Source organism: Coffea arabica, chromosome 6e, assembly GCF_036785885.1.
Source record: "Coffea arabica cultivar ET-39 chromosome 6e, Coffea Arabica ET-39 HiFi, whole genome shotgun sequence".
NCBI classification, from domain to species: Eukaryota; Viridiplantae; Streptophyta; class Magnoliopsida; order Gentianales; family Rubiaceae; genus Coffea; species Coffea arabica.
In genome coordinates, this window is record NC_092321.1 from 17,729,594 (window position 1) to 17,801,682 (window position 72,089).

The 72,089-nt window shown below is 36.6% G+C and overlaps 2 long non-coding RNA genes and 2 other non-coding genes across 4 annotated transcripts; 3 read left to right on the forward strand and 1 right to left on the reverse strand.

The window, feature by feature from the left end:
- Nucleotides 1-5,755: 5,755 nt before the first annotated feature.
- LOC140009516 (uncharacterized) lies at nt 5,756-7,802 on the forward strand. Its single transcript, XR_011816934.1, has 2 exons — nt 5,756-6,179; nt 7,652-7,802. It is a non-coding gene; the product is annotated as an uncharacterized lncRNA (long non-coding RNA).
- Nucleotides 7,803-8,975: 1,173 nt separating this feature from the next.
- Nucleotides 8,976-19,189, forward strand: LOC140009565 (uncharacterized). The gene is made up of 2 exons (XR_011817032.1): nt 8,976-11,324; nt 18,699-19,189. It is a non-coding gene; the product is annotated as an uncharacterized lncRNA (long non-coding RNA).
- An 11,737-nt stretch (nt 19,190-30,926) lies between these two features.
- On the forward strand, nt 30,927-31,033 carry LOC140010076 (small nucleolar RNA R71). The gene has a single exon (XR_011817343.1). It is a non-coding gene; the product is annotated as a small nucleolar RNA R71 (small nucleolar RNA).
- A 15,505-nt stretch (nt 31,034-46,538) lies between these two features.
- On the reverse strand, nt 46,539-46,645 carry LOC140010063 (small nucleolar RNA R71). Its single transcript, XR_011817327.1, has one exon. It is a non-coding gene; the product is annotated as a small nucleolar RNA R71 (small nucleolar RNA).
- Nucleotides 46,646-72,089: the final 25,444 nt, after the last annotated feature.

Genomic DNA, 72,089 nt, shown 5'->3' on the forward strand with positions numbered 1-72,089 from the left:
AGTTATTATAGAAAAATATATTGTAGTACTTTTTTTAAAGATGTATATTATAATTTTTGAGAGTTTTTATATAAAAAAATATTATAATACTTTTCTTAAAATGTGATGTATGTAAAGTAAAAAGGTAATTAGAATACATAATAAAAAAATTCTCACGAAAATTCACAAACGTTTTTGGTAAAAAAAGCAATCCAAACATGGCTGATTTGGTGAGCTAGTGTTGGATGCGTCGACACTGGAACTCTATGATTGTCCGTCTACTTACTTTTATAATTAAGGTTTTCTGCTAAAAATAAAATAATGTCTTAGGTACAGCATTGGTTTCTTGAGATTGACTCGGCAGCAACCACATATTTCTTCTGAGCTCTAAGTTGGCTCGCATGTGGTGGGTATTGTTTCCAAATAAAACAATATGTTATGCGCAATAATGGTTTCTGGATATAGATTCTTACATTTCTTCTGAGTTTTGATTTGCCTCTTACATGATGGATACACCCAATTGACCTCATAGTTCATACCTGCAGAAAATAATTAAAGATATAATTGGTGATTCACGTGTGGATAAAGATTTGAGTGTTTTTTCTAATTAATAAAGAATAAAGTGTTTCTTAAGTAATAGCTGCACTCTTGATCACATGATTCTGGTTGTTGATCACTTTGATTTGGATTCTGATCTTATTCAAATACTTTCGATTCTTTGAGATTACATCTTTCTTGTGCATTTCAATCTTTGCAATTTAACAATTTTTTAAAAATGAGATTTACATGTTTAGTTCTAGAGAGGCCCCTGATTTGGATTTGGGGTTGTACTTTACTCGATTTCAGGATGAGTTAGTAATTTCACATATTATTGCACTATATTTCAAATCAATTACAATATTTAAACCTTTGTTATACCAATGTCCAAACCTTACATCAAAGAGCAAACTTGTGGAAAATAAAACTTGTAAAGCCCCTGATCCCATTAATATTACACATGCAGATAATATTATAATAAAGGAAAAATTGTCAAATTGGTCCTTTCTATTTTCGATAATTTTTTTAGCCCATCACAATTAGAATTAGCTAAAATAGTCCCTTAAATATATATATAAAAAAATGCATCCTTTTGGTCACAGAGCTGATTTTTTATTAGTTTTTTGGCCAAAAAGTGCACACCTCTTAGGTGCCCACAATTTTGATGGCAAAATGGGAACACAATTTATTTTCTTCCAAAAAAAAAAAAACCAAGGCACAAGCCAATCATATGACCACCTATTGAATAGAGAATCCTAATTTTTATCCACCAACCTCATAATCAAACATGAAAGAGTAACCTGCAAGTGACCTTTATGCTTTCTTTTCTTTTTTTTTTAAATTTAACTTTTTGTTCTTTTATTTGCAAGGCAAATGAAAAAGGAGGGGGGACATGGACCTTACCTCCGAATAACTCCAGGAAGTAAAGAAAAAGCTAGAAAAGAAGGGGATACTATTCCCTTTACATCATTTGCACTTACATTTCCTAATTGAAGGCAAGCCTATTCTATCTAAACGAAACGCCCCACGAGCTCTAATAGGGAGGTCCAAAAGCTGAAGGTACGTTGTATTGAAACCCTGATCACACCCTACGTTTGATAAACAATCAGCAACTTGATTACTTTCCCGAAAGCAATGAGAAATTTCAAGAAAATTAGACAAACTTTAGAAGGTGCTTAACCTCTGTAAGAATACTCCATGGACAATTAGATCTCTTTTTTAGAATGTGAACAAGTACCAAAGAATCCACTTCAATGTGTAAGTTAACATAATCACAAGAAAGACACAACTTAACCCCAAAGAGAAGAGCGCGCGCCTCAGCTTGAATGCTGGTTCCATTCCCAAAAAACGAGGAGAAAGCGAGCAGGAAATTTCCTCCATCATCACGCAAAACCCCACCACCACCTGCCCTCCCTGGGTTACCTCTTGAGCAGCCATCCGTATTAAGTTTAAACACACCCAAAGGTGGCCGACACCACCTTACAATCTTAAATGAAACTGTTTTATAAAGAGAAGAGAGCGCAGAATAAAACTCCATCCACGTTGAGGAAATGAACGGGTGCCTAGGGAATTGCAACCTGAAGAGATATTTCACATCCTCAAAAACAAACTCACAAATAGCAACATGAGAAAGAATTTTCCCTTCGAAACGGGCTAAATTTCTAGACTTCCAAATATTCCAACAAATCAAAGAAGGTATAATAAAATGAACAAATGCAAGGAAACCATTCCTTCATGCGCTATACCACCAACCAGCAATATATGCCCGAACAGAACCACCTAAATTAAGCACGCCTGAAGCAGAGCCAAAGAAATTCCAAACAAATACCGCTACCTGTCCACTACAAAAAACATGATCCAAACACTCAACATTTGCCTGGACACAACAAAAACACTTCGATGGTCCAGAAATACCAAGTTTGCGTATCGTCAAATCCAGGGGTAATCGATTTCGCAACAAGCAAAGAAGAAAAATAGACACCTTTAGAGGAAGTCTTGGATGCCAGATTTTTGTAAACATAAATGACCTTTGCATATGTGGTCGCACCAGGTTAAACGCTGAGCTTAGTGTGACAACTCCTGATTGAGACGGAGCCCAAATCATCAAATCTTCCACCCCGTACTCAAATTGAGGGAGAGAGAGCAGTCGGATCTCGTTGATAATAGATGGAGGGACCCATAATCCCATTAACCGAAAATTCCACCCGCCATCAATTAAAAAATCAGACACCTTATGATCCGAAACACTGCCTAACCGCAAAGCCAAAGGTCCTGAACCTAACCAATTATCGAACCATAAATTAGAGCTCCCAGAATAGACAATGAAAGTTATATGTTGTTTAGCAATTTCCCGCACGTGTAACATCCTATGCCACGTATAAGAGGCCCCTTCCGAGCAAACAACCATACCTGGATAGGCATTGCAGCAATATTTGGCCATCATAAACTTAGCCCAAAGAGACGCATTTTGTCGAACCCTCTACCATAACTTAATGGAAAAGGCATGAAAAACATCATCCAGCAACCTAAAGCCAAGCCCACCCTCCTCTTTTGGAGCACAAAGATCTTTCCAACGAATCCAATGGTATTTTAAACCACCCTCAATTGAACCCCAAAAGAAATTAGCAAACAAACGCTCACGGGTAGCAAAAACAGATTTTGGAGGTGATACAATAGCCAACAAATGCAATGGAATCGAGGACAGTACATTTTTAATAAGTATAACCTTACCTCCTGGCGACAACAAACGATTTTCCCAAGAAGTAATCCTAGCAGCCACAGCCGTCACTAAATCCTGGAAGTAGGTCTTCTTACGTCTCCCCACGATTAGAGGACAACCAAGATAGCGAGTAGGAAATTTCTTTGGAGAAAAACCCGTTATGCTCTGAATTGACGCCTTCCTACTCTGGGATAGTTGCGGGTGAACCAAGAAACAACTCTTTGAGGCATTTATCCTCTGCCCCGAAACATTTTCATACTTTTCTAGCGTTTCCATTAACAGCTTGAGGGATACTATTGATGCAATAGAAAAAATAAGAATATCATCTGCATACCCTAGATGACTAACTAGGGGACACCCTTGAGGAACCTTGAAACCATTAAACCGTGGATGCAGCAGAAGTTGATTCAATAGCCGTGACAGAACCTCTGCGCCTACAATAAACAAAGAAGGAGACAAAGGATCCCCTTGACGAAGACCTCGAGAGGATGAGAAAAAACCAAACGGCATCCCATTAATCAAAATAGAAAACCATGGATTAGATATAAGACGCCAAACCATATCAATACACCTTTCGCCAAACCCAAAAGCACGTAACACATTGATCAAAAAAATCCAAGAAACCCTATCATAAGCTTTAGTCATATCCAATTTGAGAGCAACATTCCCTCCCCTATTCTTCTTACCAATACCCATAATAATTTCTTGAGCAAATAAGAAATTATCAGAAATTAACCTCCCATGAACAAATCCACTTTGATTTGGAGAGATAATTTGAGGAAGCAACTGAGACAATCTATCAGCTAGGAGCCGCGAAAATACCTTATTTATAAAATTGCATAAACTAATTGGACGAAACTGAGAAAAATCCTTTGGATTCTTCACCTTGGGAATTAAGACCAGTAGCATAGATGCACATTTTTCGGCAACTCAGCACCACAAAAAAAAAACTAACAACAGCCTTATACAAATCTTGAGCAACTATATCCCAAGCAAAAGTGAAAAACTTTCCAGTATACCCATCAGGACCTGCCGCACTATCACTATCCATATCAGAAACCATCCGCCGCACCTCCTCCATTATAGGAATTTGTTCTAACTTAGCATTATCAGCTGGCTGAATTAATTTTGGGATAATGGCAGATAAATCCCAACAAGATGTAGCCTCGGCTGAAAATAAAGAATGAAAAAACCTGACAGCTTCATGCCCTATATCAGCTTCAGAACATAACCAGTTCCCTCTCTCATCTTGGACTCGGTGAATAACCGATTGTAATCTCCTCTTCTTTACCATTAAATGAAAAAACATAGTATTTTTATCTCCTAAATCTAACCAACAAACCCTTGCTTTTTGCTTCCAGAAGCTTTCTTCCACTAGCAAGCTCTGATGAAACTTCGCCTAGGCTCTTCGTAAGGATTCCTGAGCACCAACCGAGATATTCCCCTCCACACGTTTCTCAGCTACAAACACCTCCTCCTCAGCTCTTTGCACATTATTAAAAATATTACCAAAACAATGATTGTTCCAATGACTATGGGTTTGGTGGATAAGAATTAGGATTCCTAGAGAAGTGATCATGCGATTGTCATCTGTTTTTTTTTTCTTTTTTTCAAGTGAAATGAATGTTCCCATTTTACCACTGAAATTGTGGGAACCTAAGACAGTGGCGCTTTTTGACATGAAAACTAATCAAAAATGAGTTCTGAGACTAAATGGGCACATTTTTATTTAATATCTAAGAGACTATTTTGATTGATTTTGAACGTGAGTGACTGAAACAGTGTTTATTAAAAATATGAGGGACTATTTTGACGAACTTCCGTATAATAAAGATTGACCACTTTTTCTAGGAGTTTGGACATTATCCATTTGGAAGTATTACTATTTTGATCCTTTATTGTTATAGTTTTACTCAATTTACACTGTTTAGGTCGTTTCCATGAGGAATATTCTTTCTGGGATCTGCAAGGAAAATCAAGGGAGCTAATGGAGGACTTGTGATGACCCAGAAAATTATTTTTCTCACCTCCCAACTATTTGCATCTCTATTTAAATTAAATTTTTGTAAAATTTGCATTCATTAAGTGATTTACTTGTTAATTGATAAATGAGTTTCTTTTACTTTCTTCTTTTAACTTTCGAGTGATTAATTTCTTAAAAATTGTTAATTTCGTGACATATTAGTGAATTTGGCTAAAATCTTAGAAAGATGTGAGGGCTCTAAAATTTCATTATTTTTTAAAGGTAAATAATAATGATAGAAATATTTATATTATGTGATTTTTTCAAATTTTTGGTATTCTAATTTATTAAAATGTCATTTTTCAACTTAGTTGAATTTTTATTATTAATTTCGCGATTATTGTTTGGCTTGCATTAAGTGCGAAATTTTGGAGTGGTGACGTGGAATTTAGTTTTAAGATGAAAATTAGAGCATGTAGAGACTTTAAAGAAATAGAAAAATGATAGGATAATGTTGGATGTAGGAAATCTAATTATAGATAAGATGTCGTATGAGAATGCGACACATAAGCGAGTAGGTGAGATGGTTCCTTACCACACTTTAAAGGAAGAAACTAGACTTGAGAGTTCATTCTCTCTTTTCCCCTTTGAGCCAACCGAAATTTTAGAAAGAGAGAGAGACTTGAGAGCTCTCAATTTCCTCCTTCATCTTACTCTTGAAGATCACTTGAAAACCCATCACCCACCACAATTTTTCCTCTTCTTTTTCTTCTTCTCTTGTTGAGGGAGAGAGAGAAAATTGAGAGAGAGAGAGAGTGAGACCAAGAAAGAAGGGACACCATCTATCTTGCTCCTTGTGGATTTGTGGAAGAAATCACCCAATCAACCTAGAAGATTTGACCTTTCTTGAGAAAACTTGAAGGGTGAAACTTGGAAGGAAATTTTGAGATTGAATCACACTATATCTAATTAGATCTTGAGGTAAGAAGCTAAAATCACCCTTAATCTTTAATTTCTAACCATGGGTATGTTAGATCCACTTGATTTAAGTAAGATCTATGGTAGATCTAGTAAATCTCTTAACGTTATATCTCTAGATGTCTAGTGGTTAAAATGCTAGTTTAGCTCTTAATTTGTTAGTTGGATTTGCTTGAAAATTATCTTTTGATGACCAAGGGCTAATGATTGATGAAGCCCATATGGATTTGAGTGAGTTTGTTGACTAGATGGTTGTTTTGTTGATGAAAATGGAAGAAAACCCCATGCCCACCAAGTGTTTGATCTTTTGTTAAGGGTTGTTTATATGCAAATTTTCATGGTTCTTTTTGTTAGTAATCTTGGCTATATATTATTTGATAAGTTCATGGCTTTGTTATGGAAAAAAATTGGGAAGATTTGATGGGAAAAGCATTTGGAAAGTTCTTGTTAGAAATTTTGCAAAATGGACTGAAACTTTGAGTGCATTTTCAGTCAACTTGTCAGATTTTTTGGTATTGATTGAAAACAAATTAGAGCCTAAATTTTATACCGTTGGAAAGCCCTTTGAGCCTAGTTTCAACGGTACCAACGGATTTTTCTACGTTGAGTTATAACCGTTTTCCCAAGACTGCTCAAATGCCCTGTTATGACGCGATAGCTTTCTTGTGCCTCTGTGATTGCTATTTTTGACCATGAAAATGCGCAAACTGAATTTCGATGTATTCATAAGAAACGTAGAGCTATGTCTTAGTTTCGAAACGCCATAAACCATTCCAATTTTGACTTGTGTAGCGTTAGTTATAGCCTGATTTCAAAACTGTGACAAAGCTTTATGACTGAGAATCCCGCGAAACAGGTTGCCAAAAAACTAGTTTTCTTAAAGCCGTTGTATCTTGGTGTTGGAAAATCCGAATTGACTTCTGCTTATTACATTTGAAACTTGACTTGAATTTCTTTCTATGTTATAATTTCAAAGGCTAATTCAATTCATGTGAATTTTGCCGTATTTTCAAACTTTACTAAAAATCAAGACTATTTCTGCCCTGTTTTAATAAAACAGCAAGTTTGAGCTGAGAAACGAATGATTTCTGATTGGAATTTGAGAAAAGTGTCTTCTCAAAAATTTTAGTACTTTGAATCCAGTTCCAACGGTGTAAAGTTTCCAATTTTTGAAGTTACCGAACTCAAGATATGAATTTTCAAGTGTTGTCGCATAAAGTTGAAAATTTCTGATTTCCAACAAAATGAACTTTTTTGAACTTCCGACTTTCTTTTGAGATTGATAGTTCATTTCAAACTTGATTTCATGGATGATACCAGTTCTCTTGTGACTTTAAACCTTCATTTTGAATCTCAGTTTTCGATGGAGTAAAACATTTTTGAGGCGTTGTCCTAAGTTCTAAGCAATGAACTTTCTTCTTTGTATGATCAATGATCTAGGGTATCATGAATGATGATTGATTATATTTCTTCAGGTGCTCAAGAGGGTTTCAAAAAGAATCCCGGCGAGGAAATCTAAAGGAATTTCTTGCTCACTTGCTTTTGAAATTGGTGAGTGTCAAGTGTATGACTTGTTGCATAATACTTGAACTACTTCTTGTTGAATATGTGAATTGGACTTGTTCAGACGAGTGTGTAATTTATCGTACTCGTTCTCTTTTACTTGACTTGATAATTGACCTGCTCGTACTTGACAATTATACTTGTGATTGATTTGGTGTCGATTTGAGAGCAATCTCTTCGACTTATACTTGAACTTGTGGGAACGTCCAAAACCAATGGTTAGCCATTCAACTTAAGCCAACAAGGGTTTGGTTGAGAAGTTTGGTGAACCTTGAACACTTACTTGACTTGGATATATATACTTGAGTAATATCAAAAACTTGTTTGACGTGCGGGCCAGATAGGGGGTGTAACGGTGGACGAAAATTTGGTGAAAAGTGGGGTTCTACGGACTTGATACTTGCTCGGTTGACGGAATATCAATATTTGAAATTTTGGATCAAGATCTTGGCAAAACAGTGTGGAGTTAGCTCCTGGAGCTTCTGTATCCTTTAATGATTGTGTCTTGGTTTCTTTTGTGAATTACATGAATATTATGTGACTGCCTTTCTATTATAAGTTTAATACTTGCTGTACTTGCTTGCTTGCCTGTTTTCTTTCTTGGCCTTACTGAGCGTTAGCTCACCCCTGTAGACACCAAAATTTCATTTATTTGATTTTTAGCTTTATTTCTTATTTAATTCAATGTTAACTTTATTTTTTTTATTATTATTCCTATTATTCTTATTTTATTTTATTTTATTGATTAAATGATAGTTAGTATTCATTTTTGCTTATTTTTATAAAATAGGTTCATAATTTTTATTTTTAAGATATTTTTGTATTAAAATTTTGAAAAGAAAAATTTTCACAAAAATATGTTTTAATCATCTTAAATTCAATTTCTTTAAAATAAATGAAAATCTTGCAATGCAATTTCAATTAGGAATTAGCATTTTCTTTGTTTATCTAAATTGATTTTGGAAAATAAAAATATAATAAATAAATAAAAATAAGAAGATAGGTGGAGGGTTTGCATGTTGAACAACTGGGCTAAAGGAGTATTAAACAAGTGTATTAGGGAAGTATTGGACAAGTGTTAGTGAATGCAAATAGGATAAGTGTCCCCATTTTATTGATACCACTTGTAAAGGGAGGGAGGTAGGTGGAAGACACTTGGGAAGCTTAGGAAAATTGGAAGAAAAAAAGAAACACAAAAAAAAGGGAAAACAATAGAACCTACGGGCAAGAGCAAAACTAAAGGGGGGGGGGGGGCAGAGAGAGAAACCAAGGGGGAATGGATTGATAGTTTGGCGGCTAGGGTTGAGAGAAGGGCAGCGGGAAAGAAACTAGAAGAAGAAAGGCAGGAGTGAAAAAACAAGGATTTTGGGGAGAAGAAAAAAGGAAACCGAGGGAGAAAGGGAGGAGCTTCGGGAAAGTAGGAGAAAAAGGAAAAAACCAGAAAGCAAGGGAGAAGGAAGGGCTGCGGAAAAGGAACAAACAGCAAGAAAGAAGGAAAAAGAGGAAGGAAAAGAGCGTTTTGTGGGAGGAGGTATAGGGACGGCGACTGGGGAACCAGAAAAGAGAAGAACAAAGCAACAAAAACTAGAGAGAATAGGAAGATCGAGGGAGATTCAAAGGGAGTGAAGGGAGTCTTTGAAATCTGGGACATCTCACGTTCATTTTACTTCGTCAGGGTCCAAAGGTAACTATCGTTTCTTCCTTGTTGATCTAACAAGATTTTATGAGAACTCAAGCCCGGGGACATGAATCTTGGACTGTTTGTTGATGGTTTGAACTTTCGTTGGTATCAAAACTTTGCCATGCTTGTGTGTTTGATAACCTCTGATTCGGTAGAAGGTCATGGGATGATTGCAGGTTTGGGGTTTGGCAGGCTTGAACTTTGCCATGCTTGAACTTTTGAAAGGAAACGGGTTTGGAGTTTTCTATAGTTTTTTTATCTGATGAATCCGTGGGGTTTTGCCTGAGACATGGCTGGTTTTTGTGTTTGAAAACGATAAACCCAGAAGATTGCAAAATTTTCTTTTCTCGCAAAAGATTTGCCTGTTTGTATGATGAGTTTCTGTAATTTTGATGCATTCGAAAATTTTGCATTTCCTCTTCATTGTTGAGCTTGTCCTTGTCTTTTCTCTGATTAACTATCATGTTTATGGTTGTTTGGTTTAGAAAATGTCCAGTCAAAGTTTTCCTAGAAGGATGGAGTCTTGTTTAAGTCAGTTTTTCGAACCTGTGGGTTTCCCATGAAGATAGATAGCAAACCATCCGCTAGTTTGTATGCACCGCTTTCTCTTGTCTATTTCTATTGTTTCATGGGTTCTCTTTGTTTCATGCCTTGCTCTGACTAACCTGCTGAATGTTAAGATTCTCTTTGATGAATGTGAGTCATGCCCAGAATGCATACAACAAAAGTTTGCTGGTCTGCACTTGCATTCGCTGATATGTTTCCCCATTCCTTCTTTGATTACTTGCATGTCCACGTTTCTGTCCTTGTTCTCCTGGCTCGCATTTGTTTGCATTGAAGTTTACCATTTGGTTGATGATTGTTTCACCATGTCGGTTTCCAGTTCTCTAAGAGAATAAAAAATTTCGCTGTTCATTTTTGCTCACTTGCTGTTTTTATGCTCGCTCGATAGTGTTGTTTTCTGCCCTCACTTTCCTCTTGCTGTGAGCAAGTTACCTTGAGCCCATAAAGCAAAAACTTGGTCAAAAGTTGGGGGGAGCTTCCTGACTTGTTGCAGCAGTAGACATTGTCCTGCAATGCTGAAACGTTAGCTGCTCCAAGTTCAGGTCCCTTTGCTGAATTTTATGTTCAGCTTCCTTGTTGGATTTTTTGGGGGGTAGACAATTGCATTTGGGCGATGTTAACAACATGGGTTGGAAGTTATAGCAGTGGGGTTTGGTAAATAAATCGATAGGCTTTACATGAGCATGTTTCGGCTGCATAAGAGAAGTTGCAGAACGAATGGTGGCTGGAATCTGCAGAAAGCATAAGCTTCTTCGTGGGTTTGCATGGAAATTTTTTTTTAAAAAATACATTCTAACCCCTCAAGTTTCCGCTTGTTTCACTACGGCCCAAAATTTGGAAAAACATGATCAATTTTGTCACTTCAAAATCTTAATTGCTTTTGGCATGTTTTATTATGATCTTTGAGTACATTATTTGTAACTTTTAGGATGAATTTTAAAGGCTTAATAACTTTTGATAAATTTATAGTTTGATTTGTTTTTAGTAAAATAATTAGGAATTTTGGGTAATTTTCTTGTTTAACTTTTTTGTGAATTTTAGCATTTGGGTTTTGGTAGGTTTCATCTTAAGCCCTAAATTTTGTTTAAATCCTTAATTTTTGTAATAATATTGAGTTAATCCCTCAAACTTCTTTAATTCTTTCAATTGGGTCCTCGCTTGTCTTAATTTGATGAATATGGGTTGTTTACTTTCGTTTGAATGCTTTAATTGGTTCAATCTCATGTTTATTTTCATTTCTTGTGATTATTTGTTAATTAAAGTGATGCTTTGACCTTTTTCTTTGTTTTGGAGGGTACACAAGAAAAATTTCATTTCATTAGGTCACCAATTGAAGGGAGGTACACTCTATTCCTTTATTTTGATTTTACTTTATCCTATGTGCTACTATGTGATTTTATGTGTGTAATTGCATGTTTTTTTTAATGTTTTTTATTTCATCTATTTATTTATTCATTTCATTTGTTTTAATTTTGTATATTTATTTTAATTTAATTTTTAGTTATTTGAGAGGCATTTAAATGCCAAATTGTAATAGTTAGGTTGTTATTTCATTTCATTTCATTCTTTCTCCTTTTAGATTGTAGTTAGGGCCCCCAAAATAGTTAGGTCTTTATTCGCTTTATTTGCTTTGTGTGTTTTGCGTGCTTGTGTGTTACGTGTTACTTGATTTCTTAGGGTCTTGCATCTAGATATCATGCTTATGTGCTACGTGTTTATGTGATCTTATGTGTTTACTTGCTTTGGTTATGTTTTATATGATTGGTTTAGTTATAATCAATGTGTGACGTCACCACACTAGTCCAACGCTAGTTGTGGCCCTATTTCCCTTTTTTCTCACTAGTCCAATGCTAGTGAGAACTCATAGACATGGACTAGTCCAACGCTAGACTCTTAGGGACCGTTCACACGTTAGACCATGTTTGTGTGACAAAATCACTACATTTTCATGCATATTTTTACTTTTTAGGTTTTTTTTTTCATTTGGCATGATATTTCCCCCATATGTATGACCCTTACCCCTTATATTCCCCATATGTATATCCCTTATTCCATATTCCCCCTATATATATATATCTCTTATCCCCATATGCGATAGATGACGTTAGACTTGCATTCCATTTAAGAATTAGAACTAGGTTAGTACATTTGCATGATTAGATAGGAGAAATACCCCTCGAATATGGGATATGGACGAGTTTGGCTTTCTAACCTTAGCATGCTCGTATTCCCTCTATAAAAAGGGAAAATCTAGTCACGAATCTTAGTTCCCCGCACCCGTTATGATGTATTCCTTTAGGTCATGTATATGTGTATATTATTATTTTCCTTTCTTTTCTTAGAATCTCATATTTGTGCATATTCGTGATCTCTTCGAAGACTCATTCTTGGGTATCACAATTAATGTGATTTGCACCAATTAAGCTTTGAAGAGATATTTCGACTCCCCGATATCCTTCTCGGTTTAGGTTTTGCATCCATATGTGATAAATTTTTAGGTTAAAAATAAAAAAATCTTTGACTAAATCACTCAACTAGCTTTGGCTAGGTTGAAAGGGTGTTTTGGATTTTATCCTTGCCTTCCATTTCTTCAAATGTGACTCCCGAACACTTTTCTTTGATTTTCGAAGACTTGGAATCGTTTAAAAAAGGGTTTTCTCTACTTTTCATTTTAAAATTTATTTTAGATGACTTGGTACACCTTAACTCAATATCAAGTGACGACTCCTATTTTTTTATTAAAAATCCTTTTTAAACTATTATTTTGGGGCCAAAACCGTCGCACTTTTAAGTCCCATTTTAGGCCCATTTTGCTTTATTTATTTTTCTAAAAATAAAAAACTCATTTAACTCATTTTCACTTAAAACAAACCAAAATTCATTTTATAAATTCGTAATTTTATTGTTTTCAAAAAAATGGGGGCGCAACAACCCTCTTAAGTTTATTTTTCTTAACAGGAATTTGAAGTGGAAAGATTTTGGAGAAGCTGGCTTTGATTGTCCTTTGGTCCATTTGGGGATGTAAATGATTTAGTCAACTTTTAGTGGTTGTATTTTGGAAAAATTGATGTAACTTTTGAAAATATTATGATGTAGAACTGGATGACTATTGAATGAAGCGACTTTTCTTTATATTAGTTTTCGTATTGCTTGATTAGTTCTAAGTTATACTCTTAGCTTGTATCGAGTCCTGGTGAGAGCTAGGCAGGCGGTCCGCCGAAACCCTAGGGTTCGCCCTAAAGTGAAGTGGGGTCGTCACAGTTGGTATCAGAGCTTTAGGCTTCAGATCTTTGTAGTATATCCTAGGCTTGAAATTTAGGATGCCGGACTGTGGGATTAACTTGAATATTACATGAACTGGAGAACCTACTATATCCTAGTGGTTAAAGAGAATTGTTACGTGAGAGTTTCTTATATGGAATTGGTGAAAACAAAACTGAGAAATTATGTGGTGCTACATCGAAAGAAAACATTATGTGAGAGATTAGTAGTGAAAGATTGAATGAGATTCAAAATATCTTTGTACTTGTAGGAATGGAAGGAATTGATGCAAATATTGGTATTAGTTATAGGAGATAAGAAACCGAGATTTGCTAGTTAATTCCATATATGATGGTTTTGAACCAAAACAAAAGCATTTTCTAGGGAATAAAATGCATTTTTCATTTGTTTACCTACTAGAAAATTTCCACTTTACTAAGATGTATTAGTTTTATTTTCAAACGGTAGTTGGAAATAACACCTATGTGCTCCAAGTACTTTATAACATACCAATCTTGACAAGTATGTGAATTCCACTTAATTTACAAAACTAGAAATTGGTGAGCAATTGATGAGTTTTGTTGGATTTTTATATATGCTGAACCCAAGAAAGAGGTTGAAGTTTTCTAACCAAATCTTCCAATTCTTGAATGACACTGATATATTCTCGCACCTGAATTTCCCTATGCTTTGAACAAGAAATCCTTGAGTTTTTGGAGGAATTGGGAACTTGGGCTCTGGTAATGTAAATCCTGAACTTGATGAGATTTTATTACTTTGATTGCTCTTCTTAGCATTTTCAAAAAACTTATCCGAGATTTGAATATGAAATTCTTGGTTTTCAAGGAGAGAGCTTATCTTCAAGTGTAAGAACTGAGGGAGCTTTGAAGATGTAGAGTGATTGCATCCGAGAGCCTGAAGTTAGTGTGACCGAGGAGTAAGAGAGTACTAATGATTTCGTAGATAGTTCTAGGAGTTCTATAACTGCATTGACTAGAGGGAAAGACAACTAAGAGATAAAATGGAGAGGCTAAAGTTTGATAAAGTGTAATGACGAAGGTTAGGACATGAAGGATCTGAGTGCTAGATCTAAAGCTGAACAAATTGAAGAGATTGGAATTATGAAGATTGTCGTAGCCTAGGCGAGTAAATCCCTGGTTAAGGTTTCTATCGATGGTTGTTCGATTTGAAATTTAATGTTTGTCTTGAATGTGTATTGTGCTAGTACTGCAGACTTGCTTAATTTCTGATATCTTTGGATATTTCTTGTTATATGTTTACTTGTACCTGTTGTGATCGTATACATCAATCTTGTGAAATCTGATAATTGTACTTTGAATTATGATTGGCTTTGCATCTATGATTACGTGATCCTTGCCCTTTTATACCTATATGGCCTTAGACTTGTGTGAGAAATGGAAACCGGAGAATGGCGTTGAGAATATAGGTAGTATAGAGTACGGTTTAAAGATATATGTTGAATATATTGGTGTCTGATCATGATTTGAGTTAGTCATTGTTTGGGGTGCAAAGTAACTTGATAATTCACTTTAGTCAATGGGACGAATGAATGTTAGTATTGATGATTTAGTACTCTATTTACGCTTGAACATAATGGTCTGTGTATGAAGATGATCCAGGTTTAAGAGTTGTAAACTTTCACTTGTGTGTTGGTGAAAGACTTTTGTCCTATGAGTAGTAGTTAAGTTTCAATGATCCATGAGTAAACGGGAATGTAAATTGGTTCTTCGAGTCTTAGATATAAGCTGGATAGTTTATGGGAAGAAATTTAATCTATCTTTTGACAATGGAACCTGTTATACCTGACTTTAAAATAATAATAATAATAATAATAATGATAAATTCAAAAATTTTCAATTTGATAATATATTTCTTTGCCTTTCTACGTCTTTTAGATACTGATATTTAAATTTGCTATAAATGAGCTTGTAAAAGTAATTTAAAATTTTTGATCTTGTTTTTTCTTGTTTAAGTTATTTGGGTAATTCTCTTGTACGGTATTTTCATGAAATTTGAGTTATAAAGATCATATCTTTTATAAAAGAAAATGTTTTATCCAAGTATTTTATGTCCTTCCCATCTTAACTTTTCACTTTAGAGTTAACTAAGAGAGTCTCTTTGCAAACAACCAAGAATTTAAGAATTTATTCTTATGAGTGTTATTTTGAAAATTTTATATCTTTCTCTTAAAAACTTCAAACATTTTTATTTTTGTTATAAAGTATATTTTCTTTGTGGAGAGGAATGAACTCAAGAGCCTTATTATATCTTATGTAAGGTTTGAATTTATTGGAGTAATTGACTAGAGGAGTATGATAAGATATTATTGAGTTTAAGGTTTATCCTTTAGTGTTTTGATATTTGTATATATTTGTATGGAACTGGATGTGATTGTTTTTAAGTTATTGATTACTTGAGATTTCTTTCTAACCATTTTGAAAGATTAATAGGGTTAAGACCCAGTAGGACAAAATTACTGCGTTGTTAATATCTTATAGAATTTGATATACGAGACATTAAAGTTCATTGAGAGTACTTAGGGACCATTGGAATATTGAGATAAGGATTACATGATTTGTTCTTGGATTGGAATACGTAGATTGACAAATTTCTTGAGGTGATTTTTATCACTTATGATTGGCTTATTAATGAGGTAATTGAATTTGAGAAAACTCATGAAAAGATTTAAGGATACATGACTTACGTGATATCTAGTATGGAATAGGTTTTACAATTCTTAAGAACGGGACACAGAAGAGATATCTGGAGTCTTCGAGCTAAGGTGAGAATTTCGAGGATGAAATTCTTTGAAAGGGGAGAGGATGTGATGATCCAGAAAATTATTTTTCTCACCTCCCAATTATTTGCATCTCTATTTAAATTAAATTTTTGTAAAATTTTCATTCATTAAGTGATTTACTTGTTAATTGATAAATGATTTTCTTTTACTTGCTTCTTTTAACTTTCGAGTGATTAATTTCTTAAAAATTGTTAATTTCGTGACTTATTAATGAATTTGGCCAAAATCCTAGAAAGATGTGAGGGCTCTAAAATTTTATTATTTTTGAAAGGTAAATAATAATGATAGAAATATTTATATTATGTGATTTTTTCAAATTTTTGGTATTCTCATTTATTAAAATGTCATTTTTCAACTTAGTCGAATTTTTATTATTAATTTCCCGATTATTGTTGGGCTAGCATTAAGTGCGAAATTTTGGAGTGGTGACATGGAATTTAGTTTTAAGATGAAATTTAGAGCATGTAGAGATTTTAAAGAAATAGAAAAATGATAGGATAATGTCGGATGGAGGAAATCTAGTTATAGATAAGATGTCGCATGAGAATGCGACACATAAGCGAGTAGGTGAGATGGTTCCCTACCACACTTTAAAGGAAGAAACTAGACTTGAGAGTTCATTCTCTCTTTTCCCCTTTGAGCCAACCGAAATTTTAGAAAGAGAGAGAGACTTGAGAGATCTCCATTTCCTCCTTCATCTTACTCTTGAAGATCACTTGAAAACCCATCACCCACCACAATTTTTCCTCTTGTTTTTTCTTCTTCTCTTGTTGAGGGAGAGAGAGAAAGCTGAGAGAGAGAGAGAGAGACCAAGAAAGAAGGGACACCATCTCTTAAAGTTATATCTCTAGATGTTCTAGTGGTTAAAATGCTAGTTTAGCTCTTAATTTGTTGATTGGATTTGTTTGAAAATTATCTTTTGATGACCAAGGGCAATTGATTGATGAAGCCCATATGGATTTGAGTGAGTTTTGTTGACTAGATGGTTGTTTTGTTGATGAAAATGGAAAAAAACCCCATGCCCACCAAGTGTTTGATCTTTTGTTAAGGGTTGTTTACATGCAAATTTTCATGGTTCTTTTTGTTAGTAATCTTGGCTATATATTATTTGATATGTTTAGGGATTTGTTATGGAAAAAAATTGGGAAGATTTGATGGGAAAAATATTTGGAAAGTTCTTGTTAGAAAGTTTGTAAAATGGACTGAAACTTTGAGTGCATTTTCAGTCAACTTGTCAGATTTTCTGGTACTGATTGAAAACGAATTAGAGTCTAAATTTTATACCGTTGGAAAGTCCTTTGAGTCTAGTTTCAACGCCACCAACGGATTTTTCTACATTGAGTTATAGCCATTTTCCCGAGATTGCTCAAATGCCCTATTATGACGCGACAGCTTTCTTGTGCCTCTGTGATTGCTATTTTTTACCATGAAAATGTGTAAACTGAATTTTGATGTCTTCATAAGAAACATAGAGCTATGTTTGAGTTTCGAAACGCCATAAACCATTTCCAATTTTGACTTGTGTAACGTTAGTTATCGCCTGATTTCAAAACTGTGCCAAAGCTTTATGACTGAGAATCCGCGGAACAGGTTGCCAAAAAACCAGTTTTCTTAAATCCGTTGTATCTTGGTGTTGGAAAATCCGAATTGACTTCTGCTTATTGCATTTGAAACTTGACTTGAATTTCTTTCTGAGTTATAAATTTCAAAGGCTAATTCAATTCTTGTGAATTTTTCCGTATTTTCAAACTTTACTAAAAATCAAGACTGTTTCTGCCCTGTTTTAATAAAACAGCAAGTTTGAGCTGAGAATCGAATGATTTTTGATTGGAATCTGAGAAAAGTGTCTTCTGGAAAATTTTAGTACTTTGAATCTAGTTTCCAACGGTGTAAAGTTTCCAATTTTTGGACTTACCAAACTCAAGATATGAATTTTCAAGTGTTTTCGCAAAAAGCTGGAAATTTCTGATTTCCAACAAAATAAACTTTTTTGAACTTCCGACTTTCTTTTGAGATTGATAGTTCATTTTCAAACTTGATTTCATGGATGATACAAGTTCTCTTGTGACTTTAAACCTTCATTTTGAATCTTGATTTTCGATGGAGTAAAACACTTTTGAGGCATTGTCCTAAGTTCTAAGCAAATGAACTTTCTTCTTTGTATGCTCAATGACCTAGGGTATCGTGAGTGATGGTTGGTTATATTTCTTCAGGTGCTCAAGAGGGTTTCGAAAGAAATCCCAGTGAGGAAATTTAAAGAAATTTCTTACTCACTTGCTTTTGAAATTGGTGAGTGTCAAGTGCATGACTTGTTCCACAATACTTGAACTGCTTCTTGTTAAATATGTGAATTGGACTTGTTGAGACGAGTGTGTGCTTTATCGCACCCGTTCTCTTTTACTTTACTTGATAATTGACCTGCTCGTACTTGAAAATTATACTTGTGATTGACTTAGCGTCGATTTGAAAGCAATCTCGTCGACTTATACTTGAACTTGTGGGGACGCCCAAAACTAATGGCTAGCCATTCAACTCAAGCTAGCATGGGTTTGGTTGAAGAGTTTGGTAAACCTTGGACACATACTTGACTTGGATATACTCGAATAATATTAAAAACTTGTTTGACTTGCAGGCCCGGTAGGGGGTGTAACGGTGGACAGAAATTTGGTGAAAAGTGGGGTTTTACGGACTTGATACTTGCTCGGTTGACGAAGTGTCAACATTTGAAATTTTGAATCAAGACCTTGGCAAAGCAGTGTGGAGTTAACTCCTAAGAGCTTCTGTATCCTTTAATGATTGTGTCTTGATTTCTTTTGTGAATTACATGAATATTATGTGACTGCCTTTCTGTTATAAGTTTAATACTTGTTATACTTGCTTGCTTGCCTGTTTTCTTTTTTGGCCTCACTGAGCGTTAGATTACCCCCGTAAGTTTGTTTTCTTTAGCAAGAACTTGAGGTGAAAAGATTTTGGAGAAGCTGGCTTTGATCGTCTTTTGGTCCATTTGGGGATGTAAATGATTTAGTCAACTTTTGGTGGTTAAATTTTGGAAAAATTGATGTAACTTTTGAAAATATTATGATGTAGAACTGGATTACTATTGAAGGAAGCGACTTTTCTTTATGTTAGTTTTCGTATTGCTTAATTAGTTCTAAGTTATAATCTTGACTTATATTGAGTCCTGGCAAGAGTTAGGCAGGCGGTCCGCCAAAACCCTAGGGTTCGCCCTAAGGCGAAGTGGGGTCGTCACAGGACTTGCATGTGTGAACCACCATGCACGTTGCACAACAAATTTTGCTCTTTTATTATTGGGAAAAAAATGGCGACCACTAAACTATTTCTGGCATCTACTTCTAGCTACCAAACTATTTTTCGTCTCAATTTAATCACTCAACTAATTAATCAATATACCCTTGGTTATTTCATTGGATTTTGCTCTTAGTTTACAAATAAACCAAACACATGCAAATCTAAGTGTCAAAATTTAAGGGTAATCATATCCGCTAAGTTTCTCATTCCAAATCTAGAAAATCCAACAGCCACTAAACTATTCCCCTCGTACTCTTTTGGCCATTCAAATATTTTTCGTTTCAATACAATCACTAAACTCTTAAATTAGTACACTAGCAATCATTTCGTTAAATATTTCTGTTAATGCTAAAGGAATGAGTTCTATGTGCATTTCACATACCCAAAACAGGACAATTTCGTAAGGTCAATTTTTTAGATTTTTTCCCGTCTAGAGTTTTAGATTTTTAATTAACAAAAAAAATTAGAATGTTTAATAGTTGAAAATAGTAGATTTAATGATAAAATTTGAATGAAAGATCGCTAATATAAAATTTAATGTTAAATTTAATATAGTAGATGACGGGTGTTTACTTTAAGTGCAAGTTTAATTCCAAATTATACCCGTTTTACTGCAAGTATACAGGCCAAAATCGTAATATTGGGTATGTATCGAGTCGATTCCATGAGGAGCAATTAAAACAATTATTAGATACTAATTTACTCTATTATTTAGACTCACAATAAATTTGAGCAGAAAATTCAGAATTTAATTCAACTACAAAAATTCTTATTGGTGGAGGAGGAGGTGGTGTTGCAGTAGATGGTCCGGCTTCATCGCGACCATGTCTAGCCTTCTGTCTCCACTCCTGAACAGGGCGTGGAATGTTCCCCGTGCCAATACCAAGGCGGCGAAGAGTAGTGATAGTCATCTCAGCCCGTGGTGGAACAATCTCTCGCCTCATTCCTTCCAACCGAACCTCAAAACGGGGGAAGATTAAAGTCAGTAGACGAGGAAAGGATAATTTGAAAGAAGTTGTCTTACGCCTCGCCGTAGACCGAATGTGGCTAATGATGATGTTAGGCAGTGAAATGCGAGCATATGGAGATGTCCGGTTATGGAACATATAATCCAAGAAGTAGATATCGCTCTTACGGACCTCCGTGTGCCCCGTCTTCTTTGGGATGACATTGTGAGCCATCATGTAAATGATAAGCCGATGACGAGGTTCGAAGACATTCGCCAAAATGGTCTCCTTTCTTGTAGAGCGAAAAGGTTGGTACTCAAGACCAAACCTAGCCATGGCCAGCGAGGGATCCCACCTCCTATTCGGGGGAACAAACTCCTTCTTCAGATCTACTGGACGTCCGTCATCCATGCACCCCAAAATAGCGGCCAAATATTGGCGTGACAAGGTGATTCATCTTCCACGTACCCAGGACTCAACTATTTCTCCACTATGGCGCATCTTACTCTCAATGTTGGCGTAAAACTCACGCACCAAGTCGGGGTAGTAATGGTCTGGTAGGGTGAGAATCGAAGCCCATCCAAGCTGAGCAAAAGCCTCCGAGATGTTGTACATCATCTCAACTGTTGGATTCACATGCATCTCAAACAGGAACTCCAAATTAGCACGCTCCTCATGCCATTCTTGATTCCTGCAAGTATTGAACCTAGCACTGTCAAAAACCGATCTACCCGCTCCACGGGAGGTGCCCTCACCAGGTTGACGGCTAACTGGTGGAGGAGAAGGTGAATTCTCCTCCTCAGTCACCTCCATCTCCTCATTAACATCCCTCTCCTCACTACTAGAGGATGAAAGTACCACTCTTCTTCCCCTTGGCATGGTACCTAAAAGAAAATGTTGCAATTAACCACATGTATTTTGACATGATTCACAATTTGGCAATGAATATCCTAAAATGATCCAAATAATCTCCAATTGTCCCTTCAAGTGATAATTCGTCCAATAACTAATGTAAAGGACCGAAAAAAAAGAAGAGTCATAATTTATGCCAAAAATTGCTCAAAATCACCAATTGAAACAAGATATGGAATAATTATAACTCAATTAGTGAAAATAGCAACAATTATGATTATAACTATTTAGAATTAACAATAATAATATGCTTTTAGCTATAATCATGTTTAGGCAAAAATTAAATCAATTAACTCACCAAATCAACCAAATTACTCACTATACACAATGCACATGCTCAAACATCATCAACTAACCATTCTTAACCATAATTAATAATCACCAATGGCTCAAAAACATCCTAACTTCATTTTCCAATTTCCTTCAAATATAGCAATTATGAATTTATAAAGCAATAATGACCAACTAATTGCTACATTTAAACTCATAAACATACTTAAACAATCTCAATAAACATGAATAAATTAAAAAATAGTCAAATACATCATCAAATTTTTGAAATTAAAAGATGTTAGATAGCTCAGGATAAAAAAATATGACTTTCTAAAATCAAAAGATTTGATGAAGAAACTTACCTCAATCACGTCGAAGGATGTTTGGTGATGCTAAAAATGCAAAAAGCCCTATGAAATAACCTCCAATTGACCTCTAATTGAAGAAATTAGAGTTGAAAAACCATAACCTTCAATCCTTCAAAAACTGAATTTGAGGTGTTTTTCTTGGATTTTAATCGGTTAAAAAGGTTGTATGAAGCTCAAAAGGTGTTGGGTTGATGTTTTCTAGTAAGATTATTGAACAAAATTGAAGATTTGTGAGTTGGGTAGAAGAGAAGAAGAAAAACGCGCCTGGAAAATTAAGAAGAGAGGAAGAAATGAAGCTGAAATCGCATTTCTGAAGGCTATATTCGGACACAGAAAATGTGACTGAAAACGCGCCTTCAACTCGGGTTTTTGAAGTCGCGTTTCCTGCACAAATCTTGCAGGAATGAAAACGCGGCTGTGTTGTAAAACGCGAATTTGAGTCGCGTATTTCAAGTCGCGTTTTTGGATTATGATCCAGGCTTGAAAACGCGATTTAGGCGAGAAACGCGACTCTATGTCGCGTTTTAAAGCGCATTTTCTTCATTGTGGTTGCAGAATTGAAAATGCGTTTTGATGAAAACGTGACACAGAAGCGCGTTAGCGCGTTTTCATGCTAGGCGCATTTTCTTTTGCAATTTTTTGCAGAAAATGAACTTTAAAAAATTACCATTGGTGCCCCAATCACTCAAAATGCATCATAGATCATTTGTTTGCAAAATTTATCAATGTGCGCACATGTAAAATGATAAAAACATGCATTTTACCCCTTTTGGACGGATCAAATACACCTTTAACGCAAATCAAGGGGTTGAGTGGATTGATCAAAGTTCGCCTTTTTTTACCTCAAATGGTCATTCTTGCTTCCAATTGTCAATCCTATAACACAAAAATAACAAATTAACTAAAACACTTATTCAAACCACAAAATCACACCAAATTAACACATATAACATAAATATTGGGTTGCCTCCCAATTAGCGCACTTGTTTATAGTCGTTGGCTCGACTCACATATTAGGGTTCTTAAATTGAAGAGGGCTCGCCCAAAAGACATATAAGCCCCTTGGATACGATTTCACCTGCCAAGTAGGGTTTCAATCGTTGTCCATTGACCTTAAACCTTTCATTTCTTGAATTTGCCACTTCAACCGCTCCATAGGGAAATACTTGAGTGACTTCAAATGGTCTAGACCACCTTGACTTCAATTTTCCTGGAAATAACCTCAGGTGTGAATTGAATAAAAGCACTTTTTGCCCTACCTGAAATTGTTTAGGAATAATGTGCTTGTCATGCCAATATTTGATCTTTTCTTTATAAATTTTGGCATTTTCATATGCATGTAGCCCGTGTTCCTCCAATTCACTCAGCTCAAGTAATCTCCTTCCACCTGCAAGATTAAAATCCATATTAATTGCTTTAATAGCCCAATAAGCTTTATGTTCAATCTCTACAGGTAAGTGACAAGCTTTTCCATAGACTAAACGATACGGCGACATCCCTAAGGGAGTCTTAAATGCCGTTCGGTAAGCTCATAGTGTGTCATTTAGGTTTGTAGCCCAATTCTTGCGTGATTTATTTACAGTTTTCTCCAAAATGAGCTTTATCTCACGATTAGCTAGCTCCGCTTGTCCATTGGCTTGAGGATGGTACGGGAGTGATGTCTTGTGCCTACAGCCATATTTAAACAATAAGGAATCTAGTTGTTTGTTACAAAAATGTTTTCCTTCATCACTTATTATGGCCTTAGGTATACCAAACCTACAAAAAATGTTCTTTTTAAGAAACCGGAGTACAACCTTAGAGTTATTAGTAGGTGAAGCGATTGCTTCTACCCATTTAGAAACATAATCCACTGCTACTAAGATGTACTTATTATTAAAAGAACTTGGAAATGGTCCCATAAAATCTATACCCCATATATCAAATAACTCCACTTCTAAGAATGTAGTTAGGGACATTTCATTCTTTCGAGATATATTTTCAGTTCTTTGGCATGCATCACAACTTTTAACATATTCCCGAACATCTCGATACATAGTTGGCCAATAAAACCCTGATTGCCATACCCTTGCCACAGTCTTTGAAGTGCTAAAATGATCACCTGTTTCAAGATTATGACAATGATATAGAATATTATGTACCTCATTTTCGGGAATACATCTACGTACCATACCATCGGCACAGTGTTTATACAGCAATGGTTCCTCCCAAAAGTAACTTTTGACATCATGTAAGAATTTTTTCTTTTGATGGTAATTAAATCCCCTTGGAATTTCTCCACTTACCAAAAAATTAGCAATATCTGCATACCATGGAGAATTAATAATTGCTAGAACAAACTCATCCGGGAAATTCTTTTGAATAGGAACTTGATCCTTGACTGGAATATATTCTAAGCGTGATAGATGATCCGCTACTAAATTCTCCGTTCCCTTTTTATCTTTTATCTCCACATCAAATTCCTGCAATAAAAGAATCCACCGAATTAGTCTAGGTTTTGCATCTTTTTTATGTAACAAATATTTAAGAGCTGCATGGTCCGTATATATAATAACTTTAGATCCTACTAAATAAGATCTAAATTTATCCAAAGCAAATATCACTGCCAATAGCTCTTTTTCTGTTGTTGCATAATTGAGTTGTACCTCATTTAGTAACTTGCTAGCATAGTAAATGACGTGCAACCGTCCTTCTTTCTTTTGTCCCAAAACTGCTCCAACCGCATAATCACTTGCATCACACATCAATTCAAATGGTAGTGACCAATCGGGCGAAATTATAATTGGGGCCGAAATCAATTCCTTCTTCAACCTTTCAAATGCAACCAAACAACTGTCATCAAATTGAAAAGGCGTATCTTTACATAATAAATCACATAATGGCTTTACTATTTTAGAAAAATCTTTAATAAAACGTCTATAAAAGCCTGCATGTCCTAAAAAACTCCTTATCCCTTTGACATTGCTTGGGGGTGCCAATTTTTTGATGACTTCTATTTTGGCTTGATCCACCTCAATTCCCTTGGAGGAAATCTTGTGTCTTAAGACAATTCTTTCTTTTACCATAAAATGGCATTTCTCCCAGTTCAGTACAAGATTTGTTTCCTCGCATCTCTGCAAAATCAATTCCAAATTATGAAGGCAATGGTCAAAAGATGAACCATACACAGAAAAATCATCCATAAATATCTCCATAATTTTCTCAATATAATCTGAAAATATAGCCATCATGCAACGTTGAAAAGTCGCAGGTGCATTGCATAAACCAAATGGCATCCTTCTAAAGGCAAAAGTGCCATAAGGACATGTAAATGTGGTCTTCTCTTGATTCTCTGGAGCTATAGCTATTTGATTATATCCTGAAAAATCATCAAGAAAATAGTAAAATTCATATCCAGCTATTCGCTCCAATAATTGATCAAGAAATGGTAGGGGAAAATGATCTTTTCTTGTTACCGTATTTAACTTACGATAATCAATCCACACTCTCCACCCTACCACAAGTCTAGATGGAATCAATTCATCATTTTTACCCACGATTGTAGTTATTCCACCTTTCTTTGGTACCACATGAATTGCACTAATCCAAATATTATCGGGATAGGAAAGACTATACCTGCGTCAAGCCACTTGAGAATTTCATTTCTTACCACGTCTTTCATATTTGGATTGAGTCTTCTTTGTGTTTCAACTATTGGTTTGCAATTTTCCTCCAATAAAATACGGTGCATGCATATCGAAGGACTTATACCTTTAATGTTTGCAATTGTCCATCCGATTGCCTTCTTATGTTTCCGTAAAATCCTTAGCAACTTTGTACACTGCTCATCATCCAGGTTACAGGTAAAGTGCTATTTTCTCCAAGAAATTCATACCTTAGATGAGTTGGAAGTGGTTTGAGCTCTAATTTTGGAGGTTCGACTTCCGACAGCTGTAGAAATCCTTTTCCTTGGCCAAGACTCTCGTATACATTATCCCGTTTATAGGGTGCTTGAAAATCCAAATACTTAGCCAATTCTTCAATTTTTTCATGATCTCCATCTTGCATACCTAAACTCATTAAACAATACTCAAGAGGATCGAAGTCAAAATTGACTTGGCTAATCTCTTGAGTTAGTTTTTCAATTGTGCCGATAGAATATGCATGATCGGTAGAAGAAGGGTATTTTTCTATTTCATGCAAATTAAACTCTATCTCTTCTTCACCTACTTGAAACTTAAGTTTGCCATTTTTAACATCAATAATAGTACCTGCAGTAGCTAAAAATGTTCTACCAAGAATAATTGGCATAGATACATCTTCTTCCATATTTAACACTACAAAATCTACTGGAATGATAAATTTTTGAACTTTTATCAATACATTCTCCAACACTCCCAATGGATATCTAATAGACCTGTCCGCTAGTTGCAAGGTAATATTAGTGCGTTTAATCTCATGCAAACCCAATTGTCTAGCCACCGTTAAAGGTATTAATGATACACTAGCACCAAGATCACACAATACTTTAGAAAAATCAATATTACCTATGGTGCAAGGTATAGAAAAACTCCCTGGATCCTTCAATTTCGGTGGTAGGTTATTTTGTATAATTGCACTACACTCCTTAGTTAAGCTATTGTTTCGCAGTCTTCCAACTTCCTTTTTCTAGTCATGATTTCCTTGAGAAATTTCGCATAAGACGGAATCTGTAAAATAGCATCGGAAAAAGGAATGTTAATATGCAATTGTTTGAAAATTTTAACAAATTTTTTAAAATCTTTATCAAACTTATTCTGCTTTAATCTTTGTGGAAATGGAACCGCGGGAGGTATTGGAATGGCAATGGAGGATGATGGTTGATTTTCTCTTGGATTCTCCCGACTATTTTCTTCCACTATCGCCTCTTGGTTCCTCTGCTTCTCTTCTTGTTTTTCATTCTCATCTTTCTCAACTTCCACCACTGGAGGATCTTCTAATTGTTTACCACTACGGAGAGTAATGGCTTTAACATGTTCTTTAGGATTGACCTCAGTTTTGCTAGGTAATTCTCTGTGATTTCGAGTATTCAAGGAACTAGCTATTTGGCCAATTTGAACCTCTACATTCCTGTACATTGTAGTGAGTTGATCCAGTCTCCCTTCTACTCGTTCAAATCTGTCCGAGGTAACCTTAGCAAGTTTTTCCACCGCCATCTCCCAATCAGGTTTAGTTTCAGCTTGTGGTTGCCTTGATTGGAACCCCGGTGGATTGGTTGGCCTTGGTTGATTTCCTTGGTCCTTCCTTCCAAAGTTTGGATGATTTCTCCACCCCGAATTGTAAGTATTCGAGTAGGGATTATTTTGAGCACTTCGATTATAATTATTGACAAATTGTACCTGCTCAGAATCAACACATTCATTAGTATCATGTTCACCTCCACATATAGAACAACATGCTACATGTGCATTAGATGAACTTGGACCAACTCCATATTGTCTACTTAGCATTTTCATCACATTATTCATTTGAACACTCAGCATATTGAGAGTGTCCATTTCTATCATACCTGCGTGACATCTTGTATTACCTCTCTCATTGGCCCATTGGTAGTTATTTGCAGCCATTTCTTCTATCAAATTCTGAGATTCTTGGGGTGATTTACCCATTAAAGCTCCACCTGCAGCTGCATCTGTAAGAACTTGCAAATTCCTTACATATTTCTTGAAAATTTCCTTTTATTTGAAAATTATTTGAAAATTATTATTCTATACCATATTGCTACTTAATCACCCTAGAAAAAGTGCCAATGATCATAGAAAATTAGGGTTTTCCTTTTCGATTTCAATTCGAAGTGAAATAGGGTTTTTCGTGTATCCGTCGTGTAATTATCCGGTACGGAGCGAGGATCAAATTTGGTGCTTAAGAGTGACTTTTGGGTGAGAAATAATATGTGATTAGAAGAAATGATAAAAAGTTAGTGAATAGGAAGTAAAAACCCTAGTACGTGTGATTTAAAGAAAAACGGTGCGAACCGACGTGAGCCGTGCACTACCGATTGAACACACCGCTTGACCACCACTTTCTTACCATACAAGATCATTAATATTTGAGCAAAATATCTCCTTATTTCCAGCTGGCTTTGACCGAAATTTAGGGCTAAAAATGCAAGAAAAGAAAAAGAAATTTTTGTTGGTTTTGGTGGTGACAAGTGTCACACCCCTATGGCTCCTTGACCAAGCTAAGTCCAACCTTCTTATCATCTTGTTTGCTTCAATTTCCCTTCATTTTTCTGCTGCTTGGCCGAGACAAAGAGAGGAGAAAGAGAGAGCAAGAAACAAACTTCCTTCATCTTGAGTTGAGCCATCCAAGTGAGGAACAAAATTCTAAACCGATTAAAGTGTGAGTTGTGAACTTGGGAAGCTAGGGAAAACAAAAATTCCAAGATAAGGTGAAGTATTACTCTTGCAAGCTTCATTTGTTGAGGTATAAGGTCTACCCATGGCTTTGGTTCTTTTATTTTGGTTTAAGTTGTTGTATAATTCATGTTTTGGTTAGATTAGTAGTGATACAAGTTGTTGTGATGATTTTAAAGGTGATATATGTAAGTTAGGGTTTGATGATTTCTGCCTATACTTGCTATATGGATGATATATGTTGTATCTAAACTTATATAGGAGGTTGTGGTGGTGGATTGAGGCAATAAATGAAGAAAGTTTCCATTGAATCCCAAAATTCCAGATTTCTGGAAAATTTCAGCCTTGTTCTGTCCGGTTTTATTGCATCATGTTAGAGGCCGAATTAGGCTTAGAATAAAACATGAAAGTTGTAGAGAATAATATTTTATAGGTACCTACAAAATTTCAACTCAATCGGAGCAACGTTTCTTGTGAAAAGACTAAAATACCCTCGCTGCCTAGGATGTTTCCAGTGATCCGTTTTAGACAGTTCATCCGTTTGGCCATTTTCCAAAACATGAAAGTTTTAGTACTATGTATTAGCTTTTAAACGCCTCAAAGAACACCTTAAACGAACTTTGGTAGCCTGAGATATGACCATTTAAATGTAGTACGGTTACTTAGCCGATTAGTTGGAACCTGGTTCTGTGAACTGGGAATTTGATTAGGTTACACTGGAAATTAGACCAAGTGATCTTCATGAAAGTTGTAGGACTTCGTCTTAGCTTCGAAATGGTATAAGTTTCACACCAATCTGATAAGCGTAGCCTCGGATGTGTCCTTTCCGCAAAACCCTATCAAATCTGTCTTTTACTAAAGCTCATTTCCGCACTTGTTGTTCAATTGAATTTTTGTACTTATATGACTTTGAGCCTATGGAATGGCTATTGAAATGAGATGATATTGTGTGTGACTTTGGGATTGATTGAGGAAAACAATGAAACCATAAATGGCTGGAAAAATAGGTAAATACAAAGGGCGTGCTGCCCAAATTTTCGCTCGAGGGCTAAGTTTCTATTTGAACTTGTATACTTTTGTTTGGCCAATACCATGACCGACTTTCCATTTTAAAACATGATACCTCTTTAGTTTAACACTTCAAATGCTACTTACTCCTTCCCAAAATATAGATGTATGATTTAGGGTTTTCTCGGCCACAAGTGAACCACTTTTAAGTGATATTTTAAGTGTGAACGTAAGGTAGTATTGTCCTCCTTTTCACATGATTTTATCATGACGTTTAGTCTATACTAGCTGCTTGGGTATGAGTTGATTTTGAACTATCTAAACGATTCCGAAAACAATATTTTTAGCCTATCTCGTTGGAGTCCGAGTTGTCTTTGGTCCAAGTGTTTTCCGCCGGACATTTTATAACCCGCTTGAGTTAGTTTTGTATTTGGTTTATGAAACCCTAGTTATTTTCGTCCTCCGATCCAAATATCCCCTTTTCACTAGAAAGGCGTCTTTATACGTTTTACTTATCATTTGCCGGTTTTTCTTTGATTTCACTTATTTGTTTGTGCTAGATAGACTGTAATATTCTTTCTCATTTACTCTTAGGTTTTCTCGATGACTGAAGTAATATCAGGAAGGATATTTGCACGTTGTTTTACGTAAATAGGTGAGTGTTCCTTTTTTGTTATATTTCCTTGACTTATTGGCTTGTTATTATTGATTGATAATGTGTTAAGTGCTTTCAATGATTGTTAAAACGAGTTTTCTAGGCGAGTGTGTACTTTATCGCACTCGACCTAAGTAAATGTGAAATTTTCAATGATTAATGATTAAATGCTAGTTGCACATGAATGTAAGCCGTTTGGCTGAACTGGGCCCTGCCCTTCGTTACCGATCAACTCGAGCCAGAAGCGGACTCGGTCGGGCGATATGGTGACCCTGGGTGTGAACGTTTGGTATACTCGAGTATTACCTTGAAATCTGGTGGAGCCCGGCCAATGTCTGGGAAGGGGGTGAATGAAATGAACGAACGAACGAGGGTTTTACTTACAAAAATGTATTTTCAAGTGAATGGAGGAATAAGGGGAATGTCAGGAGAACGAACGAACGAACGAACGAACAAATGGCTCCTAGTGAGCCTGTATCCTTTTAATGTATGTGTTATTATCGCTTTCCATTGTAAATGTTACTTGAATTATTGAAATTCTATATTTAATGTTTTGGATGGATTGCTGCTTATGTGTTCAGAACCTCACTGAGCTTTTAGCTCATCCCTTTAGTTTTTTTTTCCTTAACAGGGGAAGGCGAGCAAGGACGAGAGCTCTGTATAGACTAAGTTGGTCTAGTTCTTTGGTTTTGTAATGGTTCTCGCCCTAGTGCTTGGCACGGGCTGTTTGTATGGTGAATTGAGAACCTTTGTATCTTCGACGGTTGTACTTCCTTCTGAGATAACAATGTATATAATTTTGTTTTAAGTTTTGGATCCTTGTTTTGCTCTTTCTTGTTGTTTTATTTCTGATTTGCTTGAGTGAACGACTGAGTCCCGGCGAGAGCGGGGCAGGCGGTCCGCCGAACTCTTTGGTTCGCCTTAGGGGGAGGTGGGGCTGTCACAGCATCGATCATAGTTTTAGTAGAAAAAGCTAAACCATTATAGAAGGTTTGTATGATTAACCACTCCGGCAGTCCATGATGTGGACATTTTCAAAGCAAATCTCTAAACCTTTCCCATGCCTCATGTAATGATTCACCTTCCAATTGGCTAAAACTAGTGATATCCATTCTTAGCTTAGCAGTCTTACCTGGTGGAAAATACTTATTCAAGAATGCTCTTGATAAATCATCCCATCCGGTGAAAGTATTAGGAGCATGAGAGTGTAGCCAAAGTTTGGCCTTATCTCTTAATGAAAATGGGAACAATCTTAGCCTTATAGCATCATCACTAACTCCATTCATTTTAATTGTATCACAAATTTCCAAAATTGTAGTTAAGTGTGAATTAGGATTTTCTACTGCATTACCTCCAAATTGAGATTGTTGATCCATTTGAATAAGTGATAGTTTAATCTCAAAATTGTTAGCATTTACCGTAGGCTTTACTATGCTTGTTTGAGATCCTTGTGTTCCCGGTAGAGCAAAATCTCGTAGAACTCACCTATTTGTTTCGTTTTCGGCCATCTCTTCCTCAAATGGTAGCTCTATTAAGATTTTCTCTATTGGTTGCCAAATCTCTTGTTCCTCTTGCTGTGGTGGATGCCTCCTTTGTCTACGTAGTGTCCTCTCAATTTCTGGATCGAAAGGTGTAACTTTCCGAGATGCCCGGTGCATACACTACAAACAGAAATAAGAGATATTATGCAACTTCAATTGTCAAAAACTGATTACAATATAAGATTAAATATAATCAGCTCAACTAATAAAACTAAATCTGTCTAAATTAATAGAGTTGATTAAGCTCTAATATTGTCGCTCCCCGGCAACGGTGCCAAAAACTTGACGGATTTTTACTTTAAGTGCAAGTTTAATTCCGAATTATACCCATTTTACTGCAAGTATACAGGCCAAAATCGTAATATTGGGTATGTATCGAGTCGATTCCACGAGGAGTAATTAAAACAATTATTAGATACTAATTTACTCTATTATTTAGACTCACAATAAATTTGAGCAGAAAATTCAAAATTTAATTCAACTACAAAAATTCTTAACTAGATAAATGCAATTTCACAATAGGAGTAGAATTCACTAAATATTAAGATCTAGGGATGTAGATTCCACATATGACACAAAAGATTTAAAACGAATGAATTTAACACTTGTTACTACTCTTATTTAACCAATGATTCATTTCCAAAAATACCAAAATCACATTCTCATGATAATAATGGGTTAAAATAGATTAGTTTTTCCTAATCTCTTGGTAAATACTAAATCTGTTTTGTGCGTACATGAACTGTAGATTTCATCCACTTGAATGTATTTCTATTCTCATGAATTTACTACTCAAGCTCTACTTATGTCATTCCATTATTTTTACCATTTCTCAATGAGTAAAAACAACTATAAACCTGCTATTGGTGATCAAACAACAACAAGTAATCCCACATACACAAGTACATAAGTTAATACAAGATATAACAAGTATAAATCACAATCATTTCATATCACTTGGCCATAAGTTTCATCTACTCCCTAGATAAAGGAAATTAGCTACTCATGAATGATGAAACACTCATAATTTCATTAATGTAAATCATCATGAATTACAAATACAAAAAGAGTAAAGAAAGTCTTAGCCAAGATATGGTGAAGCCTTCCAAAAATCTCCTTTGTCTTGAACTTAGATGATTACAAGATGAAACCTCAATTGCCCCTTGCAAGTTTCTAGCTAGAGAGAATATGTTTGTTAGTAAGAATACTAGCTACCGATGGATGTCTGACCTCTCCCAAAGTCTCTGCATAAAAACTGCTCAAAGGCTCCATTTTTCCAAGTCAAATTCCAACCCTTGATTCCCAAATCTCCACTTTGTTATCATAGTCAATAACCAATGTTTTTGACTTGAAAATATGCCACCTTTCTTGCCCTATTGTCTTCTAAAGCATGTGCACCGAATTCCCTTGCATCTTATAGCTGGAAAATTGTATGAACACAAGAGAAATGGTTGAGCAAATTGCAGAATTTCGGCTACAAAACGCGCCTACACAAAACGCGGCATCAACTCGCGTTTTGGCTACTCGCGTTTTCACTCTGGCCTTATTTCAACTGCGAATTTCTCCATGATAAAGGCCGAACTAGCTTTTGTACAAAACACAAAAGTTGTAGCCCTTTGAGTTAATTTCCAATGCTTTAAGAATCATCCCAATCGGAGCTTTGTAGCCTGAGATATGATTGACATACTATCACCTGGTCAAACCTCTGTTTTAACTTCCGACCACAGAATGCAGCTTCTGTATTCCGACTTTTTTTCCATGAAAATGGCAGAATTTGATTTCGATGTCTTCATACGAATTGTAGGTCTCTTTCTTACCTTTAAAATGGTATAAAGATCACCTCAATCGGCTGAGTGTAACTCTAGATATGGTCGAAATACCGAAGAGTGTCAAAACTGACTTGTATTGCATTTCCTCACTTGAACGTTTTTCACTTCATTCTTCTTGTTACCACTTAAATTCATCACCAAATATCTATTTTTCACCTCATTTGACATCCTTTGGTGATTGAATCATCATTCCTGCATAAAAATGAAGTTTTTACCATTAAAATCACTAGAAATGCAATATTATCCACTTTAACCAAAAATATATAGTTTTACCAAAAACCTCTTTATTTTAATTATAAAACTAAATAATCAACTCAAAATTAACTAATAAAATGCACTTAAAAATACGTAAAATAAACTCTTATCAGTAGATTTAATGATAGTAGATTTAATATAGTAAATTTAATATAGTAGATCGCTAATTTAATAGATTTAATGATAAAATTTAATAGTTGAAAGGTCGCTAATATACTATATTTGGTGAGTTAAGTGACCAATTTGAATGAAAGATCACTAAGAATATATTATCTGTATAGTTCAATAGCTATTTCAGATTTTTGTCTCATATCTTTGGATGAACTCGCTTATAGTTTTTAGTGTGTGCAGAGCACCTGCAACTCATTCCATTAGGTTTAACATCGAAGCTGGACAAAACGGCCACTAATATACATATTTGTGAGTTGAGTGGTCATTTTGAATCAAAAAAAATGAGTGGTTTAAAGTATACTATTAGAGCAGTTTAGTGGCTGTTGAAATTTTTTATCTTCAAGTCGAGAAACTTAGTAGATATATTTACCCTTAGATTTTGACACGTGATTTGCACATGTTAGGTTTATTTTGTATATTAAGAGCAAAATCTAATGAAATGGCTACAGTGTACTGATTAGTTAGTTGAGTAGCTAAATTGAGACAAAAAATACTTTGATGGTAAAAAGTAGATGCAGGAAATAGTTTAATGGCCATCGAGATTTTTGGCCCTTTATTATTTGCCTTTTAGCAATATTTTTCAAATTATATGGTTAGGAAAACAGAATGATAACTGGATACAAAAAGGAGTTTGCATACTCTTTAGAATATAATAACCAACCGTAAATTAATCGGTAAAATGCCTTACTTTTTTTTTATATACGATACGCTTTATGTTGTAATAGAAAGTTCAGGGTTTGACTTATTAAGAAGGAAGAATAGTTTAAAGAATAGAGTAAATCTTATATATACACTAATAAAATATACATCATCATTATTCGATCTATAACATATATATAAAAATTGAATTTCAAATTCAAATTTTTCTTAATTATCACTCATCTAATACTGACAGTGTATACAATATCAGTATATGAAAGATTAATTCTAAAAACTAAGGTATAATTCCATTTTCACCCTCTAATTATTTCTCAAATCTCTTTTTGGTCCCTAGATTATTAACTAGGACATTTTGTCTTTAAACCTAAGCAAAATCATTAACAAATCTCCGAAACTAATAGGATAGTAGTCAAGTGAGAAGCATGTTTGCATGTTGTGAGGGTATAAAAAAAATAAAATTAAACAAGCCAAAAAAGAATTCTAGAGTTAGAGGGAAAAAATAAATTTACAAACCAAAGTAGGAGTCTGAGCATAGCCAAGAACTAAAGTGTCTCAATTTAGAACTTAGGGGCCCAAAAAAATTTATAGCTTAGGGATCAAAGTAGAAATCATGGTATGGATTAGGGATTAAAGAATTAAGGAACAAGTAGGAATCAAAATACAGTTGAAGAGTGCAATATGAAATCAACCAAAAAAAAAAACTCTTAAGAGCATAACAAGGTTGATTTTGTAATTAAAATCCAACTTGTACCTTCGGGATTAATGTTTATTTAGTATGAACCCATTCAATGAAGGAGGTAAGTATAAACTTTCAAAAACTCGAAGGGTGCTACATGGAAGGTAGTAAAAGATTGTATCGTGTTACTACCTTTACAGTCTGAGAAGACAATATACTCAGCAGCACATTGTTCTCTTTCTCTCTCTTGCTTCCTCGTTCTGCTCTCAAGTTTTCTTGCCTGCTGCTTTGCTTCTCGAGGAGCATAGAAGCTTTGTTCTTTGCTAGGTACTTATTATGCACCTGTTTCTCAATTCCTGTAGTCCACTTTATCATTACTTGATTTTGTCCTAAAAATGTTGTGGGCTATCAGTTTCAAAGGTTTGTTTTTCATAGTTTTGGGAGAATCATGTGCTGTTTGCTTACATGTATGCATGGTTCAAAGACTCAGCCGAGTCACGTCTCAGGGCCTTCCGATACGATATCGGGACGATACGATTCCGGAATACTTAACTCGTCGAAACGTCACCATGAAGGATTGAAAAGGTCGAATTACACCGAATCACTCCTGGTTATCCCGTGTCAACTCGAATTTTTATTATTTTTACTAATTTTTTAATTATTTTTGTTTATCATATTTTTTACAATTTTTAGAATATTAAATATTTCAAAAATTCGCGTCTCACTAAAACCGCGACCGATATATCGAGACTGATGTGGAACAGTCCAGGCTGCGACTGCAACCGCAACTGCGACTTTGAACCATGGTATCCTCCAAATATTCATTCTCGGTTTGGTAGAGTGAGCTGCTAATATGTGAGATTTCTCTTTTGCTTAGATCTGCAATAAAAATTGCAGGTTACATCCATTTGCTAATGTCATACTAATGCAAATTTTGTTATTCTTTCCTTTGGGGAAAGAGCGGGAATTGTTCCCTGAAATGAGAACTTTTCCCTGGAGAAATACTCTTTAAGATTCCACACCTAAGACTCTCCCAAAAGTATTCCCAAAGTAACACTTGGTGTCTTGCAGCAGAAAATTAGTACCTCCACAAGGAGCAACTAGAAACAAAAACTTCTTGTGCTCAATAATTCATATTGCTTTAGAAATTGTATATGCTTCTGAAAGAAGTTCTTAAGGTAATCTTGTGCATGACATTTCCAGTTTGACAGTCTTAAAATTAAAAATTCAAGTTTTAAACATATTCTTACCTTAAAATAAGCAAATAAATGTAGGTTTTAGTCCACCCAAAAAAAAATAAAAAAAAATAAAAAATTGTGCCGGGCTTTGTGGATCAAGGGAGTGCTTCACCATAAAAGCAATTATGAGTCCTGTAAAAAGCTCATTTTTTGTTCAGCTCTTCATTAGTTTGGCACTAAAAAGTTGTTGAGGAATGAACGTCAACAGGATTGTGCGATGCAACCAACAATAGTGGGAGGGAAGAACATGGATACAGAGGGAAAGACGGAGAGTGAGAAGATGAATAAGGCAATCGCGACGGCATATGATGTCCATTCCAAAATACTGGAGGAGATAGCTGGGGACCACTTTCACATCGGCTTCTATGACTCTAGCACCATTATCCCAGGTTCTGATGTCCATTCTGCTGACTCGTACAATTGAGGCGGCCCATCGTTTTGCCTCTGTATCAGGTAACCCCACCCCTCCCTCCTCTGCTAACGTATATGCATTGACAGCTGAAATTACGAAATGTAACTCTGTACTTTGCACAGCTAAGCTTTTCACTGGGTTGGAGATGCCCATTAAGTTTCGATTCTTGACTTCGTTTAGTCATTTCCCATGACAATCAACTTGTTTTAGGCCGAAGATGTAGGGAGTCAGAACGGTAGGCAAGGCGATGACGCTTTGGATAGAATCTTTGATTCATGAAGTCAACCTATTCAAAGTCCTAAAGAATTTAGACTGTGGGGGTAATCCGACGCTTTTAATAAAGAAACTTTTGGGCAATAGAAGAAATTTAGGGGCAGAGCTTTTGATCTCAAAGCACTTTTAGCCAAGTTCAAAATAGTGATTTTGAAATAACTTTTGTGTTTTAAAAAAATAAAATTTGACCACCTTATGATGAATTTTGAACCAAATAAAGTGATACATATATTTCAAATAAAAAAGACACTTGTATAATTATGTACTTGTGCAGTATAATTAGAAACTTAATAAGTACTTTTTTCAAAAAATCTACCACGTGAAATATTTTTTAGTAAGCTTCCGTTATCCCAATATTACAGAATTATCTAAGATGAAATATTATTCCTCGGCCAATGGCATTAGTCATGAATCTTATTTGAAACAGGAAAATCCTATACCATGTGATATACGACAAACTCAAACTAAATTATGGTTCACCTTCTTTATTTTAGAAATTCTCATATTTGTATCCGTCACTTATATATATCGTGATTTTCAATAGCTTTTTGTAAGTAAACTCTTTAAAATATTATTCCTTCACCAATTTCGTTAGTCATGTATCTTATTTTTTGTATCACAAAATATTTGTTACCTTTGAAAAATCAGCACATAATTACACTGGTCTCATTCAAAATTGGGTTAATTACAATTACCTTCAATGAGATTTGTCCTAATTAAAAAAAAATGTATCTTGTGATTTTATCAGATCACAGCCGAGTCCCTTGATAGCAAAACATTTGTCAACTACGCGGCCTCCTCACATAAGAGTTGTTAGAATTGCTTCTTATATTAGCAAAATCAGATATTTCCAAAAGATCCTAAGTACTCATTTGCAATACAAGCCAATTACAAAATTTAGCCGTTGAGGTTTGTTCAGTTTTCTAAACTAACGTTTTGGTATGTGCAAAGCACAATCCAACATTTTGAATACATGTAATTTTGTCGAATAGCCCTCTTCCCCATCCAACCTAACGCCTGACCGGGCCCCGCCGCCAAAAAATGAAAAAAATTAGTCAGTTGCTGTTAACTTGAAGTTATGTCCACAAGTATTAAATCTAATGAAGCCATCCAGCTTGGGGTAAGGCTAAGTCAGTGGAATAGTGGTTGAACTAGCAAGTCACTTGTTAAATCGATGGAATCCTATAAAGTAATAAAATAGTATGTAAAAAGATAAAAGCTAATATTTTTACAATAATAAAGGCTGTGTAGATAGTTAATTTGGTGTTAATTTTATGTGTTTTTAAATTTACTCTTATATCTATTATCTATTAACCCTTATTTTTATTATCAACTGGCACACAAATCTTATTCAACCAAAATTACCTGCCTCAAATTTTCACGGTTTCTCTAATCAGCAGTTTTTATTACTTCCCAAACCATCTTCTAAAGATATCCATTCTTCTCTAGTCAATCAACCATTTCTCCCAAATTTTGATGCTGCTTCATATGGTACGTTGTACATATTTCTGTATAATACATTTTTGATTATATATTATATAAAATAGTCATATTTACTTGTGCTATTTACGTGATTCTTTCAATTAATTTTTTTTTAATAAATTGCACACACATCGAATGTGTCTCGATAGCTACTATGGATAACTCTAACTTGTATTAGCTTGAACAGTTTAACTTTTAAATCACATTATGCTTATCCCAATAATGTCATATTTGTGCTTTTATATTATAATAGGTACAAACCATAGTGTAGTAGAAGCATGTTTGGCAGTTCTAATAAATCTATCGAAAATTTTGAAATAATGTGTAAATATATAGAAAAGGCCATAGCATTCTCTTTTGAAAGAAAAAATTTTGGTTATAATAGTATTTTGGGATTACCTCTCAAATAAATTTTTTTTTCCTTTTTCCCCCCAAAAATGCCCAGATTTTTGGCCTTCCAATTTAACCGCAAGCTTTCACCGAGCTTAAACGAATGCCCGCCTTATCCAGTTAATCGGTTTAATTAGACCAGCCTACTCCCATGGCTGGGTCACCTTGTTAATTGATTTATTCCGCAATGTTTATCAAGTTTAATAACTATGCTTTTAAAACAAAGTCAATAAAAATGGCAAAATAGCTATCAAAAGCATAGTTAGAGTCGGTTTTAGCAAAGCCAAAGCCACCTGATTTCACTAGCAATATCCATCGGTCATTGATGTCTGGTTGCCTCGACCGCCATTTACGTGTCCTCGATATTAACAATTTTTCTTCATGTTTATTTATAGGTAAACAAAATTCTTTTTTAAATTAAAATATTTGAGTTTAAATCCCAAAAGAGAGTGATGCATCCAAATTACTCTATTGGTACATTACACATAAATTTTAACGTTTCTATACCAAAAAAGCGTTCTAATTGGAGACCGAAGTAGAAATTCAAGATAAATACTTATTTAGAGCTAAGAAAGAAAATAAAACTTTCAGTTCATGATAAAATGGACCGTTTTGAACAGAAGCACCAAATTCGACACCCAAAAGGATATGCAGATGTAGTTGAGGATAGTAAACTTGAGAACGATCTGAGCAGTAGTTGTTGTAGGCCTATAGGCAACAGAAAAAAAAAAAAAAAAGAGCAACATTTTTTTTTGTCTTTCCTTTTCTTTCTCATTTTTAAGTAGTTTTACTTATATTTTAGGGCAAAATACACTTTACCTCCCTTTGATTTAGCATTTTTCACATAACTCTTCTAAAGTTTCAAAAGTTATATATAACCCCCTCATAGTTTGAATTAAAGTATCAACATGACAGAAATGATAATTTATAACGGAATCCATAAAAATGTTGAAATTACCCTTTTTTAAAAATTAAAATGGTTGAAATGGCTAAAATATATAAATATCAATGCATAACACTGTAACCTTATATGATTTTATGTTTTATTATATAACCCCCTTATGATTTAGTGTTTTACCATATAATCCCTTTATAGTTTTCAAAATATATGCATAATCCCCCATAGTTAATAAATAATTTCAACTTTATATAGGGGTTTTTTTGGCATTTTAGTTGACTCTATTGTGGAATGCAAATTTCATTATTTTGATACTTTAATCCAAATTATGAGGGATTATATATAACTTTTGAACCATAGGAGGTTATATAAAAAAAAAAGGCTAAATCACAAGGGGTAAAGTGTATTTTGCCCTTTAACTTTCTTCATAGCGGTTTTAAGTGGTTCTTTATAAATATTTGGCTATTTAAAAAGGTTAGATTACAAATTGGTCAAATTACAAGATTAGTATTGTAAATTGTACAAGCCAGAAGCAATGTGAATATATATTAAGCATAGACTTTTTCTTTTTTTTTTTGAGCAATTATAGGCTATTTCTGCAGTTGATACTCTTTGTTTAGTTCATGAACACCTTGGAAAAAGAAATGGTTTGATTCTTTTTCAACGTGTTTATTTTCTTTCCTAGTGAAACATGCTCGTAATTTCTAGTTTTTCTCCTCTCCAACTGGGCCATTTTTTTGTTTCATTCCTTTGTAATGGTTAACTAACGTCCATTGTTTATCATGGGATAATATGTAGAGGATCCATCTAAGAAACCAAGAAACATGCTTGATGTTGGATGCGGTATTGGTGGCAGCACCAGGCACCTAGCAAGTAAATATGATGCTCAAGCTAAAGGCATCACCCTAAGCCGTGTTGAGGCCGAAAGAGCTCGTGTTCTAACTGCTTCCCAAGGATTAGAAAGCTAGGTTTGTATGAACTATATGCATTACAATTTCCAATCTAGTCTATTTCCTACTAGAATATCTTGGAAAAGTCAGGTTGGTATGAACTATACGTGTTACAATTTCCAATCTAGTATACTTCCTACTAGAATATGATTTTCTTATTGCTTCTCCCTTTGCATTCTAACTTTTTTTTTGAACGATCTGCATGCTAAAATTATTGAATTGCTAAACTACCCTATCCGCTTACACTTTTATGCAAGTAGCAGTAAGTACATATTCTGATTTTCCATTTATTAAGGAATAATGACAGAATATATGAATACCACTACTATGATTTTGGAAAAATTGGTAAGTGTATATATTTATGAGGAGGTCGCACTTTTTAGATTTTGACTATGTATAAAAGATACTTGTATTCACTTTTGTATATCATGCAGACATTTTGTGCACATTTAGCAGTAAATTTTGTGAAAAAGTTGCTACAATCATTTTTCATAAATTCCCCAATATTTTCTTTCATAGAAAGCAAGACTTTGTCAGTAGTGGTAAAGGAAAATTGGGGAAAAAGAAGTCCAGAAACAAGAAGCAGTTCTCTAAAGGTCCAAAACCGGATGATGTCTGTAACTACTGCAAGGAAAAGGGTCATTGGAAATCTGATTGTCCCAAGAAGAAGAAGCAGCAGGAAAAACAACACGCTTCAGCTTCAGTTGCAGAAAAGGAAGCGGTAAATTCAGAAGAAGACCTGGCCCTAATTGCAAATGAACCAACACATCACTCTGATGTGTGAGTTCTTGATTCTGGGGCATCCTATCACATATGTCCAAACAGGGAATGGTTTACAACATATGAGCAGATAGATGGCGGAAATGTCTTGATGGCTAATAGTTCTATCTGCAAAGTGGTTGGGATCGGTTCTATTAAGATCAGGACACATGCTGGAAAAGTTGCCACATTGAACGGAGTCAGGCACGTTCCACAAATGGCGAAGAATCTGATATCACTTAGTGCTCTGGACAGTAAGGGTTTCAGTTTCAAAGGGGAATGTGGAGAATTGTGCATCAGAAAAGGTTCATCAGTAGTTCTCAAAGGAGTTAAGCATGGTACCCTGTACATCTTACAAGGTTCTATGCTAATAGGTTCTGCCGCTGCTGCTGTTGCATCTTCTGAAGATCGCCGGTCTAATATGACCAAGTTGTGGCACATTAGGCTTGGTCATATGAGTGAAAGGGAGATGTAGATTCTGTTTAAACGTGATCTTCTAGAAGGCCACAAGGTCATCGATCTTGGATTCTGTGAAAATTGTACTTTCGGTAAATTATATAGCAGAAAGTTTGGGAAAGCAATTCACAGGACAAAAGGTACTCTTGATTACATCCACTCTGACTATTGGGACCCTTCACGAGTTGAGCCTTTGGGAGGCTGTCGATACTTCTTATCCATGATTGATGATTATTCAAGGATGACTTGGGTAATCGTTATGAAGAAAAAAGGTGAAGCTTTCAAGAACTTCAAGCAGTGGAAGGCTTTAGTGGAGAATCAAACCGGAAAGAAGATCAAAAGCTGTGAACTGATAATGGTCTGGAATTCTGTTCAAAAGAGTTTGATGAGTTCGACAAAGATGAAGGAATTGCTAGTCATCGCACAGTTTGACACACACCACAACAAAATGGTGTAGTAGAACGCATGAATCAAACACTTCTAGAGAGAGCACGGTGTATGCTCTTTAATGCTGGGTTGCCAAGGAGGTTCTGGGCGGAAGCAGTGAACACAGCCTACTTCTTGATCAATCGTGCACCTCGTACAGGTATAGACTGCAAGATACCTTATGAAGTGTGGTCTGGCATGTCCCCTATTTACTCAAGTTTGAAGGCTTTTGGTTGTACTGCGTATTATCATGTTAGTGAAGGCAAGTTAGAACCTAGGGCTAAAAAGGGAGTGTTTCTAGGATATGGAGACGGGGTTAAAGGTTATAGAATCTGGTCACTCTCAAAAAAAAAAGTTATACTTAGCTGAACTGTAATTTTTGATGAAAACTCTATACTTAACCCTCCTGTGAAGACTGTTGTTGAAGAAAGTGCAGGTGTTGATAAACAGGTGGAGCTACAAAGCATTCAAAATGGTTTTGAATCACAGCAGCAATTTGATGATCATCAACAGCTATTCTTTGAAACTGAACCTCCTACAGAAGTAGAGTCTCCAGAACCTGCTTCACCAGAACGTTTGCCACCTATATCCTATACTGCATCAGAAACTCAGCAGCACGATATTGCTTATGATCGTGCGAGGAGAGTGGGAGTAAAACCTCCCAGCAAGTATCGGGATTTTGTAATCTATGCATTTTAGGTTGCTGAGGAGGTGGATTTTCCTAAGCTCTCCACCTACAAAGAAGCTATTTCGGGCAGTGAGTCAGCTCAATGGCTTGCTGCGATGGGTGATGAAATGGAGTCGTTACACAAGAACAGCACTTGGAAATTGGTCAAACAGCCACCAGAGAGAAAGGTTGTGACTTGTAAATAGGTCTTTAATAGAAGGAATGAATTTCTCCAGCTGAGGGCATCAAGTATAAAGCACGTGTTGTTGCAAAAGGGTTCACTCAAAGAGAAGGAATAGACTATACTGAGATTTTCTCACCAGTGGTCAGACACACTTCTATCAGGGTGTTACTAGCAATGGTTGCACATCAGCACTTAGAACTTGAGCAACTAGACGTGAAGACAGCTTTCCTACATGGAGAGTTAGAAGAAGAGATTTATATGACTCAGGCAGATGGATTCCATGTTCCGGGAAAAAAAGATTATGTATGCAAGTTGAAGAAATCCTTGTATGGATTAAACCAGTCTCCAAGGCAGTGGTACAAAAGGTTTGACAATTACATGATTCAACTCGACTACAACAGAAGCCAGTATGATTGTTGTGTATATCACAACAAACTTGAAGATGGTTCGATGATCTACCTGATTCTGTATGTAAATGATATGCTCATAGCTGCGAGGAACAAAGCTGATATACAGAAGTTGAAAGGTCTTCTCAGTGCAAAGCTTGAGATGAAAGACTTAGGTGCAGCACAGAAAATTCTGGGAATGGAGATTTTCAGGGATAGAGCTCAGAAGAAGCTTTTCTTATCACAGAAGAGCTATATTAAGAAGGTGTTGTCCAGATTTGGCATATCTACAGCAAAGCCCTTGAATACTCCGAGTGCAGCGAATGCTCAACTGTCTATTACACTTACACCACAGTCAGAAGCAGAGATAGAGTATATGGCTGAGGTTCCCTATGCTAGTGCAGTGGGCAGTTTGATGTATGCCATGGTCTGCACTAGACCTGATCTAGCACAAACAGTTAGTATTGTTAGCAGATTTATGGCTAACCCTGGGAAAGAGCACTGGCTGGCCATGAAGCAGATTTTTCGCTACCTGAGAGGTACGTCTGATGTTGATCTAATCTATGGAGGTGATACAGAGTGTTTGGTTACAGGCTATTCAGATTCTGATTATGCTGGAGATATTGCTAGTAGGAGGTCGATGACTAGTTATGTTTTCACATTTGGGCATTCTGTAGTTAGTTGGAAAACAACTCTACAACCTACAGTGACTTTGTCCACTACTGAAGCAGAGTATATGGCACTAACGGAGGCTGCTAAAGAGGGAATTTGGTTAAAGGGACTAGTTGGAGATCTGGAGATCTTGGCCTACATCAGGATTAGGCTAATATATATTGTGATAGTCTCAGTGCAATATGCCTAGCCAAGGATCAAGCCCACCATGAGAGGACTAAACATATTGACGTATGATATCACTTCTTGAGATTTGTGATAGGCTGCAATTTATCGTTTATTTTATAATTAATTTTTCCTATTACCTGACCCGATGTGGATTAATTACTGGATTCTACTCACTTTTGACAATTTACATTTATTTCAGGGAGTAAAACAAAAATATGATAACAAGTGTCAATTTGACAGAAAATGAGTCCAAGTAACAGCGCGTATCTGAGGGGCATTTTTGGAAGAGGAAAACTTTTCCTTTTTTGGCAGTTCCCGAAAAGAGAGGCGATGAAGCAAGCCTGGGGAGTCTTCGTTTTCTTCAACAAAAAAAAAAGAGCCACCGCACAGTGGAGAGACATATATAGGAATTAGATAGGACTACCTTTAGTTTTTAGCTTTGACTTTTCTTTTGTCCCTTAGTAGCTTTAGTTCACGCATGTCAGTAGAAAAAATTGGAGAACTTTGGCTTTTCTTCCTTTTAACTCTTGGTAGTTTCCTTTCCTTCTTCGTATGTCAGACGAATTGAAAACAATCAATGACCTTTTGTAGCTTTGCTATCTTTTCAAATATTCGGACGAATTGAATTTTCCAAATTTCAAAGGACAATGGCCGCTGCGTTTGTTACAATTTTGTATGGGTTTTTCGTATCCGGGATAAACTAAATCCTCTTCTCTAGTCAAGGAACAACGGATGTTTTGGATTACCTAAAAATTATGAGATCGATTTAATTTTATCTTTTTCTTTTATTTATTGGTATTCGCATACTCTCTGATTACGGTATTTATGGTTATTCAATTAATTGATTGTTTTGGATCCGAATAATTAGTTAATTTAGTAATCTATTGTCAATTAGAGCATTAAATCCGTAATTGTTTAATTACCCTAATATAGTGACAACTGGCATGATTAGGTTTGTGTCAGGGGAATACACTGGCTAACCTGAAATAACCCTGGTAGTGCGTTATTTGGTTAGAATAGGGTCCTCTAATACGTAAAGCAGTTGAAGAATTAAACCTTACGGGCGTATTTAGAATTACTTCTCAATTAAAACAGTGATCAACGGGTGTACCTTGATCACCGACACAGTAAGGAGGGGTTGACTGTTATCGCTTGTTTGGCAGTTATAACCTATTTATTGGTAAATAATTGAAATTGCTTGTGCATCGATGATCAATTAGGTGAACCATTACTGAAGTTATTTCCTGGCTAGATCTTTAATTATTATTACTCTGATTTTAGTGCATTGTCATTTAATTTCTAGTTAGTTATTTATTTTTATTCGAACTCCTTTGATTGTCATCGTGTATACAGAAACACCCCCTTGTTAGTTGGAATTTTAAAAGAAACAGTTACTCCCGATCCCTGTGGATTCGACTCTACTCACTACTAGATACAAAAAATTATATTTATTATTGCACAGACCCGACACCTGTCAATTTTTGACGCCGTTGCCGGGGACTGGCTTTAATATTTGTTTCATTTTGATTTCATTATTGTTTTAATTTTCTGGTGCTTTTCGAGTGTATGCCTCGTTCTTCTCGCACAGGTGAATTAATCTTCGATCCTGAGGTAGAGAAAATTGCGCGTAGAACAAGGAAAGAGACCAGACAACTCAGAGAAGAGCACTCCAGTGCTGCATCTTAGAGACCTGAGGCAGAAGTTGAACCAACAGAATCGCTTAGTGATTCTTCGCGTGATTCGGAGCGAGAAGAAGTCACTATGGCAAATGCAGGGACATTAAGGGAGTTGACTGCTCCTGATTTAAATCAACAGCCTTTATGCATTACTTTCCCAAGTTTGAATGATAACACTCCATTTGAATTAAAATCTGGTCTAATTCATATCTTGCCATCTTTTCATGGTTTACCAGATAAGGAGCCTTATAAGCATTTATAGGAATTTGATGTCGTGTGCAACAGTATGAAACCCCTGAAAATCACAGAAGAGCAAATAAAAATGAGGGCATTTTTCTTCTCCTTGAAGGACTCCGTAAAAGATTGACTGTACTACTTACCACCAGGTAGTATCACCACGTGGGACCAGTTGAAGAAAAAGTTCTTAGACAAGTATTTTTCCGCATCTCGAGTTGCAAGTTTAAGAAAGGAGATCTATGATATCAAGCAGCACCCGAGGGAGTCGCTTTACGATTACTGGGAGCGATTCAAGAAGTTGTGCATCAAGTGCCCCCAGCACCAAATAAGTGAGCAGTTGCTCATACAATATTTTTACGATGGGCTACTCTTCAGAGACAGGAGTATAATAGATGCTGCAAGTGGAGGGGCGCTGATGAACAAGACCCCTCGAGTAGCGTGGGAGCTAATTGAGGGAATGGCCGAGAATTCACAACAGTTCAGTATGAGCGAGAATGTCTCGATATGCAAGGTAAATGAGGAGGAGACATCTTCTATCCAGCAGCAGTTGACGGAGTTAACCTCGTTTGTTAGGCAACTGGCTGTAAGAAATGCATCACAGGCCAAGGTGTATGGGATTTACACTGCTATGGGCTATTGTACGGAGATGTGCCCGATGATTCAAGAAGAAAGTGCAGAGCAAGTGAACATGGCTGGTCACACGCCAGCGCCAAGAAAGCCCTATGACCCATACTCGAATACGTATAATCCGGGTTGGAGAGATCACCTTAACTTCAGTTATGGAGGCAATAGGCAACCCAATTTTGCACCAAATAGACAGCAAGGGCATCACCAGTAGTACCAGTCCCGTCTACAACCACCTCTCCCATCGAGCTCTAATTCATCTTTAGAGGAGATGATAAAACAACTGATGGCTACAACCGCGCAACATCAACAAAAGACGGATTCTGAACTGCAAAACATAAGAAATCAAATGAGCCAGATGTAATTCATGCAAAGTCAAATGAATCAAATGGCCATAACGATCAACCGTTTGGAGTCCCAGGTTCAAGCAAAGTTGCCATTTCAACATGAGTTGAATCCGAAAAATGTAAGCGCAATGACCTTGAGAAGTGACAAGAAAGTCCAAGGACCCGAACCTGTGATCCCTAAGGACAAGAATGAGAAAAAGATCGAGAGCAAGCTTGAAAAGGAGGGTAGCAATGGCAAAAATTCAGTGGTACTCCCGGACCCGATCGTTGAGGTCAAAACTCATCTGCCTCCTTTCCCTAGCATGTTGGAGAGATCGAAGAAGCAGAACAAGGAGAAGGAGATCTTGGAGGTGTTCCGCAAGGTAGAGATCAATATACCCCTGTTAGACGCCATCAAGCAAGTTCTGAAGTATGCAAAGTTTTTGAGGTACCTGTGTGTCAACCGAAGGCGGTTGAAGGGGGATGAATGAGTCATTGTGGGGGAGAACGTGTCTGCGATTCTACAAAGGAAATTTTCACCAAAATGCGGGGACCCAGGTATGTTCACTATCCCCTGTAGGATAGGCAATACTCTGATTAGGAAAGCCATGTTAAACCTAAGGGTCTCGATTAATGTCATGCCAAAGTCTATATATACTTCTCTGAACCTGGGTCCATTAAAAGAAACTGGTATAATAATTCAGTTAGCTGACCGAACCAATGCATACCCTGATGGGTTGGTTGAGGATGTGTTGGTCAAAATTAATGATTTAATTTTTCTAACTGATTTTTATGTACTTGATATGGATGATGATCATTCCCCTGACCCCTCACCGTTGCTATTAGGTAGATCCTTTTTGAACACAGCACAGACAAAAATTTATGTTAATAAGGGTACCTTGTCTATGGAGTTTGATGGAAAAATTGTTCATTTCAATATTTTTGATACTATGAAATATCCCTCAAACTGTAATTTTAGCTCTGTTTTTTCTATGAGTGCCATTAACCCTGCGGTGCAGGAAGTGTTTGAAACTGTTGGCAGGGATGAGTTAGAGGTTGTTTTAACCAAACACCTGGAGTTGGAGACAACTCCTGAGGTGGAGTGGAGTGAAGATTTAAAATGCATAATAGGGGGGTTACACTTATTGCCAACCACGACGAAAAGGTATGAGCACGCACCCATTTTTATACCAGAACCTCACCAAAGGGTACTGTCATCTGTGGTGCAGGCACCTGTATTGGAATTGAAATCCCTGCCGAAGCATTTGAAGTATGCGTATTTGGACGACAACGAAACACTCCCGGTGATTATCTCGGCAATACTCTCAGAAATCCAGGAGGAGAAACTAATCCGAGTCCTCAGGGAGCATGAGAAGGCGATAGGATGGACTATCATCGACATCAAGGGAATCAGTCCCTCTATCTGTATGGATCGAATAAGACTGGAGAAGGATGCCAAACCTATACGCCAAGCTCAAAGGAGGTTCAACCCCCTCATGATGGAAGTGGCAAAAAAAGAGATATTGAAGTTGCTCGATGTGGGGATCATCTTTGCCATATCAAACAGCCTATGGGTGAGCTCGGTCCAAATAGTCCCAAAGAAGGCAGGAGTGACAGTAGAGGCCAACCAAACTGGTGAGTTCATACCAATGCGCAAGCCCACCGGATGGAGGCAGTGTAATGACTACCGCAGATTAAACGCTGTCACGAAAAAGGATCATTTTTTCCTTCCTTTCATTGATCAAATGGTTGAGCATTTAGCCTGTCGTGCTTACTATTGCTTTTTGGATGGATTTTCAGGGTATTTTCAGATAGTAATTGCACCAGAAGATTAAGAGAAGACGACATTTACGTGCCCGTTCGGGACCTTTGCAAATAGACAGATGCCTTTCGGATTGTGCAATACACCTGCAACTTTTCAAAGGTGTATGGTAAGCATCTTTTCAGAATATGTAGAGAAAATTATTGAAATTTTCATGGACGATTTCAGTGTGTATGGTGATAGTTTTGATACTTGTTTAGATAATCTGAAATTGATTTTGTTGAGGTGTATAGAGACTAATCTTGTGCTTAATTGGAAAAAATATCATTTTATGGTCGAACATGGGATAGTTCTAGGTCATATCGTGTCTTCTAAGAGTATTGAGATTGACAGGGTGAAAATAGACATAATATCTGCTTTATCTTACCCCGCGAGCGTGCGAAAAGTGCGTTCTTTTTTTGGCCATGCAGGTTTTTATCGAAGGTTCATCAAGGACTTCTCGAAAATTGGAGCTCCTTTGTTCCAACTTTTGCAAAAAGAAGTGGCTTTCGAGTTCGATGACAAGTGTCAGAGAGCCTTCGACAAGTTGAAAGAGCTATTGACCTCGCCACCAATCATCCAACCCCCTGACTGGAGTCTACCCTTTAAGATCATGTGCGACGCTAGTAATTATGCTGTGGGGCTGTGTTGGGACAGAGAGTGGGAAAGGCGGCTCACGTCGTCTACTATACATCCCGAGCCTTGAATGGGGTCCAATTGAATTACTTCACCACTGAGAAGGAGTTTCTCGCTGTTATTTTTGCTTTAGAAAAGTTCAGGTCATATCTGTTAGGTGCTAAAGTTATTGTGTTTTCTGATCATACAGCGTTGCGGTACCTAATGACCAAGAAGGATGCGAAATCGAGGCTCATAAGGTGAATATTACTCTTGCAAGAATTCGACCTAGAAATAAGGAATAAGAGAGGCTTGGAGAATCTAGTAGCCGACCATTTGAGTCGCATACTAGTTGTGGAGGGGAACGAGCCATTGAAGGATGCATTCCCTGAAGAACACTTGTTTTCTTTAATTTCTCAATTGCTTTGGTATGCTGATTTAGTCAATTATTTAGTAACAAGTAATTTTCCTACAGGTTGGCCAACATCGAAGAGGGATAAATTGAATAGCGATGCCAAATACTTCATCTGGGATGACCTGTACCTGTGGAAGAGGTGCGCTGATCAAGTGATAAGGCGATATGTAAGTAAAACTGAATTTCAGTCGATTTTAACTTATTGTCATACTTTTGCTTGTGAAGGTCATTTTGGACATAAGAGAACTACTCATAAGGTATTAGAAAGTGGATTTTATTGGCCGTCATTGTTTAAGGATGCATACTTGTTCTGTAAATCCTGTGATTGCTGTCAAAAGATAGGTAATATAGGCCGTACAGATCATATGCCCCAAGTCCCGTTGATTTTTGTAAAAATTTTTTATGTTTGGGGTATTGATTTTACGGGGTCTTTTCCTACCTCATTGGGTTTTATATACATCTTGTTGGCAGTCAATTATGTGTTTAAATGGGTGGAGACTAAGGCCACCTGGACTAATAATTTGAAAGTGGTTGCAGATTTTATCAAATCTAACATTTTTGTGCGTTTTGGAATGCCAAGAGCCATTGTTAGTGACAGGGGGACGCACTTTTGAAACAAAACCATAGTCGCGCTGTTTCGCAAGTACGGTGTTCTCCACAGGGTCTCAACGTCGTACCACCCGCAGACCAATGGTCAAGCGGAGGTATCGAATCGGGAAATTAAGTCTACTTTGGAGAAAATGGTGCGACCCGATAGGAAGAACTGAAGTCAAAGGTTGGAAGATGCACTCTGGGCCTATCGGACTGCGTACAAGACCCCATAAGGATGTCACCCTACAAACTGGTGTTTGGGAAACTGTGCCACCTCCTAGTGGAATTTGAGCACAAGGCCTTTTGGGCAATAAAGAGATGCAACATGAACCTAGAGTAGGCCGGTGCCCACCGAAAGTTGGACTTGCAGGAATTGGAGGAGATTCGAAACGAGGCATATGAGAATGCACTAATCTACAAAGAAAGGAGTAAGGCATTTCATGACCAACAAATATCTAGGAAGACCTTTGTAGTTGGTCAGAAGGTTCTCTTATACCAATCCAGGCTCAAATTATTCCCAGGAAAACTACGTTACCGTTGGATTGGTCCTTTTGTTGTTACTCACGTTTTTCCCTATGGTGCAGTGGAAATCTAGAGTATTAAGACAGATAAGAAGTTTGTGGTGAATGGACACCGTTTCAAACACTATTACGAAGGTTTTTCAAATGGAGAAGTGGAGATGATAAGTCTAGATGATCCGCCGTGTCCCAATTAATGACACCTTGCCCTGTCTAGCCAAAGATATTAAAGAAAGACACTCATTGGGAGATAACCCAATTTCTTTTAATTGTTTATTCAGTTTTGTTTGATAGATTAAATATGTTTTCCTTGAGTTTGACAGATTTCTGGCTTCAATTTTCGTTTTTAGTGGTTCGTAGGTATCTCCCTGACATGACGCGCCCCCGTCAAGTCACCTGAAGAGCTCATCGTTAGAAGGGTTCTGGCCCTCATGACGCGTCCGCGTCAAGTCACCTGGAGAGCTCATGGTCAGAAGGGTTCTTGCCTTTTTGACGTGCCCGCGTCACGTTCACGGGAAAGGTTAGTATTCAAAACTCGAGAACAGTTTTCGATTTCCTGTTAATCCCTAATTTTGAATTTCGAAAATAAGTTTTGTTAATAATAAAATAAAATAAAAAAAATAAAAAACTATTTTCTTTTTCTTTCTTTCTTCTCCCCTTTTTCTCTGTTCTTGGCCGCGACCCAACCGCTTCTGCCCGCTGCCTCGTTCGCACGCCGCCGCACCTCCTCCGAGTCGCACAGCCTCGTACGACCACACCCACCGCCCCTCATGCTCTCTCCCTCTCCCTTTGTCGCTGCCCGCAGACGACGCAGCTTTCCCCAAGCCCCCCGCCACCTCGCTCTACTCGCGCTGACGAATGGCGACCCTCGACCACCGCTGAACCGCCACTCGCCGCTTCCTCCCACCCCGCTCGGCCGTCTACTGTTCTTGGCCGCCGTCTTCAGCGCTCAGCCCATGCTCGTGCCCCCCTCCGACCCTCTCTCCCTCTCTCTCGCATTGCCCACGACCCTCGCCGCCGCTGCCCGCGCCGCCTCTGGGCATGCCACCTCCTTGGTCTCTCTCTCTTATTCGTGTGCCGTGCCTATCCACCTCTCCTCTCCCGCCGCCATCCAACTTCTTCAGTCGAAGAGCAATGGAGGTATTTGTCTTTCGAGCCCTAATTTTTGACAGTGTCAGGTGACGTGTGGGTTTATCCGTCGTTTGGTGTTGACCCTCTGTGATATTTCTTCAATTGTGTGATGCACCAGTAGTACTGGTGACGATATTTTGCCTATCATTTGTTAACTCCATTCGGTTGGATACATGGTTGCCTGCTCATGGGTTGGGATTGAGTTGTTCTTAAATTTCTGAACTACTCTTGCTGGTTTTGCCATATTATTGGGGGCTCTTGCTACGGGTTCACTGCTAGGGACAGTTGTTGAACTTTTGGGTGCAATTGTTGAGTTTTTGGGTGAGCTAGAATTTTGCAATTGTCTATTGATAATTGGGAGGCATCTTTGCCTGTGTTTTGATTGTTGTGATTTTGGTTGATCCCATTCTGAAACTGCCTGTTGAATTGGGAGACCTGGGCCGTGTGATTTACTTGTTGCCATTAGTAGGTTTTAATTGATTTTTGAGAACACTCTGGTTACTGATTTAAATTGCTGATTTGGAGGGGCCTTGTCTGTGATTTTGGGCAACTCAATTGTGTAAGTCGTTGCCCCTATTACGGACTTATTTGTTTAATGGGTTGGTTATTGACTCAAGTAGGCTGAGGGACTTGCTGGGATTCATCTGTTTGTTATATTTGTGCACTCTTAGTCCTCTGTTAACTCACTGTGGAGCGTTGAAATCTTTCTGGCAATTGGGTTACTACTTGGAGCCTATAGCTTTGCTTTTGCTGGGTTTCTTTTGCTAATAGCAGCTACTGGTTTCTATAATTATTGGAGCTTCTATCTCTGGTTGATTGAGTTGACTGTTAGAGGAAATGGTGAGACCGAAATTAGCTTCTAGGTCTAGAGCCTTTCAATCTCAGCCCTCACCCCAACCCTCTATTCCAGTGAATGCACCTACCAACCAACCCTCCTCTTCTAGTGTTTGAACCCGCTTAGGTAGGGGTAGAGGTGCTTATGTGGCCTCCGCCGCTCATTTCGGGGGGCACTTAGACTTCACTAGATCCTCCGATCAGCGGCGATATGCTAAAGTTTGTGAGCGGCGTATCATTCCGTGCAAATGCTCGGACGAAATGACCATGGGTGTTCTAGGTATCCAGGAGGAGGTTGAGCGCATGTACACCGCCATTAGATGGCGCCCTTATCTCGCTATCTTCTGTCTTGCTTTTGTCGAGTTCATTAGGGAGTTTTACTCCACTTTTGAGTTTGAGTTTCCTACTAGGTATACTGTTGAGACTCCCAATGTCATTCATTTCTGTCTCATAGGTCAGGAGTTCAATTTCTCCATTACCCAACTTAATCTGGCGTTTGGGTTCATTACTCGGGAGTATGCTGAGACTAGGGAATACGCTGAGAGTGCCTATGATTACGTAGAGTCGTTTCTCTCCTCCTACCATGATGTATGGAGGGACATGTCTGTCGACAGGCAACGCTATGATCCGTCCAGATCGAGGAGCTCCTTTCTAATAGACTTGAGTGCCCGGTATGTTCAGCGACTCTTGGCCTACAGCTACTCGGGTTGCAAGGACAGCTCTGGTATTCTCTCTCGACCCGAGTTTTTGTTTATTTGGTGTATGAAGAATGGTATCAAGGTCAACTTGGGGTATTGGTTGGCAGCACAGTTCAAGACCGTTTTAGCAAAATAAGAACAAATCCTTGATCCTCGGGTCATATATCACACACCTGGCAGTCTAGTTAGGGGTTCTCAATCTACAGGATCACGACATTCATTTGGCCTGTGAAATGAAATTTCTGAATGCTGAATGCTTAGAGAGGATGGGAGTTTAAGAGTATGTCGATGGTGTCTACCGATTCACTTCCCCGAGACCGCCCCGTGCCACCCCTCGCTCTTCTTTTACCTGTTCGGCCCCTGTTGGTGATGATCCTGGCCCATTGACCTCCGCTCCACATCCTTCATTCCCAGGGCCTAATGACTGGCACCAGCTCCGGACGCAGGTTCAAAATCTGGAAGCTCGGGTGACCAACATCGACGCCAACGTGACTAGCATGGCACAGAATTTGGCAGCGTTTATGAGCCATGCGGGTCTTGCGCCTCCATTTGGTTTTCACCCACCACTTTGACCCGCCTTCAGGGAAGTTCTGTTGCTCGTTCTCCCACTTTTACTGTTTACTTGCTACATTGAGGGCAATGTGTCATTTAGGTGTGGAGGGGGCTCGGATGGGGTTCTAGTGTTTTTAGTTTTATTTTCCAGTTGTTTTTCTTTTATTTTTACTTTTTCTTTTTATCTTTTAGTTACCTCTTCTATTTTTAGTTTTTGTCTAGTTTTTGCTACTTGGTGTCATTTGATGTTGGATTGTCTACTCTAATGCTACTATTGTCAAGTTTTAGTAATCAAAGTATATCAAGTTAATGTGGTTAAGTCCAAGAGCATCTCTTTCGTGAATATCGGTGATTATGTGGCTCTTCTAATTTTGGGTTAACTCTTCTAGGTATTGGGAATGATTGTTGGCATTTTCATATGAATTGGCCCAGTGATTAACTTTAGTTCTCCATGTTTGAAAAATGAGGCTAGCTGCTGCCATTTTCTTTGTGAGATTGTGAGTTATTGTGTTATTTGGTTGTTAATAAGAGTGACTGTACTCCTTTAGTTGTTACTACTGAGTAACCGGGGACTTCACCAAAAGTGACCATTCTAACGTCAAAAAGTAGTAAATGCTGAGTACGTGATCGCGTGGCGATAGGAGTTGAGTAACCGGACTCTTTTATCTGATAAATGTTGGAGCTCGCTTCAAAAGGCTCTGATGGCTAGAGACTAAGTCTTTTGTTCCTATTTAAAAAAAAGAGAAAAAATAGAAAAGTGTGATAAAAAGGTAAAGGTTGTGTTAGTGTGTGAAAAAGTTAGCTTGCCGATTTGTGAATTTAATGTTAAGATTTTGGTTAATTATTGGATCATTTGCTGGTAATGCTGAGCGACCATTCCTTTTTCTTAGATTAGTTAGCCTGAAATTGGAGGAGTTTGTGGTTTAAGAGCTAACCGGGTGATGTTTCTTGGATTTTGATCACTGATGCTTAATATATATTTTTCTTGGTATCTTGGCAATTTGGTAGATGGAGCAATGGCCATTATCAAATATTGGTGTTTGCTTGCTGTTCTCATACTTGAGAACAAGCATGATTTAGGTGTGGGAGGAATTGATAGGCTGCAATTTATCGTTTATTTTATAATTAATTTTTCCTATTACTTGACCCGATGTGGATTAATTGCTAGATTCTACTCACTTTTGACAATTTACATTTATTTCAAGGGGTGGAACGAAAATATGATAACAAGTGCCAATTTGACAGAAAAGGAGTCCAAATAACAGCGCGTAACTGAGGAGCATTTTTGGAAGAGGAAAACTTTTCCTCTTTTGGCAGTTCCCGAAAAGAGAGGCGATGAAGCAAGCCTGGGGAGTCTTCGTTTTCTTCAAAAAAAAAAAAAAGAGCCGCCGCACAGTGGAAAGACATATATAGGAATTAGATAGGACTACATTTTGTTTTTAGCTTTGACTTTTCTTTTGTCCCTCAGTAGCTTCAGTTCACGCATGTCAGGAGAAAATTGGATAACTTTGGCTTTTCTTCCTTTTAGCTCTTGGTAGTTTCTTTTCCTTCTTCGTATGTCAGACATATTGAAAACAATCAATGACCTTTTGTAGCTTTGCTATCTTTTCAAATATTCGGACGAATTGAATTTTCCCAATTTCGAAGGACAATGGCCGCTGCGTTCGTTACAATTTTGTATGGGTTTTCTGTATCCGGGATGAACTAAATCCCCTTCTCTAGTCAAGGAACAACGGATACTTTGGATCACCTAAAAATTGTGAGATCGATTTAATTTTATCTTTTTCTTTTATTTATTGGTATTCGCATACTCTGTTATTACGTTGTTTATGGTTATTCAATTAATTGATTGTTTTGGATCCGGATAATTAGTTAATTTAGTAATTTATTGTCAATTAGAGCATTAAATCCGTAATTATTTAATTACCCTAATATAGTGACAACTGGCATGATTAGGTTTGTGTCAAAAAAATACGCGGGCTAACTTGAAATAACCCTGGTAGTGCGTTATTTGGTTAGAATAGGGCTCCTCTAATACGTAAAGCAGTTGAAAAATTAAACCTTACGGGCGTACCTAGGATTATTTCTCAATTAGATTAGTGATCAACAGGCGTACCTTGATTACCGACACAGTAAGGAGGGGTTGACTGTCATCGCTTGTTTGGCAGTTATAACCTATTTATTGGTAAATAATTGGAATTGCTTGTGCATCAATGATCAATTAGGTGAACCATTGCTGAAGTTATTTCTTGGCTAGATATTTAATTATTATTACTCTGATTTTAGTGCATTGTCATTTAATTTTTAGTTAGTTATTTATCTTTATTCGAACTTTTTTTATTTTCATCGTGTATACAGAAACACCCCCTTGTTAGTTTGAATTTTAAAACAAACAGTTACTCCCAATCCCTATGGATTCGACGCTACTCACTACTATACACAGAAAATTATATTTTCTCCGAGTAGATTTTTATTATTGTACAGACCCGACACCTGTCAATCTGAGACAAGGATTAAGGTGAAGAAGATTGGCACTGCTGACAACCCTGCTGATATGTTCACTAAGCCGGTTCCTCATAGTAAGTACAAACATTGTTTGAACTTGCTAAATGTCCTGAGTTTCTGATGGCCCTTATGGGCATTCTGATGGTACTTAGAGATAATTCTGATGGTAAAAGAAGACTCTGAGTACGTCTGGTGCTTCATTAGTGCGTTTGTTAGATCTGTTTCCGAGAAGATTCAAGTCAAGGTAGAGATTTGTCGAGATGCCTTAAATCAGATTTTCGACCTTCGCTGAGCTGTTCGGAGGCCTCGCTGATTCGTTCCAACCCTAATAAAATCTGATTTCCCCCAAAATTATTCTTGTGTTCTTGTATTCTTGTTTGTTCTTCTGTTCCGTTGCATCTGTTATAACATATATATATATCTTCTTGTTGAATGTACGTATCACATAAAGGTCAGTAACATCAAATTCTGCAGATGCTATTTCTTGTTGATGTAGTTTGTTCAAGAGATGAGTTGATTGGCTGCCCCTGGTGCTGCTATTATTTTACTCACTTGGTGCCACAGAGATCTTTCACCCCTTGGACAGGATTTGCATCCAGATGAGAAAAAGTTACTGAACCAAATGAAGAGTGGAAACCGTGTTAAGTGGATTTCTGCTGCTGATTATATAAATTTATTCAAGTCATGCTCTCTTCAGGTATTAATCACAGTTAACTTTTGCTACTCATTTATTCAATCAATATCATTATCTTTCTTCATTTTCACCTTTTCCTGATTGTTTAAGTCTCCTGTTGTTAATTAGGATATCAAGTATGCAGACTGGTCTCCACACATTGCTCCATATTATGCAGAAATGAGGAAGTTAATGTTGTCATGGAAGGGAAGCAAGTCGTATGTTAGACATGTTGGTAAGCAATGTGTACTTCACTCGCATATGTATCTGATTCAGTACCATTATCTATCTTGTAATCAATGCAAACTATATTTCTTAACCATTTCTTCATCTTTTCTGAATTTCAATTAATAGGATGGAGACAATTGAGCATCAGGGCGTTGATGATGCCTTCAGTATTCGACAGATTCAAAAATGGTCTGCTTAAGTATTGCATTCTTACATGCCAGAAGCCTTGGTAATTCTAGGGATGTTTATGTCCTTGTATAAATATCACTCCGCAGTCAATAATTTGCACTTATGCTTTTCTTCCTCAAAAGCTAATTTGTCTTGGAATTGGATTCCGATATTGCTTATTTGAATAGTTTTCAGCAATATTTTGAAACTCGGATCGTTAATTGAACGGGTGAAGTGATTGGATCAAAATTCAATCGGTTGGATCGGTTCAACCCTAATTCAATGATTTTATACACACACCTATGCAAAGAATAAGATATCTCATGGACTAATTTAAGACATCATCTGATAAAAAGTTAAATATTTTTAAATGTCAATAAATTTTAAAATTATAAATTTAAACAAATAAATTCATCTCAAGTATACCTACTAGGGAAAAAAATCTTAAATCCTATGCAAACCACAACCGTATTATGAAATTAAACAAAAAGCATTGAAATTTCTAAACTTAAACAAAATGTAATAGAACTACACAAGAAAATGGCGACTTTGAGTTTGACGGTGAGAAATAGAGAGAGTTTGGTTAATCTTTTAGAAATCAAAGTTGGGAACAAAAGATTCAATAGATAAGTTTTATGTTTAAAACTTTAGGTTCATTGTTTAAAAAAAAATATGAGAAAAATGAAAATATGCTATTCACAGATCAATACAGTTTGATTGGTTCAATAGACTTTTTGTGATTTTGACCGATTTTTATGATAAATCAACACTAGTAGTGAACCGGACTTGAGACTTGGATGGTTAGTGGTCCGACTAATCGAACCAGCCAGTCCGGTCTAGTTTTCAAAACTTGCTCTATTTGAATTAGTTTTTTTTCAAAGTGTTTTTGAAATATTTTACTAAACTAATGTATATGAAAAAATTTTATTGTAGATGTTTTTACTGGTATCTCTGAAAATATATTTTGGAATATTTTTAAGATTTAAAATTTTAATGGAGTATTTTTAAAATTTTATAAAACATTACAACCACTTACCACTACCCCACTACCCCTTCCCTCCTCTCTCCTCCCTCATCCTCTCTCTCCTTCCTCTTCCCCTTCCTTTTCTCCTCTCTTTCTTCCTCCTCCTTCCCCTCCTTCCTCTTTCCCTTCCTTTTCTCCTCTCTTTCTTCCTCCTCTCGTCTTCTCCTTCCAATTGACTAGTTCAAAGAGATGAAATGGCAACCTCCTATTTTACCAAATGTTGTATTTTTGACATATAAACTAAATAAACAATACAACAAAACTTGGTTTAACAAAAACCCTAACGGGGTAGAAGACGTTTACTGCTAGTATCTAGATACATTACTTCTGCCAGGATGTTAGTGTGGCTATCTCATATCGGAAAAATCCTAAGAAAACCTCTCCTTATTCACCTATAAATATAGGGGGCTTGTGTTGAAATTAAGTGCACAAAATCAAGAGAGCATTAGTTGGCTATTTGGACCTTTGGGTCACTAACCCTTTTACTTAATTAAATTTTGTGAGCTCTCTTGTGTTTTAGTAGTAGGTGTTTTGGGTCTAGGAACACTTTCCTAAGGCACTTTTGTACTCTTTTTTTCATAGTAAAATATTACTCCTCCTTCTCCCATGGACGTAGGTCAATTTGATCGAACCACGTAAATTTCTGTGTTCTTGTTTGATTTATTTCTGCTTTGTTATTTATCTTTTGGGGTTGCCAAAAATCTTTTCGTCAATTTCCTGGAGCCAGTCCTAACAAACATGGTATCAAAACTTAAGGTTATTCTAAGCACACTTTGTGGTCGCAGTTAAATCTGATCTTTCACATCAGAAAAGGTATCTTTGGACTTCGGTCCAACTGTGGGTGACGGGATTTTTATTATAAGTTCAAGTTAAATTCGGATTTATACCCGTTGACTGCAAGTATACAAGCCATAATCGTAATGTAGGGTATGTATCAGGTCGATCCCACGAGGAGCAACTTAAACAATTACTAGATCCTAAATTATTCTATTATTTAGATGCACAATAGATTTGAGTAGAAAATACTGAATTGAAACTGACTACAATTTTTTACTATCTAAAATCCTTAACTAGATAATTGCAATATCACAAATGAAGAAAAATTCACCAAATACTTGAATTTAGAGATGTAGATTTCACTTATGACACAGAAGATCCAAATGAATGAATTTAACACTTATGACTACTCTTGTTTAACCAGGGATTCATTTTTCAAATTGCCAAAACTTCATTCTCATGATAAAATTGGTCTAAAACAGTTTAGTTTTTCCTAATCTCTTGGTGAAAACTAAAACTGTTCTTGTTCATGCATGAAATGCAGATTTAATCCACTTGAATGTATTTCTATTCTCATGAATCTACAACTCAAGCCCTACTCATGTTATTCCATTGTTTTTACCATTTTTCAATGAGTAATAACAACTATAAATCTACTATTGGTGATCAAACAACAAGTAATCAAGCATACACAAGTAGACAAGTTAATACAAGATACAACAAGTGTAACTCACATTCAATTCATATCACTTGGCCATAAGTTTCATCTACTCCCTAGATATAGAAATTTAGCTACTCATTGATGATATAATAATCAAACTCATAAATTCATTAATGGAAAACATCTCAGTTTACAAGTACAAGAAGGATAAAGAAAAGCTTAGCCAAGTTAATGGTGAAACCCTCCAAAAATCTGCTATGTCTTGTACTAGATGATTACAAGATGAATCCTCCAAGTGTTCATGCAAAATTTTCTAGCTAGAGAGAGTTTGCTACCAGAAAAATTATGGCTACGTATCCCCCCTCTGACCTCTCTTGTTTCTCTGCATAAAAACTACTCAAAAGCTCCTTTTTCACTGGTCAAATTTTCACCTCTTGATTCCCAAATCTCAGATTTGTTAAGATAGTCAATAACACATGTTTTTGACTTGACAATAAGCATCTTTTTTTGTCCTCTTTCTTTTGAAGCATGTGCAACTGAATTTTCTTGCTAAATATATCTGGAAAGTAGCATGAACACAAGAGAAATGGCTGAGCAAATTACGAAATTTCGGCTATAAAACGCGTATTCACTTTTGACCTTGCTTCAGCCACAATATTCTCTATTATGAAGGCCAAACTGGGTTTTGTGCAAAACACAAAAGTTGTAGCCCTTTGAATTAGCTTTCCAATGCTTCAAGAATCATCTAAATCAGAGCTTTGTAGGCCGAGATATGACCAAAATACCAAAGCCTAGTCAGAGATCTGTTTTCAACTTTGGACAGCAGTGTTGAACTTTGGTATTTCGACCTTTTGATTGAGAAAACGACTAAATTGGACTCTGATGCCTCATACCAAATTTTAATACGTCTCTTAGCTTCAAATTGGTTCAAAAATCATCTCAATTCGATCACTGTAGCTCCAGATATAGCCAAAATACCGAAAAGTGTCAAAACTGTCTTGAACTGCATTTTTTCAATTAAATGTTTTTCACTTCATTTCTTCTTTACACACTTCAATTCATCACCAATCATCTGATTTTCTTTTCAATTCATACCCTTTGATGTTTGATCATTAATCCTGCAAGAAAATGAAGTTTTTACCCTTAAAACCAATAGAAATGCAATGTTAACCACTTTAATAAAAAAATGTATATTTTTACCAAAACCCTAATTATTTTAGTTATAAACTCGATTAAACTACTGAAATTAACTGATAAAATACACTTAAAAATACGTAAAATATACTTAACTGAGTTGTGCCTCATTTAGCAATTTACTAGCATAATAGATGACATGCAACTTTCCTTCTTTCTTTTGCCCCAAAACTGCTCCAACCACATGGTCACTTGCATCGCACATCAATTCAAATAGTAGTGACCAATTAGGCGAAATTATAATTGGAGTAGAAATCAATTCCTTTTTCAGCCTTTCAAAAGCAACCAAACAATTGTCATCAAATTGAAAAGGGGTATCTTTACATAATAAATCACACAACGACTTAACTATTTTAGAAAAATTCTTAATAAATCGTTTATAAAAGTCGGCATGTCCTAAAAAACTCCTTATCCCCTTAACATTGCTCGGAGGTAGCAATTGCTCGATAATTTCAATTTTTGCTTTATCAACCTCAATTTCCTTAGAAGAAATCTTGTGTCTTAAAACAATTTCTTCTTTTATCATAAAATGACATTTCTCCCAATTTAGTACAGAATTTGTCTCCTTACATCTTTGCAAAATCAAATCCAAATTATGAACACAATGGTCAAAAGATGAATCATACACAAAAAAATCATCCATAAATATCTTCATTATTTTCTCAATATAATCAGAAAATATAGCCATCATACAACGTTGAAAATTCGCAGGAGCATTGCATAAATCAAATGGCATCCTTCTAAAGGCAAAAGTGCCATAAGGACAAGTAAATGTGGTCTTCTCTTGATCCTCTGGAGCTATAGCTATTTGATTATATCCTGAAAAACCATCAAGAAAACAGTAAAATTCATATCCGGCTATTCGCTCCAATAATTGTTTAAGAAATGGTAAAGAAAAATGATATTTTCTTGTTACCGTATTTAATTTATGATAATCAATACACACTCTCCACTCAACCACAAGTCTAGATGGAATCATTTCATCATTTTTACCCACAATTGTAGTTATTCCACATTTCTTTGGTACAACATGAATTGGACTAATCCAAACGCTATCGGAGATAAGAAAAACTATACCTGCGGTAAGCCACTTAAGAATTTCATTTCTTACAATCTCTTTCATGTTTGGATTGAGTCCTCTTTATGTTTCCACCACTGGTTTGCAATTGTCCTCCAATAAAATGATATGCATGCATATAGAATGACTTATACCTTTAATATCTGAAATGATCCATCCAATTGCCTTCTTATGCTTTCTTAGAACTCTTAACAACTTTGCACACTGCTCATCATCAAGGTCAGCACTAACAATTATAGGTAAAGTGCTATTTTCTCCAAAAAATTCATACCTTAGATGAGTTGGAAGTGGTTTGAACTCTAATTTTGGAGGTTCAACTTCCGAAGGTTATGAAAACCCTTTTTCTTGACCAAGATTTTTATACAATTTACCTCTTTTATAAGGTACTTGAAAATCCAAATACTTGACCAATTCTTCAATCTCTTCACAATCACCTCCTTGCATACCTAAACTCATTAAACAATGCTCGAGAGGATCGAAGTCAAAATTGACTTGGCTCATCTCTTGGGTTAGTTTATCAATTGTACCAATAGAATAAGCATGATCGGTAAAAGAATGGTACTTTTCTATTTCATTCAAATTAAATTCTACCTCTTCTTCACCTACTTGAAATTTAAGCTTGTCATTTTTTACATCAATAATAGTACCCGCAATAGTTAGAAATTGTCTACCTAGAATAATTGACAGAGATATATTTTCTTTCATATCTAACACCACAAAATCCATTGGAATGATAAATTTTTGAACTTTTATCAATACATTCTCTAACGCTCCCAATGGGTATCTAATAGACCTATCCGCTAGTTGCAAAGTAATATTAGTGCGTTTTAACTCATGCAAACCCAATTGTCTAGCTACCGTTAAAGGAATTAATGATACACTAGCACCAAAATCACACAATGTTTTAGAAAAATCAATGTTACCTATGGTGCAAGGTATAGAAAAACTCCCCAGATCCTTCAATTTCGGTGGTAGCTTATTTTGTATAATTGCAATACACTCCTCCGTTTATGCTATTATTTCACAGTCTTCTAACTTTTTCTTCCGAGTCATGATTTTCTTGAGAAATTTCGCGTATGAGAGAATCTGCAAAATAGCATCAGCAAAAGGAATGTTAATATGCAATTGTTTGAAAATTTTAACAAATTTTTATCAAATTTATTCTGCTTGAGTCTTTGTGAAAATGGAACCGCATGTGGTATCGAAATTGTAATGGAAGATGATGGTTGATTTTCTCTTGGTTTCTCCCTGCTATTTTCCTCTATTATCGCCTCTTGGTTTCTCTGTTTTTCTTCTTGTTTTCCACTCTCACCTTTATCAACTTCTACCACCGGAGGATCTTCTAATTGTTTACCACTACGAAAAGTAATAGCCTTGACATGCTCCTTAGGATTAACATCCGTTTTGCTAGATAATTCTCTTTGATTTCGATTATTCAAGGAACTAACAATTTGGCCAATTTGGGCCTCTACATTCCTGTACATTGTAGTAAGTTGGTCCAATCTTCCTTCTACTCGCTCAAATCTGTCCGAAGTCACCTAGCGAGTTTTTTCACCAAAATCTTCCAACTTGGTTTAATTTCAGCTTGTGGTTGCCTTAGCTGGAATCCCGATGGATTGGCTGGCCTTGGTTGATTGTCTTGATATTTTCATCCAAAATTTGTGATAGAGCGGTTATTTTGCACACTTTGCACCATTATTTTGTCCTAAATTATGGCTACTCATGGTGCTAAGAATTAGAATTTTGTTCATATTTGATATTTGTGTGAATTATAAGTGATTGGTATTAAAAGTAATCTCCAGGGGGCAAATTCCAGAAGACTAGGTATTATCTGGCGTGCCCACGCCAGACAAAGTGGAGCTGCGTGAAAAAGCCGGACATGCGGGATTGGTAGCAGCAAAAAGGTGGGCAATTAAGAAGTTGGGCCCGCGTGGACCAGAGGCATGGGATTAAAACCCCAAAAAGAAAAGATTTGCTCAGGACATTTTAGTGGAATTCTCCTGGCGGCGCTACAAGGAGAATAAGAAGCCAGATTCACGTGAAAATAGGGGATTAGCTTTAGTTTTCTTTTTTCCTAGCCGTCAGACGTCGTAGACTTTCGTTTTGCTTTTGGCTTCGATGCTTTCGACTCTTTTGCTTTTACTTTGGTTGTGTACAATTTTCGTTGGCTTTTGCGTTATGCTTTTGGGCTTCAGTACAAACATCAACGCAAAGACAAGGAAGACTTTTTCCTTTTTCTTTCTTCAGTACTTCATCGTTCCAAATTCTGTGATGTTTGCGCCGATGTTTTCAATTAAATCACATGGGATTGACATGATGAGGTGCGGCTAGTTCTCTCCTCTACCCAAAGGTCGACGCGAGGGCGCGATCCATAATATCTGTGAGATCTGATTAAACTTTTATTATTTCTTCCAATTTGTTACTATTCGTGCGTTTTCTGGATTAATTGTTCATTGATATTTTATTAATTGAATATCAACGGCCGGGTATTTAATTTAATTTAATAACCTACTGTCACATTAACTAAATTGAATCCGTAATTGTTCGTTTAGTTGATAACTAGTGACAACCACCATAATTGGCTTTATGTTGGGGGAATGCAAGATCTAATTTAAATAAACCCTCTTAGCGCGTTTATTGGTTAGGGTTGGGTTCTTCTAGTTTTAATGCAACTGGATAATTAAATTTCTATGGTCGTACCTAGGGTTGTTATCTGGTTAGAGAAGCAGTCAACGGTCGTACCTTGGCTGTCGAAAAGGTAAGGAAGAATTGGTTATCAGAGCTTGTTGATAGCTATAACTAACCTAGTGACAAATAGATGAAATATCTTTGCATCGATGATCATTTGATTAGACCGTGCCTGAATAGTTGATCCTTTGGGTAGAATTTTATTAATTGCTATTTCTAGTAAATTGTACTTGATAAGTTAGTTTTTGGATTTTGGTTATTTTATTTTCATTTTCACCCTACTAAAAATCCTCCAATTTTGTTCTATTGACTCAAAAGAAACGAATTATCCCCAATCCCTGTGGATTCGACCCTACTTGCCGCTATATGTAAAATTTGTATTTTTCTCGAGTAATGATTTATTATTGCACAGGTTCGGCATCTGTCAATTTTTGGCGCCGTTGCCGGGGACTGGTGTCAGATTAATTTGTTTCTTTTTGAGTTCACCTTGTTTTCATTTTTAATTTATTTTTCTCTTATTTTTTTTATATAGTTGATGGCTGCTAACATTCTGTATTTTGATGATAGACTGGATTTTATTCCTGAATGGGGTTATGAGACTCATGTTTTTCCTAATGATCAATGGGCTGTTGCAAATTGTAGAAATTATTTTGCCTCAGATCATTCAACCGACATATGTCCTGCATTGCAAGATGGTCTAAGTGCTCCATTAGATACTATTGGAAATTTTTCGCCTCAATATCAAACGTGGTATGACCCTTATTCAAACGGGTATGATCAAAGATGGTGGGATGATTCCAATTTTAATTTTGAACAAAGGCCAATAGATTTTCAACAGCTAGAGTCTCAAGAACCGTCACCCATGTCAGGTATGTCTCTTGAAAAAATAGTTGAATCACTAGTTAGTAACACATATCTACTTCAACAGGAGACACATCAACTTCAGCAGGAGACACATCTACTACAACAGGTGACAATGAATTTTCATCAGGAGACACAAGCGAGCATGCGTAACCTGGCAGATCAAATGGATCAATTGACATCTAGGATAACGCAATTGACTTCTCGAATGAATGAAGAATTGCCCTCAGCGACTATTATCGACCATGAAGAAGATGAGGGTATAATTATCTTGACAAACGACATGGAACTGCAAGAGTCTCATGAAGAAGAATCTAAAGATGCAGTTGAAAAGGGAATTGAAGTACAAGAAAAGGAACCCCAATATCAAATTGTTCAAGTGGATGAATCCAGTGAACAATCTCCAAATGCGGTGACATCTTCTCCATCCCTTAATCAATATTTTCCTAACTCTAATTCTTTAATTCCTGTTGGTGAGATTGATTTTATCATACCAGACGATTTTGAGTTTCATGACAGGAATAAGTTAAGAGTTGCGATGGCAAAATATCTCGAACCAGTAAATGCTCGTGATGGGGGAGTGAGTGAAGACTTAAGGTCATTACTTATTTGTTTTGCGCCATCTACTAGTCCATAGAGGACTGTAGTTCGTGTGCTCAAGGATTACTCTATTTACGAGGGCTATCAGGATTATATAGAGGATGAAACATCGAAACGAGCTATACGATTTTATCCTCCATGAATAAACATGGTGATGTCTAGCCAAAGACATTAAAGAAAGGCGCTACTTGGGAGGCAACCCAAGGCCTTTGTTTTAGTTTCCTTATATTTTTGAAAATTTTTATTAAGTGTTAGTGTCATTTATTGGGTTATTGTTTTGTGGCAGGAAGCTAGCAGTTAGACATGCCCACTCTAGTTGGTCATGCCTAAGGAATGAAGTTTTGGAATTGACGGTCAGAAGACTATAGCTTCCAAGGCGTGCTCACGCCTTCCAGCCTTTGCGCCAAAGAAAGTCAAAGGTTGACCAGGACCCTCTCTAATCCCACTTTCTACTTTTCTCTTTTCTTGTCTTGTATGGTCTTGTCAATTTCCCTTGTCTCAGCTTCTACTTTTCAATTTTCTTTATTTTGTATTAGTCCAAGGTTTCCCCCTAGTCCACCGCCGCTAGAAACTCTCTCTCTCTCTCCTCCTCGCGCCATCCATCGCACGTCGCTGCCCTCCCCACCGTCACTATCTCTCTCATCAGACAGCTTTCTTTGCTCACATTGGATTCCAGCCACCTCACTCTCTTCCGCCTTAGTGTCTCACTGCTCCCTTTCGGTGGTCAGGGAAGTTTCTCTCATTTTCTCCTTATATTTCATTCATCTTTTCTACATTAAGGACAATGTAGGTATTAGGTGCGGGGGGATGGCTTCCATTATTATCTCCTTTTGCTTTGCTTTAAAAAAAAAAAGAGAAACACAAAAAACAATGATAAAAAAAAGAGGAGGAAAATGAAGAAAAAAAAAGAAAGAAAAAAAGAAAAGAAAAAAAAAGTGTAGTTAGTTGACTTCTCTAGTCCTACATTTGTTAACTGCTAGAGCATGTTGCTATGATGGGTTGCAAAATCAAGGTCCATGGGTATGTGGTTATATATACTAGCAATGCATTTTGTTTTTCTTTGACAATAGTGTTGAATGTTGAATATGCTGGACTTGACCCATTCTTGAAACTTTTGGAAGCTTTTGAGCCTTATATGAGCACATTATTCTTGTTTGCTCTATTTTTGTTTGATTGAGTGGGTATCATGCATGGTATCGGCATTCTAGAACTTGCTATTTTATACATGTCGAGACCACATTTTGTTGAACTAGATGCATCTGAAATGATAAGGGCATTTAGGATCTAACCTTCTTTAACTTTCTACAAACCATGCCTTCATCTTGTCTTCCCGTAGTGAACCTATTTGAGCTTTTATCCTTCGCTATTGTTTGATTAGCCGTGTTTGATAACCCATGACCTTTTTAGACTTTCTTGTTTAACCTTGTGTCATCAAGAGATGTCTGAATTTCATTGTTTGTGCAAGGCAAATGAATCTAAGGTGGCAAGTGTTGTCGGAATAGAAGTTGTATGGTGCTCTGTGCATCTGAGAAAAAAAAAAAAGGCAAGGGGGAGAAGTCTGCAATGAGCTGGTGGGCAGAAGACTCCAGCTTGCAAGGCGTGCCCACGCCTTGCAAGACATTTGCTCCATTAAAAAAAAAAATCTCGTGAGCATAAGACTCCGGCCTACAAGGCGTGCCCACGCCTTGCGAGCCGCTTGTTAAAAAAAAAACAAAACAAAAGAAAAAAAAAAGAGAAAAGGGGAGGAGTTTCGGCACTTGCACAGTGGAAATGGCAAATGAAAATGCCTTGCTCGTGAAATTTCTCTGATGAAGCGTTGTGGTGATGTGGTGGATATTAGACATTCTCTTGACACACTATACCCTATTTTTACCTTCTTATCCCGCCTTTTACCTAAACCCCATTACAACCTTATTAAAGTCCCTTTGATTTGTGTATTTAGTTCACTTGCGAGAGGTGGAGATGTGATAAATGTGCAAGCCTATGATAATGCCATTCCCTGAAGTTGATTTGAGCTGTTCCTAGTATTCATACATTTTCTTGAAGGTGACGAGTATTACTGTTTATATTCTTCGGATCACCACCTGTCCAGCGTGTTCTAATTTTGGCGGCATTGTCAGGAATGCGGGATGCTTGTGTTAGTGTAGATTACTGCAAGACCTTTGCTCTCTTGGTTGTATTTCTGAGTTTCGAAATACTTGAGGACAAGCATTGTCTAGGTGTGGGGGGATTTGATAGAGCGGTTATTTTGCACACTTTGCACCATTATTTTGTCCTAAATTATGGCTACTCATGGTGCTAAGAATTGAAATTTTGCTCATATTTGATATTTGTGTGAATTATAAGTGGTTGGTATTAAAAGTAATCTCCAGGGGGCAAATTCCAGAAGACTAGGTATTATCTGGCGTGCCCACGCCAGACAAAGTGGAGCTGCGTGAAAAAACCGGACATGATGGATTGGTAGCAGCAAAAAGGTGGGCAATTAAGAAGTTGGGCTCGCGTGGACCAGAGGCATGGGATTAAAACCCCAAAAAGAAAAGGTTTGCTCAGGACCTTTTAGTGGAATTCTCCTGGCGGCGCTACAAGGAGAATAAGAAGCCAGATTCACGTGAAAATAGGGGATTAGCTTTAGTTTTCTTTTTCCCTAGCCGTCAGACGTCGTAGACTTTCGTTTTGCTTTTGGCTTCGATGCTTTCGACTCTTTTGCTTTTACTTTGGTTGTGTACAATTTTCGTTGGCTTTTGCGTTATGCTTTTGGGCTTCAGTACAAACATCAACGCAAAGACAAGGAAGACTTTTTCCTTTTTCTTTCTTCAGTACTTCATCGTTCCAAATTCTGTGATGTTTGCGCCGATGTTTTCAATTAAATCACATGGGATTGACATGATGAGGTGCGGCTAGTTCTCTCCTCTACCCAAAGGTCGACGCGAGGGCGCGATCCATAATATCTGTGAGATCTGATTAAACTTTTATTATTTCTTCCAATTTGTTACTATTCGTGCGTTTTCTGGATTAATTGTTCATTGATATTTTATTAATTGAATATCAACGGCCGGGTATTTAATTTAATTTAATAACCTACTGTCACATTAACTAAATTGAATCCGTAATTGTTCGTTTAGTTGATAACTAGTGACAACCACCATAATTGGCTTTATGTTGGGGGAATGCAAGATCTAATTTAAATAAACCCTCTTAGCGCGTTTATTGGTTAGGGTTGGGTTCTTCTAGTTTTAATGCAACTGGATAATTAAATTTCTATGGTCGTACCTAGGGTTGTTATCTGGTTAGAGAAGCAGTCAACGGTCGTACCTTGGCTGTCGAAAAGGTAAGGAAGAATTGGTTATCAGAGCTTGTTGATAGCTATAACTAACCTAGTGACAAATAGATGAAATATCTTTGCATCGATGATCATTTGATTAGACCGTGCCTGAATAGTTGATCCTTTGGGTAGAATTTTATTAATTGCTATTTCTAGTAAATTGTACTTGATAAGTTAGTTTTTGGATTTTGGTTATTTTATTTTCATTTTCACCCTACTAAAAATCCTCCAATTTTGTTCTATTGACTCAAAAGAAACGAATTATCCCCAATCCCTGTGGATTCGACCCTACTTGCCGCTATATGTAAAATTTGTATTTTTCTCGAGTAATGATTTATTATTGCACAGGTTCGGCATCTGTCAATTTTTGGCGCCGTTGCCGGGGACTGGTGTCAGATTAATTTGTTTCTTTTTGAGTTCACCTTGTTTTCATTTTTAATTTATTTTTCTCTTATTTTTTTTATATAGTTGATGGCTGCTAACATTCTGTATTTTGATGATAGACTGGATTTTATTCCTGAATGGGGTTATGAGACTCATGTTTTTCCTAATGATCAATGGGCTGTTGCAAATTGTAGAAATTATTTTGCCTCAGATCATTCAACCGACATATGTCCTGCATTGCAAGATGGTCTAAGTGCTCCATTAGATACTATTGGAAATTTTTCGCCTCAATATCAAACGTGGTATGACCCTTATTCAAACGGGTATGATCAAAGATGGTGGGATGATTCCAATTTTAATTTTGAACAAAGGCCAATAGATTTTCAACAGCTAGAGTCTCAAGAACCGTCACCCATGTCAGGTATGTCTCTTGAAAAAATAGTTGAATCACTAGTTAGTAACACATATCTACTTCAACAGGAGACACATCAACTTCAGCAGGAGACACATCTACTACAACAGGTGACAATGAATTTTCATCAGGAGACACAAGCGAGCATGCGTAACCTGGCAGATCAAATGGATCAATTGACATCTAGGATAACGCAATTGACTTCTCGAATGAATGAAGAATTGCCCTCAGCGACTATTATCGACCATGAAGAAGATGAGGGTATAATTATCTTGACAAACGACATGGAACTGCAAGAGTCTCATGAAGAAGAATCTAAAGATGCAGTTGAAAAGGGAATTGAAGTACAAGAAAAGGAACCCCAATATCAAATTGTTCAAGTGGATGAATCCAGTGAACAATCTCCAAATGCGGTGACATCTTCTCCATCCCTTAATCAATATTTTCCTAACTCTAATTCTTTAATTCCTGTTGGTGAGATTGATTTTATCATACCAGACGATTTTGAGTTTCATGACAGGAATAAGTTAAGAGTTGCGATGGCAAAATATCTCGAACCAGTAAATGCTCGTGATGGGGGAGTGAGTGAAGACTTAAGGTCATTACTTATTTGTTTTGCGCCATCTACTAGTCCATAGAGGACTGTAGTTCGTGTGCTCAAGGATTACTCTATTTACGAGGGCTATCAGGATTATATAGAGGATGAAACATCGAAACGAGCTATACGATTTTATCCTCCATGAATAAACATGGTGATGTCTAGCCAAAGACATTAAAGAAAGGCGCTACTTGGGAGGCAACCCAAGGCCTTTGTTTTAGTTTCCTTATATTTTTGAAAATTTTTATTAAGTGTTAGTGTCATTTATTGGGTTATTGTTTTGTGGCAGGAAGCTAGCAGTTAGACATGCCCACTCTAGTTGGTCATGCCTAAGGAATGAAGTTTTGGAATTGACGGTCAGAAGACTATAGCTTCCAAGGCGTGCTCACGCCTTCCAGCCTTTGCGCCAAAGAAAGTCAAAGGTTGACCAGGACCCTCTCTAATCCCACTTTCTACTTTTCTCTTTTCTTGTCTTGTATGGTCTTGTCAATTT